This window comes from Spermophilus citellus (genome assembly GCF_964194105.1).
Source record: "Spermophilus citellus genome assembly, chromosome: 4".
Lineage (NCBI taxonomy): Eukaryota > Metazoa > Chordata > Mammalia > Rodentia > Sciuridae > Spermophilus > Spermophilus citellus.
In genome coordinates this window covers 96,205,669-96,277,757 of record NC_138185.1, presented here as the reverse complement: position 1 = coordinate 96,277,757, position 72,089 = coordinate 96,205,669, and the positions used below count along the sequence as shown (strand labels likewise).

The following is a 72,089-nucleotide window of genomic DNA, read 5'->3' as shown; positions in this document are numbered from 1 at the left end:
TCAATGTTCATATTATCTAACGTAATCTACAGATTCAATGTAATCCCCATCAAAATACCAACAACATTATTTACACATTTTAAAAAATCAGGAAATTCATATATATTACCACAAAAGACCCAGAATAGATAAAGAAATCCTGAGCAAAAAAGAAAAAAGACAACAAAAAAACAAAAACAACAAAAAAACAAAGCTGGAAACATCACAATACCTGACTTCAAAACATTTTACAATGCTACAGTAATCAAAACAACATGATATTGGCATTAAAAATGACACAAATCAATGAAATAAAACAGAAAATCCAGAAGGTAATCCACATATTTATAGCCAAGTGATTTTCAACAAAGGCATCCACTACACACATTGGTGAAAGGACATTATCCAGTTTTCTATACATTACACACACACACACACACACACACACACACACACACAAGAATGAAACTGGCCCTCCTGCTCCAATTTCTCACCATCTAAAAAACAACTCAAAATGGATCAAGGATAGACATGTAAGACCTGAAACTGTGAACTTACTAAAAGAAAACTGGGGAAACACTCCAAGACATCAATAGAGGGATTTTCATAAGATGCCAAAAGCAAAGGAAACAAAAGCAACACCATATACATGGGATTATATCAAACTAAGAAGCTTCTTTACAACAGAGAAAATGATCAACAGAGTAAAAAGGTACACTTTAATCTTATTTTTTAATAGGCTCTAGTTTAAAACTGAAAAAAGTATCCAAATATGTTATGACAGACCTTACTTCATATTTATATGTATCCCCCACTGGAGGTAAAATTTGTTCATATGGCAGAACACACGGAACTCACTGCACTCTTTATATCTGGAGAGAGAGAGAGAGAGAGAGAGAGAGAGAGAGAGAGAGAGAGAGAGAGAGAGAGAGAATGCACTTCCAGTGTAGTTTTCTTCTTCTTTCTCCTCTTCTTCTCTTTCTCATTCCCCTTTCCCCTTTTTCTCCCTCTCCTTCATCTTCCTCCTCTCCTCTTTCTTTTTGGAATGCTTTGGTAAATAGGATTCTTGATCTCAGCAGGAGCCTCAATTAAGACTGATCAGCAAAAGAAATTTTCTGAAGCTTTCTAAAAACATGGCTATTACAAAAAGTAAATAATAATACAAAAGGGGATACTTTGGACTCTAAAGAAATTGTCCTAGTATGTAGCTTTCAGTAAAATCCTGGCATTATGTTCTAATCTTTCTTGTGAGTTTCAAATAAGTTATTGTAGAATACCAGCAATTTGCTCCAGAAGTGAAGAGTCACTTGGAGAAATCTGTGGGTAAATTGCATGAGAGTAACCTCTGGATGGCTACTTAGTAGTAAGTGCTAGAGGACCTCAAGTGAAAATTTGGAAAATTTTAAGATGAAATTACCTACCACAACAAAGAAAAATTAAATACTGTCCTCAATCAATACTGACAGAGGAACCACTGTGATTATTGAAGGTGCTTCTAGTGTATATCTCATCCATCACCAGTATAATCCTGGCTAAAATATAAAGGAGAGGATAGATAACAGCCCAAATCTCAAGGCCCTCTGAACACCTATCAAAAGATTCTGTAATACCTTCTGCAACGTTTTTTTTTCTTTTGGTACTAGGGATTGAACCCAGGGACCCTTAACTACTGAGGCACATCCCCAGGCCATTTTAAAATATTTTATTTAGATACAGGGTCTCACTAGGTTGCTTAGGTCCTCACTAAGTTCCTGAAGCTGGCTTTGAACTCACCATCCTCCTGCCTCAGTGTCCTGAGCTTCTGGGATTATAGTTGTGTGCCACTGTCCCCAGCTTCAAATTGTAATTGTTTACTTGAGGGACAAATTGAAGCCTTATTGGAGATTTACAGCTCTATTAGAAGCAAAATATTGTAAGATTTTGTGTTCCCAAGATAGCACAACCATTTTACTGAGATTATAATTAAAGAGTTCTGCACAACTCTGCTAGTAACACAGTAACCCAACTGTCAATTATACTCTGATCTTTAGGAAAAAGATAATAAACAGAAAATTTTAGCTCATATTGGCAAAATTATCAGACATACTCAAATTCCTATGGTATATGGTTTTCTTTAAATAATGAGTTCACGGGGCATGGTGGTATATGCTTGTAGCCTCAGCTGAAGTGTGTGGAGTACTTAAACTCAGGAGTTCAGGGCTAAACATGAGCAACATAACAAGATACCATCACTTAAAAAATGTAAAAACAGGCTTTTGGCTGGAATCGTCATCTTCCAGTAATTCACCTAAAGGACAAACACAAAGGGAAAGAGGAGAGGAACCTGATATATACGTTCCCTATATGTTATATAGATATATGTTCTCTAGGTCTTTTATAAAACATAGAATTGTTCCTTTAGCCACATATATGCAAATCTATAAGAAGAGTGATATTGTAGACATTAAGGGAATGGGTACTGTTCAAAAATGAATGCCCCACAAATGTTATCATAGCAAAACTGGAAGAGTCTACAATGTTACCCAGCATGCTGGGTGGCATTGTTATGAATAAGCAAGTTAAAGGCAAAATTCATGCCAAGAGTATTAATTTGCATATTGAGCATATTAAGCACTCTATGAGCTGAGATACCTTCCTGAAACATGTGAAGGAAAATGATCAGAAAAAGAAGGAAGCCAAAGAAAAAAGATACTTGGGTACAGTTGAAGTGCCAGCCTGCTCCACCCAGAAAAATACATTTTGTGAGAACAAATGGAAAGGAGTCCGAGATGCTGGAATCTATTTTGAACAAATGGAATGGAGCTTGAGATGCTTTGAATTCATGGTATAATAAATGTAAAAAATAAAAACTAAAGGCCCATGGACTAGAAAAAAAATATGTAAAGATAATCAGCTCAACTCTTTCTGGACTTCAGTGAATCACTCCTTTTGAGTTAGCAACAGGCAAACCCATAAGTTTAGTAATATCACCTCTGCTTCTAGACTCAAATCATCATGGCCATGGCCAAATATTGCATTTCATTCAATTGATGTCATCTTATTTTTAAGATATTCAAGTAGCCTTTCCTCAATATCACACTAAGTGACTCTTACATGCTTTAAATACTGAAAATTTAGCCTAAAATCTGAAGAGACACCTCAGAAAGTCCTCAGGACCTGTTGACAAGGACCCTATGAAATACTATTAACTAGCCCAGAAGTAAAATTCCAAGAGATTATTAATTAAAGACTCTCAATCAAAGGGGCAGTTAATCATTACTGGTAACCTCAAGCTGAGAACTCTTAGGAGACCATTAGAAGCAGGTGGTCTTTGGAAAGAGAGAGCTTCTTTCGAAGACTTTCATACCAAGTAAATGAATTCATGAAATGTAGTTTCCTTTGAAGATCCACAGGACAATATCATAGTTGTCACGTTTAATCTGTATTCTTTTATTGTTTATTTCTTACCTATCTGGCTTAGGCCACATTTAACTGTTACTTATAAGGTATTTATTATTTTCATTGCATTTTTTACATTTTATCACTCATCAGTATGAATCCAATGTCTGGTAACAATTATATGTGTAGTGGTTAAAGCATACAGCCAGATTGTTGGGTTTGTACCTTTGTGAACCACTTGGTTTCTCTTTGTTCTAGTTCCTTGTAATGAGTCAGTAACTGGGACTCATCTAATAGATAACAAAGCAAACATGATAACATTCTAGATGGTTTGAAATCTAAAATCTCTATCTTGTAATACACAGAAAAGGAGTTTCCTGTGTCTAGCAAAACAACACTAGAGAGCCTTTTGTGGAAGAAGCTTTTTACTTTTAATAGGAATTGAAAGAAAACTAGAGATCACAGGCTAGTTGACAAACTTTCACAGATCTGTCAAAATACTTTTTCTGGAGCTCTATAAATGATATTGATACTATTATTATTAAACAATGATACAAAAATTACCACACCACTTGACAAATTCATAGTGGTATTTTGGCTTTAAGCAGATCATTGAGTAGCTCTAAAAAAATGGTATTGGATTAGTGAAATAAAAATCTACTAACTGCTGCATACAAACTAGACAGTAATAGTTCCTTGGTAAAATAGTATCTTCAGTAATTACTGGCATTACTCAAATTCCATTTGACTCATTAGTTTCTCCTCTAAGAAGAGAGGATTTCAGATAAGTTAAGTCTAAGAAGGAGAAAAACTAGGACTTGATGTAAGAACCAAACACTAACCAGTCAATGGGAATTCTTTCTTTCTCTGTCTCTGTCTCCGTCTCTGTCTCTCTCTCTCTTTCTTTCTTTTCCCAAGCACTAGGGATTGAACCCAGGGTGCTTTATCACTGAGCTAAATCCCCAGCTGTTTTTGAGACAAGATTTCACTAAGTTGCCCAGGCTGGCCTTAAATTTGTGTTTCTCCTACCTCAGCCTCCCCAATAGCTACAATACCTGGCTTCTTCTCTCCTCAAACCTCTTCAAGTCATGGTTTACTAATGACCTGGAAATGAGGGGGCCTACTGAATGCTATTATGCTGCAAATAGAAAGCAGCAGTTAAAAAATGTTCCCATTGCATCAGAGGTTCATGAAATTGTTTTGAAAAGAGCAACTTCAATATTAAGGGAGAAAATGTGCTGTTTTTAGGAGAATGTTTGTCTCTTGGCTTAATGTCCATGTTTCTAGCTTCTGGTTGACCAGAAGGTGGCATACTCTGATCACAGTCCTCTTAGTATATGTCTGTATTGCTGCCCTCAGATACTCGATGTCAAAAATTATAAATGGAGTAATTATAAATTATAAATGGAGCTCACCACTGTCCATTAAATGATTCAACTTAGCACTTAAATTGTCTTCACCCACACAACATAATGTGTTCATTAACATGACTTTATTATTCTATTGTCTTTATCAACATAATCACAGTGTTCCTGAAATTCTTGCTCAGGAAGATAATGTTGTAAATATATTATCCTTCACTCTGGGAACTTCCTAAAAGACAATCAACTCATCTGTAAAAAGCATCAGACCAGCTAATACCTTCAAATTCAAAGAATCTCTTATCACAAATCCTCTTAGAGTGTCTTTCAATCCTAAACTCCCCTATCATAATTATTATCATTCCTAAGCCCCCACACCTCCATGAAACCTCATGTAAGACTCACCTTACATGAAACTTCAAAATCTTAGATAGAGAAAAATGTCCCCAAAACATCTTAATTTTGTCCCAGCTCCCATATACTGCCAAGATGGGCTTTTCCTTGCTACAATGAGAATATATTTAGCTGTGTCCTTACCAACAAAAGATTTTGGTGAGCTTTCCGAGGCAGTATTTGACATTTATAACACAATCAATGATTTTTAAATGTATGTTTTTATAAAGAGTCTCATAAATAACACTTATTGAACCCATATAATGTGTCAGACATTGTTATGATTTTTACAATGTATTTTAAAATTTTGATAATGACTGGCACATTCCCCTATTACCATGAAGACAACTAGGAAAACATGGTGAATGGGAATTTGAATCCAGGCAATGTATCCCAGCAACCATTTAATTGATTAGTGTCTTTGTACCTAATAATACATTCTATTTCCATGATTAGAGGGACCTTTACTATCTTCCTCTCAGCTATATCCCTACAGCCTAGAATAGTTCCTGTCTTATAATACAAGTTCCACAAATATTTTTAGGTTGAATGGATGAACTTAAAACATATTCCATGCTGGTACACAGAATGGTATCCTTAAACACAGCCTTTGAATCTAGAATTTCAAAATTACAATAATGTATGTGCTACTTATATTTATTGGCCTTGTTTCTCTCATTTTTGAAATGGAGGAAATAACATCTATTAGTAGATTTAGTGTAAAGATTTTATGGTTGAATTGCACAGGCAGCATCCATAGGACCAACAACACACTTGTTGTTATAAAAATAGCGCCCATTTTTGTTATTTTTCACTCCAGAATTGTTTTTCTTTTTAGGATTTTATTATTTCATAAAGTGGCATATTACGTTATTTTTACATTTTCACTTGTCCCTGATTTTGAGTATCTAGAGAGTATGCATGGAAATGGATTGTGATCATTTATTGCCTAACATGTAAGTAAGGAACAGGGACTAAAAGGGGAGATGAAAATCAAGTACAGCATATGAGTAAGCTTCTATTTTTATTGTAAATAAAACAGTCTACATAAAGGCTGTTTGGTCGCACAGCTCTGCTTCTAGGTCAGTGCACTCACAAGGCACTTTTCTTTATCTCTATTGGGGTTTCTCCTCAGTTAAATTGGTCTAAGCACTATATAGGTGTTCATATGTAGGTATGTATAAATAAAAATAACAGACTGTGTAGAACATTATACAGCAAGAGATTGATAAGTGGTAATGAAAGAATAGTATTAATGCACTTGCTTCTACATCTATTTGTCATTCACTATAGAACATAAATAAAACAAACACTCCCTGAAAGGATTGTTAATTTAAATACACATATTATTGTTTTTAACCTTCATTTATGATAGGTTAAGCAATAAATCCATTATTTCAAAAGCTAAATCTCATAATTTTAGTTCTGGAATCCCTCTAGATAAGTCTTTCAAGAATGCCATAATTACAAGAAATGCCCCATAGCAGATAGGGAACAAATGCCCTTGCCCATTCACTCAGTCATTCACAACTGTGATGATTCATTCATTCAATGGACAAATATTACCATTTATTTAAGACAAGTATTATACCAGACACAAGAAAAATATAACCTCTCTCTGACTGCTTTCATGGAACTCAGCATCACATTAGTGCTAAAAACTAATGTGATACTGGTCCATGCCATTTTTTCCCTCTGTATTATATTCACTTGCATCTCTGATACTCACCTCAAAGAAGCTTCTTTTGCTTAATTGTTTGCACTAAAATGCTACATCAAAGGAATTGATGTGCATATCTGTATTTTTCCATTTCTATTTCTAAATCTATATATAAATAATGATTAATTTAGCTATTTAATAAACTATTTGTGAAGCTGAAAAAATCACATCTACATTAAAGATTCTGCAAACTGACTTTAGCAGAGCAGAACATTGTAATTGTGGAGAGATTGAATGCTCAAGAGCCAAAATTATCTTGGCCTATCTTAGGGCCTTTATAAAAATATCTGTTTAACTTTTATATCTGATATAACATTCTTGTGACTATTAAGTAAATTTGGAATGTCTTGATAAGCTTAACAGAATTCTAACATACACTGATCCTATAGCTAAGAACACTATAATATCTGATAACTACAGGAAACTACTTTTATATAGATGGACTACTTAATGTTCCCCCAAACATATTTATTAAATATATCAATAATGACTGTTTTTGTTCTCTAGCTATAAAGGCTCAACCTTTTTCATGGTTGAACATGGTAACTCCCTCCAGCCCTAAGTACTAGGGCTCAAATTCAGAACCTTGTGCATGCTAGGCAAGTACCCTTCCCCTGAGCTGCATCCCCAGTCCTTTTAAAATTTTGAGTCTCATTAAGTTGCCCAAGCTGTCCTGGAACTTGCCATCCTACTGCCTCAGCCTCTTGAGGTGTATACTACCACACATGGCCATTCAGGATAACTGGAATCCATATTCCCAGGCCATAGCCACTTATATTTGGCTCAACATAAGCTGCTTTCCTTTTTAATTTCCTTTATAGAGAATTGTTATTTTACATTGAAGTATTCGAAGTGCTGAAATGCATTTACTGAGTACATAACATGATCAAATATATAGGAAGCACTGATATCAGAATATGAAAAAGACAATCTCAAGGAGCTCAAAGTTTATCAGAGACCAAAGGAATAGTGACAGTAATTAAGATGAAAATGGTAACTGGATGAAACTATAAATAACTTATAAGAATGATGATGCAACTTCTTTCTGATGTCTTATTGGGAAGGTAATGTTTTCCCTCAGCTTATGCCTTCAACTTTTTTTTTCTTTTTCTTTTCTTTTTTTAAAAAATAATGAATCTGTCTTCTTTCCATGCCAGGGTAGAGGAAGATTAGTATTTTCCAGAAGAACATGCTGAAGAGAGTTCCTTGTGGTCTGTGACTTTCTCAAGTAGGAACAAGAGGCACAAAATATCCAGCACTGCCATTTTAAACCATGTAATATACAATTGGTTTTGTTTCTCTTGTTGCCTACCCAGGATATCAGTAACTGCTTCTTCATGTTGAGGGTTGCTCATATTACCTGTACATGCTTGATACTTAAACTTTATAAATGTATACTCTAAGTACAGTTCAGCAACATAGCCCAATGTTTTCTTTCACATAATATTTTCATTTATCTGTCTGATAAATGCCTTGCATTGTTGGTACTGGGCTAATAGTCTATTTCTATATTGGAGTGATAGTTTCCTTCTTTCAAAGTTATTCCTCTAAAATTACAAGTGTTAGAAAGATAGATAATAATTTAATTTTATAACCCAACTCTACAATAGACTAAAAAGAGCATCACTGAGGTGAAAGAGATAGGTAGGGTTGGGGTAGGGAACTCACACACAATTCAGTGGAAAGGAAGCAAAGGGAGAAGAATACGTAATTTATTTGCCTAACATACTTTACCCTCCTCTGAGGAAGTTCTATGATGTACCTATATTCCATGAGGCCTTGCTTGTGAGACAAGAGACCATCATAGGGACAAAGGGCAAACACTCCTGGGCCTTAATTCATTGCCTGACAGCCATTAAAAGATATTATTAGTTTTTTTCCCTGTTCTTCCACTTTAACCCATAGTTTGTTAGCTATTAATAGCTTGGTATGTACCTTAAACAATCTTATCAACCTCAGAGACCAGGTATATTACTGGGGCCAGGATGCTCTTGCCACATCTCTCTGAGGACAAAGGATAAAGGAATCAACAAAACAGCAAATGCACAGGGCCCATACTTGTTATTTTTCATGATTTGCGTATTCTTCCATTTTTCACCTGTATTTTCTCTTAACACTACAGCAACTCATCATTATCATAAGTCAGAGATGTTTATACAGAACGAAACAACTACTGATACAAAAAATTAATATTTGGCTCTAGAATGACCTATTGATCTTGACTTCCTCAGAGTTACAGAGCTCTTAAAAGGAAAAAACCCCTACACCTTTGAAATGTACCTAAAGACAATTAATATTCCTAAAACTTAGACTCTTATCCCCTTGCAAAGAGCCCTTTCAAATGAATAAAACTCTCTTCCTTTGTTTAGGGAGCCAGCCTGACACTTTGGTCAATCCTGTCTCCTTTCTGTTAATAAAATACCTAATAAAAGCCTTTCCTGGATATTCTTTCACCGACTTGTTTTCCTTTATATCATCACCAAGTCAAATTTTCAGTGTCAAAGTTAAAGTTCAGGCTTTGCATTGTGAAACTGACATTTATTTTGACGTGATACCAAAGCAGTACTTTAGCACAGACTTTTTGTGTATCATGACCTGTATGTAGTCTGAGAGTCTGATAATAATGTTGAAAGATGTGGTATCTATTCATCATCAAAGAGGTAAAGAGTATTCAAGCTGCTTTTCTGAAAGCATGAAACAGCATACAGCTATGCAGAGGAATCTTTTCTGTCTATGGATAAGATACAAGAAGCCTAAGGGACAGAAGATGATGAAATTAGAAAATGTGCAATCACCATATTCTTCCCAAGGCAGAGTGAGATGAGAAAAACCTCTGCTAACACCTTCAGGAATAACACCTCTCCTGAAAGAAGAGTATACACCACTGGCCCTTACTATAGCCTATTGAAGGGGTTGTCACACTGATAAGGAGGTAATGTTTAATTATTCACTTCTGCACTGTAGGGCTAAGAAATAAAGAAACATTTTTTTTTTCTCTAAAGTGGAGACACAGCTTAAGTATTGTGATTAGAAATGGTGCTTGATATTATTTCATATCCCAAGGAGTTTCCTAAACCAAACAGCCTGGAAGCCTGATACTTCCAAGGAATTGCATGTGCAGATGGGAAAACTAAAGCCTAATCCACAAAACCCCAGAAATTCCCTTAAACCCTAATAAAATAATTTCTAAGTCATAATGTACACAAAGAAAGAACTTTATACTACCACACATTATACCTTCTAAGACCCATAGAAAACTGGGATCATTCACAAAGGAAAAAAAAAGAAGCAACTGGATAAACCAAGGGGGAGTCTTTGAGACTGTCCATTAGCCTAAGGGAAATTTTTGGTGGTATATGGAATTGTTTGATAATGTATGCCAGTGATAATTATTAACTTACATCTATGGGAACAAAGAGTTGTATCAGAGTAGTTGGTACACTACTGGTGGTAGGGGCATAATTTATGTAAATGTACTTTAAATTTAAGACTTCATGTAAAATACTTTCACTTTTTTTACAAGTCTTTGGTCTGGTCATGTTTGCAGCTTCCTTTCCCTCAGGGACCCTCAGGGACACTCCATTCTAGACCATGAGGTTCTAGTGGAGCTGATAATCATTGAATATCATACCTCCATTGGGGATATGACCAGGTCTACCCTGAGTTCCCATTCTTGGGTCAGCCAATGTCATAGTGTCTTAAGTTAGGCTCATCTCTCAACCACTAGACAAGGAAGGGAAAAGTTCAAACTTTACTGAGTTTTCAAGGCAGATAAGAACTGAATCAAGAGCTTCAAATGGCCCTTTTGTCAATTCACATAAATGAAAATGACCAGGCCTTCTCTGAGCTCATGTTTTCATAATGAAAAAATGGATTGAATACTTGAGCCAAACCAGTAGACACAGAATTGCTATAGTAATAAAGCAAAAGACCAGAGGCTTATTTGGATCCTGTATTACTGGAGTCCACTGAGCCTCAAGCCATTATGGTTAGGAATGCCCCCCAACCCCCGCCACCACCATTAAGGTACTTTGTGTTATATATCTTTTACTAATAACTGAGAAATCTGACTGATCAAACTAATTAATGAAGAAAAGAAAGAAGGGCTAATAATATCAAGTCAAAGGAAATACATTACTTTAGGAGTTCTTGAACAATTCTTCCTGAGAACCAAATTAAAAAAAAATAGATAAAATAAATAGCAATGATACAAGCAGTGATAACCATATTGACTTCTTTATGTAATTATTGAATCTATGGTACCTATTGCTACAAGAGAATGTAATTACAAAATAAATGCAATAATTTGACTTTGCATAAATTCTGCAATTTAATATAATGATACAAATGAAATATGTGATTAAAATAAAAATTTTAGGTTATGCCAACAAAGTGATGATGCTATATAAACAGCATAAAGGTCTAATGACTAATCACACAGAGTGCAGTAGTAAGATATAATAGACTCAGATATTGCTTAATCAGTTACAGTGACTACCAGTGCTGTTCCTAGTGTCTGATAACTTTAGTATTATTCCAAATATGTCCAAGCTTCTTTATAAAGTTTTTATTTTTAAAATTTTTTTAAAGTTACTTGATTAGTATGTATTCCTCCTTCTTTTTTTAATATTTATTTTTAGTTATCGGAGGACACACCATCTTTGTTTGTATGTGGTGCTGAGGATTGAACACGGGCCGCACGCATGCCAGGCGAGCGCGCTACTGCTTGAGCCACATCCCAGCCCTTTATAAAGTTTTTAATATGCAAAAGAGAAATTTGGGAAAGGCAGAATGAGTATCCTCATAATAAGTGTATATGTTAAATATATTACATATGTTACATTTCAAATTAGTAACATAATAATATATTATATGATGGGGTAATTTGAAAAATTATTTGGTACCAGGAATTGAATCAAGGGTCTCAGGCATGCTAAGCAAGTGTTTTACTACTCAGCTACATCAGCAGCTGGAAAAATTTTTAAAAAGGCAATGTTTATAAACTTTTCAGCACAGAATCTACCAGTTTAAAGCATGTACTCAATAAAAACATCATTATAGTAATGATTAATTAATTGTATAAGTAAGGAATTTTTTAGTTTGCTATTTTCTTCCACACAATGAATCCTATATTAAGTAGGTCAAATAAATTTTTGATTTCAACATATAAGATGTGTAATTCATATAAATTTATCAAAACATCATGCAACATATCTTCTAAATGATTATAGTAGAAAGAAATACAAGTATATTTTAAAAGACAAAAATTTAAAAAAACAAGTCATTTAAGAAGAAAGGAGAAATATAAAATAACATAAATAAGATTACAAAGGCTAATTAACACAACATCTTGGTTACATAAATATGAATAATAGGACAATATTAGATTTCAACAGTCATTAAAATAAAAATATACAAAATTAAATGTTTCCCCTAAAGAGAAACAAAGACAAAATAAAAAAAGTTAAAAAGCTATTCTCATTGTATCAAAATTATAATCCACAAGAAGATAAAATTTAATTGGACCCACAAAAGGTAAATGTACACCAAAGTGTATAAAATAAAAATTGCATAAAATACATGAAATCTAAAGAAAACTACAAAGAAACTTTAAAACACTCTAACTAGTGTGTGACTAACTAAGGTAATGAATAACGAGAGTATAAAGTAATGACCAATATGATTAGATTTAGATTTAGGTCTATCATTTTGATATTTGCTTTCTTTGTTTACTTTGTTCCTTTCTTCTTTTTTCCCTATAGTGTTTTGGATTAATAAAGCATTTTTATTATTACATTTTAATTTTGTTTTGCCTTTTTAGCTACATTTCTCTTAATTTTTTTAGCAATTACCCTATGACTTTATATATATGTGTGTATATTTATATATTCTAAATATATATACTTATTTAAATTATCACATTCCTTAGGCTGGGAATATATAGTTTACTTGCCTAGCATACATGAGACCCTGGGTTCAATACATAGCAACACACCCACAAACACACACACACACACACATTTTATTTTACTCAGTTGATATGGTACCATTTCGTGTAAAATATAAGAATCATTTACTACTATGGTTATATTCATGCTTACCTCATTTTGAACACTATTGTTGTAAAACTGAGTACAGTTATATATGTTAGAATACCATAGCATAGTATTACTATTTTAGCACTCAATAATAATATGGCTTTCAAATATTAAAATATAAAAACATTTTATATTAATAGCATTCCAAAATTGTTTTCTACCTGTTTTTTTTTCCATGATTCCAATTACACATATATTAACAGAAACATATACTAAGATGAAACAGATGTGGTATTAGCAGATAAGGACTTTAAAGAACCTAGTAAAATATGCTCCAATAATTAAAGGAAAAACAAGGTCATAATGAGTGAAAATGTAGGGAATACAATTTAAAAAATGGAAATTGTGAAAATAAACCAAATGAAAAGTATAGCATAAGAGGATCAAAATACATATAAAAATTAAAGTCAGATCGGAAACTGCAAAATAAATGGTCTGTGAGCCTGAACTTGGCATAAATACCTGATTTGAAAAATACATAAAAAAGATTATTTTTAAAGGACAGGAGTATCAGGGACAGGTATAAAAGTAGAAAGCATTCTTGTATAGGTATAGTTGTATTGTAGAATGAAAGAAGAGAGAGGGAAATTAAAGTGAAAAATATGTATGCAGGAAAAAATGTGGGCTAAAAATATATACTTTTCACATAGAATATCAATTTATGATCAAGCAGCATATCAGTTCATGAATATCAAATAAAAAAACACAAAGGAAACCACGTCTGGATACAAAAAATACTAAGAAAATTTTGAAACTAAACAGAGAATAAGAATATACACCCAACACACATAAATGATGATATAAGGAATGACTGAATTCTTATGAATAAAAGTAGAGAAAAAAATAATAAAACACCATATTATCACATTTTAAAAAGTGCTAAAAGAAAGAAGAGTCAATTTAGAATTTTATATTCAGCAAAGGTGAAGGAAAAATGTATTTTCAGACAAATAAAAGGTAAGAGAATTTGCTATCCTCATACTTCCACCGTAGGGATAATAAAGGAAATTCTTCAGACTGAAGAAAAAGAGCCAAGAATTGAAACAGAAAGGAACAAAAAGCAGAAATGATAAATATATGGGTAAATAAAAAAACCCCAACAACTATAGTATGTCCTTTTGTTTTATTTAAAAGACTACTGATTGCAGAAAGGAAGTTATATAGGTTTATACCATAAAGTAAATCAAGAGAAGAAAAAAGGGATACTTAGTAAAACTATTCTGGTTAAACTTTTTATACTTTACATGAAGTGTATGATATTAACTCTAAGTCAATTGTTACAAAGGTGGATGTCACATACAGGAATCCGTAAACAGAAATATATAGAAAAAGGGCTAAAATGTAAATAGAGAAGTTAATATATAATACTAAAAAAATTTAATTAACCCAAAATAATAAAGCAAAGCAGAGAGGGGGGAGGGGGGGGGAGGGAGGGGAAAACCAACTAAACTATATGGAACAAATAGGAAAATCAACAGCTAAATAGTAGGCATCATCCAATCATGTTAATAAGCACGTTTAGTGCAAAGAGATCAAAACTTAAAAGTCACTGATGATCAAACTGAACATAAAAAGATTTATCTAGATGCTGTCTATAACAGAAGTACTTAAATATAAAGACACAAATATATTTAAAGTAAAAGAATGAGCAGAAAATTACATCAAACTACAAGCATAAGAAAGCTGATAACTCTACTCCAATAGCAGAAAAAGTAGATTTCGTTTTTCCCCATTAATATTTTTATTAGAGATTTATGGTTATACATAACTGTAGTTGGGTTCATCCTGACAATATCATCATACATGTGTGGATTCAATTTCAGTTTGCAGTCTTTCCCCTTTTCCTCCTGCCCTCTCTCCTCTCCCCTCTTCTTCTTCTTCTACACTGCCAGACTTCCTTTTGCTCACCTATTTATTTATATTTGATTGGTTCTTTTCACTTATACATAGAGGTGAAATTATATGTGGTATGTTTATCTATGCACATAATGTGATTTTTAAGAGTTCATCCTGCATTGCCTCCCCTTGCCCATCCCTCCTCTCTGACTCTCCATTTCCTTCTACACTACTGATCTTCCCTATATCTTTATGATATCCTATCCTTCCCTCTTTCCTTTCTAATTTTTTTGAGAAAATAGATTCCAAGACAACAGATATTATCTAAGAGAAACATATCAAATTAGGAAAATAGAAAAATTAAAAGTCATGATAGCCATAAAATATAAAAAAAATGAGAGGTCTTCAAATACATAAAGAACAACTGAGAACTTCAGACAAAAATAAATTCACAAATATAGGCAGAAGTGTTTTCTTAACATTACTCTCTTAGTAACTTACAGAACAATAAAAATGTTCACTAAATATGTAGGGAATCTAAATACTGAACCAAAAATGACAGAATTCTTGAATTACTGGCATTGTAGACCATTATACTCAATGACTGCTAAATACACATTTATGTGCACATTCAACTTTCATCATGATACTTCAATTTCTAGATCATAAGTCTTAATGAATTCTGAAAAGTTGAAGTATTACAGAGCACTTTTTAATTTCATAACATAAATTAGAAGTAGCAAGTAGTTACCCAGAAAAACTCCAAATATTTGGATACTCCACTTGAAAACAATAGGTTAAACTAAATCACAAAGGAAGAAGCTACTAACTGAATGATAATTAAAATAATTTACCAAAATTTGTGATATTCATTAGTAAAATCCTTATAACCTTAAATGCTTACATTAGAAGCCAAGAAAGTTCCACAAAGACCCAAGTTTCAACCATAAAAGGTTACTACAGAAGAGCACATTAAAACCAAGGTAAAGAGGAAGAAAAATATAAGATCAAAAACAGATAATAAAGAAGAAGGACAATAAAGAAAGGTCAAATTGTTTTTTTTAATGATAAATAAAATGAGGAAGTAGAGACATCAGAAAGAAGCATCTAAGGGGAAATGATACTATGTATCAGACACTACCAGGGTAACAAGGAAATGATATTAACAACTTTATAGCAGTGAATCCAACAACCCTGATGAAATGGAGTAACCTTGAGAAATAGTACTTACTAAAGCTGACATCAGATGAAACAGAAACTCTATATAATTCTATGTTATTGAATACATTTAAGTTGTTACTTAAAATAACATGAAGGAAACACCACATCCAGACCATTTTAGTAATGAAATCTACTAAACTTTCCAGGAAGAAATACTAGCAAAATGGAGGAAGAAAGAAAAATAATCAATATATTTTATGAAGTCTTATTTTAAAATATCATCATAATGAAAGAAAATCACAGGCTAATGGTGATCATTGACACAATAAAAAATCCTTAAACAAGTACTAGAAAATTTAATAAAGAAATACACACAAAAGAATAATAATGACAAAGTGGCTTATATCAGAAATGCAATGTTGGGTATTGGGTTTAATATTTAAAATCTGACCAAAATAATTCCTATAATAAGAGCATGAAGAGGAGACATAATTATATCTAAAGTGTAGAAAAATAATCAATAAATTTAATATATCTTCTTTGTAAAAATATTAGTAATCAAGTGCTTGAAGAAAACTTAATCATTTTGGTAAAAGGCATCTTCAAAAAAACTTATAGCCATCTTTATTAATGATAAGAAATTGGATACTTTCTGCTGAGATTAGGAAAAAGACAACCCAATTTAAAAGGATTTACAATGTAAAAATATTACAATTTTATATAATACCACAAAACTTGAAAAATCAAATTTAGACATTCATTTATAATAGCATCAAAGCATAAATCAAAGGGATATATCTAATAGTTAAATTTTTATTAACAATTAAATTTAAACTTTAATGTTTTCATATTGAAAACTACAAACTATCCTTCTTTACTGAAAAGTATAAAATTTTTGTGAGAAATTACAGATGACCTAATAAATGGAAGACCATACTATTTTCATAGATCAGTAGATTCACTTTGGTCAAGATGCAAATTATCACTAAATTTATAAATAGGTTTAATGTATCCAAAACCAATTTCCCAAAAGTTTTATTTTTAAGAAATTAACAAATTAATTCTAAAATAGAGTGAAAATACAAAAGATCTAGTATAGCCAAGTCCCTCCCAAAAACCTTAAAATAAGAGAAAAAAGTTTTGAACTCACAGTATCTTATCTCAAGATTTACTAAATTTAACCTAACTTTTCTGTGTACATATAAGAATATGCCATAGTGAATCTCATCATCATGATACTACTTTAAAATTATTAAAAAATACATAGCAGGACGATCAGTAAAGCAGAGGGAAGGGAAGAGATAGAAGGAGGAGGAAAGGGAAAGGGGAAATACTAGGGACTGAATTAGGGCAAATTATATCCCATTATGAATGCCAATGTCATGTATAATTAAAAGAATCAATGAAAAGGAAAAAAATTACTATGAAATTTCAGTGAAAAAAAATGGCATTGGGGGCTGGCGATATGGCTCAAGCAGTAGCGCGCTCGCCTGGCATGCGTGGGGCCTGGGTTTGATCCTAAGCACCACATACAAACAAAGATGTTGTGTCCGCCTATAACTAAAAATACATATTAAAATTCTCTCTCTCTCTCTCTCTCTCTCTCTCTCTCTCTCTCTCTCTCTCACTCTCAAAAAAAATGGCATTAAAAGAGAAAAACAGAGTTCAAAAAAGATCCATATATACATTGTTAACTTAATTGAACAATAGCATCAGTTCATTCATTTAAGAAAAGTCTTCAACAAATGGTTCTGGAACAATGGAGGAACACATGAAAATTCTGAAACTCAACCCTTATATTACATTACACATTAAAATGATTTGCAATATTGCACATATGTGCAGAAACTATGAATATAAAGCTTCAGGGGAAAACAGAAGAATAAATTTGAAAATGTAGGATAAGCAAGGATTCAATAGAGTTTGCAGTAAGTATTTCAAATAAAAGAATAAAATTGATACACTGTACTTCACCAAAATTAAAAAAGTCTGCCTATCAAAAAACTCAAAAGTGAAAATACAGGAGATAGAGAGTGATGACTAACTGCTTAATGGTTATGGATTTTCTTTGGAGTGCTGGAAATGTTTTGGAACTAGATAAAGAAGTTGGTTGCACAACACTGTGAAATACTAATTTTCATTGAGTAATGTATTTTTAAATTTTAATTTTATGTGAATTTCATTTCAATTAAAAATAAAAAGAATAGAGGGGAATATAAAAAGGGAGACAGAAGGAAAGGAAGAATAAATAGAAATCAGGAATGAATTAATGGAAAATATGGGTTATTTTATAGTTCATATTACATAATCATTAAAAGGAAAAAGGAAAAATAATCACAGAAAATAATAGGAAATGTAAAATAAAAAAATCTACATTTATATATTGTGTTCCAATTAATGATTTTGTTTATAAATGGATATGAGTTAGCAATTATGAAGTTATTTTATGTATATACTGCATTGAGACTTGAGAAAACATTGTAGATAATAAAAAGTAGCATTCCCAGGTGGAAGAAAGGAATAAAAACTAAGGTGAGGGAAGAATAACCCGAGCCCCGTGATACTGGATTGTATTTAGAAATAGTATGATCTCATGATTTCTTGTATAGTTTGAGAATATGTAAATTATCTATAATATACTATGAGAATACATACTTAGCATATAGATAGGTAAATGGATAAAGACAGAAAAAATATAGATGTCTGTGTGTAAACATATACATATTTCTTATCTCTGGACCTAGAAGCAATGACACAACAGTTGTAATGAGTACATGTAATACCCAGATCTTGGTTTCTAAATACTTTTTTCCAATATAAAGAACCAGGGTTCCTTTAAGAAATGGTTGATTATAGACTTTGGGGAGGAAACTATAAGATAGCTAGGACATACAATAGAAATAAAAAATATGTAAGTGTTTAAAAAACTATGGAGGCAGTTTCAAAGAACACAGGGGCCAACTTACAGGAGTCCCCAGTGGTCAAACCTAGGAAAATTTGCATGAAAATAAATAATATTTGAGATACATGAGAAATCTGAAAATAAAATAAATATCCATAAATACATACTGATTAATTTCTACAAGTGAATATATTTTTTAAATGGGGAAGAAGAACAGCTCTTCCTTACAAATTTCATTGAGTAAGTGTATAAAACATCATGGAAATACAATCACTAGGTAAACCCCATACTAATAATTGCTATAAGCAAGAGTCTTCAATGGATACTGAAATTAAATGATATAGAACATATTTTCATAGTCTCAAAGTATCTCCTGACAATAAAAGAACATTTTTGCAGTGAAAAAAACTGGCAGACACCACCTTAATCAATTGATCATATTTAACATTAGTAGAAATAATACAAATGGATATCATTTATTCTAGATAAGATTCACTGGAAAAGGAACATTATTATTGTTGTTTTTATAAAAAATGCACCAATATAGGGAATAGTGTAGATAAATCTCAATATCATTATGTTGGGTGGAAGAAGACAGACACATACTGTATGATTCCATTCATATTAATTTCAAGAATAGGCAAAACCAATCTATGATCACAGAAATCAGAACACTTTCTTATGAGAATTTCCTTGACTGAAAAGAGGTAGTATCAAAACTACTTAAGTAGTTATAAAAATATCTCCTTAGGCAGTAGTTACATTTAAGAAAACTCATTAAATTATACAGTTAATATTTAAGCATGTATGTAAATTTTACCTATGTAAAGATATAAATTAAAATTATTTAAAATAATAAAAAAGCTCCTCATACACTAATATAAAATAACCTGCTAGAAATATTTAAGTATTTATATTTCACATAAGTATGCAAAAGAAAGTTACAGAAAAGTATAAAATTGAGCGTGTGTGTGTGTGTGTGTGTGTGTGTATCTATCCTAGAGTATGGAGGATGTGTGTGGGGGGGTGTATGTAGGGAGAAACAAAAAACCAATAACACTAACTGTCTCCAGGAAGGAGAAACTGTGTGGCCATAAAAGATAGAACTGAGAAGGTAGATTGCATTTCACTTTTAAGATCTATGCATCTTTTGTAAATTTGGATTTTATAATATATATCATTATTTGAAAATAAAAATTAAAATTGTTTCTACTAGGGAAAAAGAGATACTTTTGATTTCCAGGCTCATTTAAACATACTTTTTAAAAAACATGAAGTAACTATGACAAATGTTGATAATAATGGAACACAGGTTCCTAGTCTCCAGTATGTGCAAGTTCACTATTCTTTCCTCTTATTAATTTGAATGCTTATAATGTGTTCAAAATGAAAAGTTATAAAATAAACAGAGAAAAATCTTTGGTTACCAAGAACATGAGAACAAATGAAAATAAATATAGATTATAAATTACAAATTTTTAAGGTGTTTTTGGTACTGGGGATAGAACCCAGGGGGCACTCTATCAGTGAGTTACTATCCTACCCCTTTTTATTTTAAGACAGGCTCTCACTAAGTTGCCAGGCTGATCTTGAATTTATGATCCTCCTACCTGAGCATCCTAAGTATCTGAGATTACAGGCATACATCACTGTTTCTGGCTCTATTTAAGAATTTATTAGGAAAAGCAGAAAAGAATGCAGGGAATATATAAATAATTAGAACATTTAAAAGCCTGATAAATTGTGCTGAAAAACTGATTGAGGGGAAAAGGAAATGAAGGACTAATGATGTCAAAAATCTACTGATTTGGGCTGGGGATGTGGCTCAAGCGGTAGCGCGCTCGCCTGGCATGCGTGCGGCCTGGGTTCAATCCTCAGCACCACATACCAACAAAGATGTTGTGTCCGCTGAAAACTAAAAAATAAATATTAAAAAATTCTCTCTCTCTCTCTCTCTCTCTCTCTCTCTCTGTCTCTTAAAAAAATCTACTGATTAAATTTACAAAGTTTAAAAAGTCATAGCAGAAATAACCCAAACTCCATTCTAATAAGCTAGAAAACCTACATGGATTGTAATCTTCTGGGGAAAAAAGATTAAATGTAATACGCAAAATGTCAGACAAGTAATAACCATAGAAAAAAGTAAAAAAAAAATTCTAGACAGCATCACTTTTTCAAACCAACAAAAACAAAAGAGTGGTTGATTTCATTGATGTATTTGTTTAACCATTGATAGTAATGCTAGAGCTATTTAACCCATTCTAGAGCAAAGAATAGAAAGAAATGCTCAAAATTGCTTTAACATAATCAACCAGAAAATTGGATGTAAAAGCATGACAAAAACAGCACATAAAATAACAGATTAAATTTCCTGTAGTAATATGCTTTCAAAACTCCCAAATCAAAATACCCACAATTCAGCAGTGAATTAAAATAATCAAATTTTTTTTAAAAACCAAATATGGTCTGTTTGTTCACAGAAAAATAGGAAATTTCAATAATAGGAAATGAATTTTACACCAATAAATGTTTTTAAAAAGAATATAACTGTACAAAAATCAATGAATATATCTATTTCATGGTTTTCGTTAAAATGTCTTAGAAAAATATGAAAAGTGGAAAATTTTTCTAATGCAATAAACAAAATATTTCAAACTTAAAATTAGCATCTTACATTGATGACTAAGACCATCTATATAAAAATAACTTACCTATTGGGAATAACACCTGATACCACCCCTGAGTCCTGCCCAGCAACATAAAAGCATAAGCTAATAAATAAATTCAGTTTGTTCACATAGGCAAATAGGTTTTATATCACTGATAACATTTTATCTAGGCAAGCAGTTCATTTAGACAATAACTTGATTATCAGGACTAACATTAAGAACCTCATAATACTCTCCCATCAATCTTAAAGAATTACATGATGAATTTTGCCCATCCCTAATCACTTTCCTGCTTTAAATCACATCAGCCCAGACCCAGAGCCCTTATTTCCTGCTTTTAAAACACTATTAAACCCTGTCAAGGTGGTGTTTTCCCTTGCTGCAATAAGTTTAATAAGCTCAGCTTTGCTTGATCATAGCTTTTTCAGGTAGTCTTTTGGGGGAAATAAACCAGCAACAATGTGCTGTTCAAACCCAAGAAGCATTCCATTAAAACCCATTTAAGTCAAGGGTGGGTAATTATTTACACAATCGTTTGAGTGCCCTGCATATCAGTCTGTGCACTTTATCAACATAATTAAAATCAGGGTCAATAAGGGAGAAAATAAAAATTGTCAATATTTGCAAAGAATTTGATAAATATTTTGAAAAAATCTGAAAAGAAATGAGAAACAGTAAGATGACTACTAATCCCCCCAAAACAAAACTAATCAAAACTTTCAGATAAAGAAAAATAAACAAGCAAATAAATTAGAATAAAAACCCCATCATAAAAGTAAAAATATTAACAGTCATTAAAATTATTGAATAATAAAGACATACCTTATTCTTGGATATGAAGACTTAATATTATTAAAAACCAATTCTTCCCTAAATTAATTTATTATAGTTTATGAAATTGCAGTCTAAACTGCAATTTCTCCCAACAAGAAGACACATGAGACAGGAGGCAAAAGAAGAAACACACAGATCCACAGAACAAAGATGGAGCCCGTCACAGATGGGAATACAGCATATGCGCAGGATGGCATTACAGATAAATGGGCAATTATTGGCAAATAATCGCAAGTAATGGCAAATAACTTGGCAACCTTAAGATTTCAAAACAAAAAAATTTCTCATGATTTAAGAATTTGAATTAAAAAACACAAAATAATTAGAAGTTAACATAGGTGAAGGGTTTTATGGACTAAGTATAAGTATCTTTCCAAAAATGACATGAAACTCAGAAACCATAAAAGCAAACATGGTTATACTTGGACATATAACAATCATACACATTCTTGTAACAAAAACAAAGTTAAAAAGTGTGTAAAAAAATCTGTAATGCTCGACAATCCAAAGCTTATTTCCTCAATAGTAAATGTGCTCTTTGAAATCTGGAAGAGACTAAAACCTCCCCAAACCCTCAAAATTGGACATAAAAGAAGAAATTAAAAAATACAGATGACTAATAAACATGAAAAAATGATAAAACTAAAAAAAACAAAAGAAATACAATTTAAGACAATAGTTTGGGCGATAACATTGGCAAAGTTTTTAAATATTTATAAAATCCATTATCTGTACGGTTGTGGGAACGTTGGCAATCTCATTTGTTGCCATGAAGGATAAAATTGTTAACCACATTTTAAAGGAAAAATTTGCAATAATTTTCAGAATTTGAAGTGTGTATATTCTTAATCCCAGTGATTCAACTACTTAGTAATTTTATTATGATATAATAAACAAAAGCAAGATTGTTGATATATAGGGAGGTTCATTGCACAGAAATTTGGTGCTAACATAAATATCTATGAATGAGAAATACTTAAAACATTTAATTATATTTCATCTACAAAACAGTCATGCAGTCATTCAACAAATGGCACAGATATGTATGTATTACTGAAGTAGAAAAAGCCCATTGAAAAGACTATTAAATGAAAGAGGCAATTTGCAGGAGAATGTATTACAATATGTCCCACTTCTAGACCCCCCTCCCCAAAATAGTTTTTGTGTTTGTGCACATCTATCCTCTAAAAGAATGCACATACCTCCCTTAATAGAAGAAAACTATAAGGGTGGCATTAATGAGAAGAGGGCACTTAATTTATATATTAATTATTTAAATGTCGAGTTTTTAAAAAATATCATGCAGAGTTTCTTTGACTGTATCCTATTTTCAAAAATTTATCACATGGCAAAGGAAAATTATAAGTGTATCTTTATGGGAGCACTGAGCAATTCCATCATTTTGAGCTTCTTGTGTAATATTATTTCCTCTAGTGAGGCTCCTGGGTTTGAGTCAAGTGGCAGCAAGGGAAACAGTCACCATGCCCAAATTAAAGTCTCATCGATGATATCCCAACATGAGCATTTCTCAGTTAAGCATTTCTTATCTGCAGGAGGTATCCACTGCCACACAGGAAAGAGAAGTGACTGTGCATAAGGAAGACTATATCATTGTTTTGGTGAAGCTGGTGGTAGAAGTAATGGCACCAACTCTAACAAATATACCTTGTCTTTGGGGTCATCACCTACAAAGACACAGAGAGAAAAATGACAGAGGTTAGAAACACATGCCCTAAGGAGGCAGGGGGTCATGAAATTCTTACTATTCCCATACATGTGATGGAACAAATCTATGTAGAGTACAAAGAGAAAGCCACATTTCTAGCAGCTGGATCCACACTATAGCTACAAAAATCACTTTTATAACTTCCTAACATAAAGAATGCCAAGTACTATTGAATTGCATTTTCTCCTTTTGATGGGCTAAAAAGTTATGGACATTCTTCAGCAACTTCAAATTTTGTGTCTGTCTCTTCCCTGCTGTTCTTGGCTCCTTAAAGCTCATTCATTTGATCAATTATTTCAGACAAAACTATTTGTCAACTTTCTAGTCGGAGTCACTGAGAATATACTGTATCTCATGAATACAATTTTCTAGCAATACAATGGATCCAGCCATATATAAGTGCTGTCAACTGGATGAGAGAAGAAAAGTTATAAGGAAATCCTTCATGTTGGAAGGAAATATACTGAAATGTAGAAAAGCTATACACAAAAACTCTGACATTTAACCCACTGTGCTATGTGGCCATTGGAATCCATTAAAATGTACTCAAATCATCAGACTGCAAGAAATTAACATATCATTTTCTACCCAGACATGGCTTCTAGAAAGCAAGGACTATTCTAACTAACAACCTTACCTTCAGAGTGTGTCTCTTGCAAAATATTCAGGTGAAGAGCTCTTTGTTGGAGGAGCCTTCTTTTGGAAATTTAATGGTGCCATTCACTCCCAGAAGAATTCCCAAAAAAGTTCTCTTCTGAGGTGATAAATAAATAAATAAATAAATAAATAAGCAAACAAACAAACACACAAAAAAAAACTCTATTTCCAGTGAAGCAGGTAATGCAGTGAGAGTCTGGGAAATTTGCTGTTTATTTCTTTTTAATATTGATTTCATTTGGAAACTGCTCCTTATTTACACAGCTCTGAAACCATAACCAGATGTTCCATGTCTCTATATGTTTTAGTATCAACACATTGTATCTTTCAGATTTTTAAAACTGAATGAATCACCTGAGTCCCACTGAAAATAGTGTCTTTTGCTTTCTTAAAAATCATCTTTCACTGCTTTGTTGGAAAGATTATTCCCCAAATCACTCAAAACAGGGTACAAATATATCTATTCTCACCAAAAGTTACTCAGAACTTATTCTATAAAAGGCAATACACAAGGTGGCTTTGTCACAAAAAATAAACTGAAAGCTATCTGACCACAGGAAATCAAAAGTACATTGGATGAATCTATCATGCCAATAAAGAGCTAAAATGTAATAGTCTGATAAAGGTAATTCAGCTGAGGGTAGGATTATTGAGGAGAGACCTCCAGTTCAAGAAAACCTGTTATGATCACATAGCTATAACTCCTCTGTACTGTAACCATATTCATCTGGTTTTTGGATGAGTTCTAATCCCTTTTGGCTGCAAACAAATGCAATCAAGCCTAAGAACAAGATATATTAATTCAAACCCATTCTAGGCTGCTTTCCTATAAACATGAAATTCCCTGCCCATATAGTTATTATACCTGTGAGGGTGTCCAAGAGTCCATAGGTAGGAATGGAGACTTTGGAAGTAAGTTGTCAGCTCATACTCTGAAAATGACATTTAAGAATTAAGAAGACAGGCATGAACAACTGCCCTTCCATTTTGGGGTTTATGGTCACCTAACAGAGAAAAGAAAAAAAAAAAGAGGAAAAATAACATCTTAATACAAAAATATGCATGCATACAGATGTGTCTATATGTACACAGGGCACACACAATCTAACAATTAAACAAAAATATGCATGCATACAGATGTGCCTATATGTACATAGGGCACACAGAATCTAACAATAAAACAGTTATGAAGTGTGAGTATGCTATGCTATGCACAGACTGGGAAAGGTGGATATTACTAAGTCCTCTGTATGTCACATGCACAAATATGAACCACTCTCCCTTTTCCCATAAGGTCCAAAGGACAGAGAACAGTTCAATAATAATTATGTTTTTGAAATAAAATATTCATGTTCTATTAAGACTGTTATAAATCTTTTTAAATACTACTATAAAAATTAGCAATCCCAGGCATGGTGGTGCCTGTAATCCCAGCGACTTGGGAGGTTGAGGCAGGAGGATCACAAGTTCAAGGCCAGCCTTAGCAACTTAGTGAGACCATCAGCAACTTAGTGAGACCCAGTCTCAAAATAAAACATAAAAAGGGCTGGGTTCATGGCTTAGTGGTTAAGTGTCCATGGGTTCAATCCTTAGTACCAATTAATAAATTAGTTAGTTTTTTAAAAAGCAACAAAACCATAATCTCTTAATTTCCATTCCATAAAGTCTAAGGACAAGTTCTAACAATTTCACTGGCAAACTAAATCTATTCTAACTTACCAATTTTCACAAGACCATCTTTATAGAAAAATGCACATGACAATAATATCTGAATATCTAGAAAGGTTGTATTCAACTAAATTATGCTAAACATTTTTTAAAAAGTAGTCTAAAATTTGCCCCAAAGTAGCAATCTAGTGAAAGGGTGCATTCAAGTGCAATAAGCAAGTGTCCTAATCATTTTTCATTTAAAAGACATCCATAAACAATGTTTACCTATAATTTTGAAAAAGCATATAAAATCAACTTTTTAAAAATTTGTTCTAATTAGTTATAAATGACAGTAAAATGCATTTTGACACATCATACATGAATGGAGTATAATTTCTCACTTCTGGTTGTACATGATGTAGAATCACACCAGTCATGTAGTCATATATGTACATAGGATTGTAATGTCAGATTCATTCTACTATCCTTCCTACCCCCATACCCCTCCCCTCCCTTCACTCCCCTCTACCTAATCCAAAGAAACTCTATTCTTCCTTAGCCCCACGCTTTTTATTGTGAATTAGCATCCATTTATCAGAGAAAACATTCAGCTTTTGTTTTTTGGAGATTGGCTTCTTTCACTTAGCATGATATTCTCCAGCTTTATCCATTTACCAGCAAATGCCATAATTTCATTCTTCTTTAAGGTGGAGTAATATTCCAATGTGCATATATACCACATTTTATTTATCCATTCATCTGTTTAATGACACCTAGGTTGATTGCATAGTTTAGCTATTGCAAGTTGAGTTGCTGTAAACATTGATGTGGCAGTGTCACTGTAATATGCTGATTTTAAGTCCTTTGGGTATAAACCAAGGAATGGGATAGCTGGGTCAAATGGTGGTTCCATTCCAAGTTTTCTGAGGAATCTCATACTGCTTTACATAACAGTATCACCAGTTTGCAGTCCCACCAGTATTGAACCTTTCCCCCCACATCCTCGCAACATTTATTATTGCTTGTAATATTGATAATTGCCATTCTGACTGGAGTGAGATGAAATCTTAGAGTATTTTTGATTTGTACTTCTCTAGTTGCTAGAAATGTTGAAGTTTTTTCATATGTTTGTTGATGGACTGTATTTCTTCTTCTACGAAGTGTCTGTTCAGTTCCTTAGACCATTTGTTGATTGGGTTATTTGGTTTTTTGGTGTTAAGTTTTTTGAGCTCTTTATATATCTTGGAGATTAATGTTCTATCTGAAGTGCATGTGGTAAAGATTTTCTCCCATGCTGTAGGCTCTCTCTTCAAATTATTGATTGTTTCCTTTGCTGAGAAGAAGGTTTTTAGTTTGAATCTATCTCCATTTATTGATTCTTGATTTTATTTCTTGTACTCTAGGAGTTCTGTTAAGGAAGTCAGATCCTATGCTGATATGGTGAATATTTGGGCCTACTTTTCCTTCTGTTAGGTGCAGGGTCTCCTCTCTTCTAGACCCCCAGTCTTTGATCCACTTTGAGTTGAGTTTCTTGATCTTTGAATAACCTCAGTGTAACTAGAAACCCAGATCTGACAAAATGAGGAATGCATTTGATTACTTATATTCAGAGTTCCCTCAAAGATGAACAGAGCAAAGCTTAAATGTGATTACTGATATCAAATTTATTGATTACCCAATGATCAAATGAAAAATGGTATTATCTCAAAATATTTGTTAGTGCTCTCTGAAGCCATATGCAGAGCACTATGTCACAAATTTTATCAAAGGTACTTACAGGTTTTCTTCTATTGTCCTGTTAACCATTCAAATATCTTGAAATACTAGGTTTATGTAAAATTGTAATGCTGTAACTTTTATATACAAAGTTAAGCCCCAAACATACAATGATAGTTAAAATTTGCATTTGTCTTCTGAATATAGACATAATGATTCAAGATTATTATCTGATTTACTTCATATTCTAGCTTCGTGGCAAGTCTAAACAAATTCAGAAACATTTATCAATATGGCAACTTACACTTCTATTTTCAAACATACTTTTCCCAGAATAATCTTAGTTAAGATTTTAACAAAGGGTATTTTATATATTTTGTATTTATCTCATCTACATCTTTTATCATATCCTGATACACTATCGTAGCTCTAAATAATTTGCATCCAATGGAACTTTCTGTGACAATAAAAATATTTTATCATCTCATGCTGTCCAATATAGTAGGCTAGAGCCACATGTGGCTACTGAGCATATGAAATAAGGTACTGTGACTTTAGAACTTGATATTTTTAAAAATTTATTTATTTATTCTAATTTGTTATACATGACATCAGAATGCATTTCAATATGTAATACATTTATATAGAGCACAATTTTCATATCTCTGGTTGTACATAAAAGAGAGTCACACCATTCATGTCTTCATACATGTACTTAGGATGATGATGTCCATCTCATTCCACCATCTTTCTTATCCCCATGCCCTCTCCCTCCCCCTCCCTCCCCTTTGCCCTATCTAAAGTTTCTCCATTTCTTGCATGCCACTCCCCCATACACATCCCCATTATGGATTGGCATCCACACATTAGAGAAAACATCCAGCCTTTGATTTTTTAGGATTAGCTAACTTCACTTAGTGTGATATTCTCCAAGTCCATCCATTTACCTGCAAATGCCATGATTTTATTCTCTTTTAATGCTGAGTAATATTCCATTGTGTATATATACCACAGTTTCTTTATCCATTCATCTATTGAAGGGAGAACTTATTGTTTAATGTATAATGTCTGATGTCTATTATACTGAACAACAATATAAACTATAGCTGTTACAAAATAAAACTCTTAAGAACATTTAAGATAATCTTACAAAGGACAGTTTAAAATATTTTAAAAAGATTGGTGAATCTTTCAAGAAGTACAGAAATATCCCCCAAAGGATAAATATTATTCCTATTTTCTCAAAAAGAATATAAAATAAAATTAATAAAGGAAAGAACTTGATTTTAATTGTCCAAAGTCAGAAACTTGAAATTAAGTGTGACTCTCAGGTGACTATTTTGTGTAATTTTGTTTGTTTTTGTCATTGAGGAAGTTCAATGAACTGTAGAAATGTTAAGTATTCCTTCTTCCTTATTATATTAGTTTCCCTAGACTATACAAGCACAGAAAATTATTCTATAAGTAATGGTAAGAAATAGCTTGCAACTTTACATGTTTTCTCTGTGAAAATGAGAAACAAGATGGTATTTGGGGTGGGGGTGGTGAATCCAGCCCTAAATTATGTAACCTTGTTGCTACTGCAGCCTAGACCAAAAAGGATTATAAAGTAGATATAGATCACAGAACTATAGAGGATATTTGCCCAATGCCCTTTGGGTCCAAGTGTTTATATTCCCACTTAAGGGACACATGGTACTCAAATTGTGTCCGGGTGTTACAAAGGATTGCATTTTACACCAATATATGGATTTGGCACTTGTATGGATAATGTTAAAACATTATAGAAGTAAAGACTATTGATACACCCTCCTGCTTGTTCAAATTTGTAAGCTCAATATCAATCATTCTTTGACTGAATTATAAATCTCAACGGTTCTTGCTGAACAATGGTAAATAAAAACTTAAGGGCCAGAGTAGCAGTATATCACTATGCATACTTAATTCTCTAGTCTCAAACATAGTAAATGTTGCCCTAAAAATTCCTGCTAACAAATATGTGGATGTAAGTCTGGAACAGTTGAGTTTTCTGAATTTTGGAAAATGTTTTTTCAAAATAAATATTTTTATTTAGTTTTAAGAAAACTACACAGACACATTCCTTCAACTAGGATTTAAGTTAAGATAATGTATCACTGTCTCTGCAAAGCCTGCTACTTCTGTGGGAATACTGGAAAAATATCAACTGATATGCTTTATACCCAATTCTTCCACAATTGGGTGGTGGAAACAATATTCCTCTATACATGGAAAACAGTACTTCTAAACTGTTTCTTTTCATCATAATCTCCATGGATATCCTTAGACATTTTTTCCTTAATTTTCATTCCCCATTCCTGTCTAAATTTTAGTAATACAATTATGCCATGTATCTATCTGATTATGTACTATAGTTGTTTGGAGAATAAGTCAGTGAAATAATGAAAAAAATTTCCCCCTAAGAATCAATGTCATCCATGAGGATATTAATTATGTTGCCAATACCTAGTGTAGAGTAAGTTGAGAAAAATAACTGAATGTGTAAGGAGTGTATACAGGGTGTTCCAGCCTATAACAAACTGTGTTTGGAGACAGTTGGAGGCAGTTTCAATTTAGGATCTTTAAGATGAAAGCATCCCCTTCAATGATTAGAAGAGACAGAAGATAGAAATAAAGACTATATTACTTACAAGTCCTTGGGAAGTATATCACATGCTCTGGAGGTCACATGCAGAAGTCAAGCAGCACATGAAGAGAAGAAAGGAGGGAAAGGGAGAGGGAAAGGAGAAGAAAAGGGAGTGAAGGGTGAGAGAGAGGGAGAGTTAGTTGAGTTCATAGTGTTATCCAAACAGGCTTCCTTGGGAGTTTTAATTGGTGGGTTTAAAGCAAGAAAACACAAATTCCATGGAGTCACACTGTGATAGAGAGGTGGTCACTGCAGCATATGTGCACAATCCATATGGGGTGGGGTGAGAGTTAACAGGGCCAGTCAAGTAGGTAGGTTGTACGTAGATGTCCCATAGGAAGGTGGTCAACCAAGAGGCAATTACAAAAGGCAGTTATTTGGATTGACTACATTGAGGAAATGGGAGGAGGTATAGAACTGGAAACTGTGTCCTAGATGAATAAATCCTGCTTCTGATATGAGAAAGTTAAATATACTCAAAATGGATGCTGGGGCAAAAATTAAAGTTGTAAGAATTGGCTACATCCTTCTAATACTCACACCCTACAAAATACACTGTTGAGGTCCCAGGTACATTCTCTGTCATACATCTCATTTTGGCCCAATATCATCTCTGTTCCTAAAAGAGAAGGAGACATTCAAACACTCTTGACTGACTAGTGCTTTTATGGTATAAGCTAAGCATAGAAATATAAAAAAATCTAGAATTTGAAGGAATGGAAGCCAGGGAGAACTTAAAATATTATTAATGTTGATTAATTATAAGAAGATTTCCAATGTAGATTAAATTATTGGCTAGTTAAAAAACACAAATTAGCTAGAAACATAAATAACATACATAATTGAATCTACAGGATCAGTAGTAATATCCCCTCTTTCAAAACTAATTTTAGTGATTTGTATCAGTCTATATAAAAGTTTATTAATTTCACTCATGTTTAATTTCATGGATTTTTTTGTATATTTTTTCTTTCTTCATATGAACAATTTTTGCTCAGATCTATATTATTTACTTCCTCCTGTGCACTTTGGGTTGTATTTTCTCATTTAGCATTTTTCTTATTTCCCAAGGTAGAAGCTTATTTATCTTTCTCTTTTCTGATATAATCACTGTATGCTTCAATCTGAGAATTTCTTTAATTATATCACACTCAGCACAAAATGTTTTATACTTTCTTTTAACATATTTTATTTGACTCATGGGTTCTATATGGTGTGTTTATTTCCAAATATTTGGCAATTTTCAACTTGATTTTTATTTCTAATTTCTCTGTGGTCATAGAACATACTTTACATTATTTTAGTCCTTTTAAGCTTATTGAGTATAGTTTTATGGTTTAACATCTAATCTATCTTGGGAGAATGTTCAGGTATGCTTGAAAATAAATTGTATTCTGCTAATGTTGGATAGAGTGTTTCAATGTATCTATATCCAGTATATATCTTATATCTGTATAGATGTCTCTCCCTTTCTCTCTTGCTCACCCTCTGTGTCTCTCTCTCTTACACACACACACACACACACACACACACACAAACAAACACACACACACAATCATGAGTGACCCAGATTCCATTGCTGCCCAGTACAGTGTCCTGTGGGGTATTACATAATACCTACAAAATCATATAATATCAATATTTCATGGATAAAATATCACTAACATGAGAATTCCCACTGGCCCCCAAAGACAGGATGGCAGAAATCATTGCCCACAAATTTCTTTATTTCACATCTCATGGTGAAAGAATGGATTTTAATGTAAGGCCCTGTACTTTGTCCTTGTTGACCTGTAGGAATAAAAACAATGAAAGAGGAGAGGTATAGAAGCATACATGTTCATTGGTCTATGAGGCACAGTAGGGTTCAGTTATATACTGCATTTTAAATTAGCTAATGTAGTACTCTTCTAGAATGGGTACTATGGTCATTGTATTAGCTTCCAACCTCTATCAGGGAACATTATGCCCAATACTTTCTGCCAGACAAATGTGCAGTCAGACTAAATGAATATACTTAGACTACAAAAATGGTGAAATGGTGAACAGCATATCAATTTAATTCAACCATAGAATCATTTAACCTTCAAAGGTGATTCAATGGATTGGGAAGAAGGTAGTCATGAAAAGCTATGGCAGGGAAAAGAAGGAACAACTGTCTAAATATGGATTGTAGCATTTAACATGTTTGAGTACAGAAACCTGGAAATTTGCAGAGGCTGCCCAAGGTTATGTATGTTGCACCCCATTCAGTTTAGAGTGGTCAGAGCAATGCAGGGAGGACACACCCAGGTAAAGTATATACATGTGATTAGAATGGCTGTGTAGCATGCATAGAGTGAATAATGCAGACACTGGGCCCTCTCACTGTGAGATACTCCCCATCCTCCTTTCAGAGTAAAGCTCACCAGGCCCACAGCTGCAGACTCAGTGGGACCTAGGCAATTATCTCTCTCAGCAGTGTCAAGCTTCCCTCTGCCACACCAGTAAGGAAGAGCATCTCCATCACTCTCCATACCTAGTTTCCAGAGAAGGAATCATCAGGAAGATTGAGAATGTGCCAAAATTCTAGAAAAGAACAAATAGAAATCTCAGCGTACTCATCAGATGATAAAGGCCTTCCAATGTCTGAATTAACAGATTGTAAACAGCACCAATTAAATTCCAGAATTTTTTTATTTATATATGACAGAAGAATGCATTATAATTCTTATTATACATATAGAGCACAATTTTTCATATCTCTGATTGTATTCAAAATATATTCACACCAATTCGTGTCTTCATTCATGTACTTTGGATAATAATGTCTATTACATTCCACCAACATTTCTAACCCCATGACCCCTCCTTTCCCCTCCCACCCCTTTGCCCTATCTAGAGTTTGTCTATTCCTCCCATGATCCTCCTCCCTACCCCACTATGAATAAGCCTCCTTATATCAGAGAAAATATTTGGCATTTGGGTTTTTGGGATTGGCTAACTTCACTCAGCATTATCTTCTCTAACTCCATACATTTACCTACAAGTGCCATGATTTTATCCTCTTATTGCTGAGTAATATTCCATTCTGTATATATGCCACATAACTCAAATTGGCACTATTTGCTGATGATATGATTCTATACCTAGATGACCCTAAAAGTTCCATCAGAAAACTTCTAGAGCTAGTAAATGCATTCAGCAAAGTAGCAGGATATAAAATCAATACCCATAAATCAAATGCATTTCTGTATATCAGTGACAAATCCTTAGAAAAGGAAACTAGAAAAACTACCCCATTTGCGATAGCCTCAAAAAAATAAACAAACTTGGGAATCAATAAAAGAGGTGAAAGATCTATAAAATGAAAATTACAGAACCCTAAAGAAAGAAATCAAAGAAGACCTTAGAGGATGGAAAGATCTGTTAATTCAGACACTGGAAAGGCCTTTATCATCTACTGTTTAAAATCTGTTAATTCAGACATTGGAAGGCCTTTATTATCCACCTTACTCTTGGATAAGCAGAATTAATATTATCAAAATGACCATACTACCAAAAGCAATATACAGATTTAATGCAATTCTGATCAAAATTCCAGTGACATTCTTCATAGAAATAGAAAAAGCAGTCATGAAATTTATTTGGAAAAATAAGAGACCCAGAATAGCTAACACAATTCTTAGCAGGAAGAGTGAAGCAGGTGGCATCACTATACCAGATCTTAAACTATACTACCGAATTCTTAATAATAAAACTAGTTAGGAAAGAACCATAAAAAATTAAATGTTAACTCAAGAGTGTGCCATTCTGTTCCTTCTCAAACAAGCTGGTAGAAATGACGAAATTAGCTCTTCATTAGTGTGACAGTAAGAGATTCATGCAATTCCAATTTTGAACCTACAAAACACAGGGGAAATAGAAAAGTGGAAAAAGGAAATCTTCCAAATTGAATGTTGATTTTTTAGGAATTGATTTCACATATATGTCTATATATCTATCTATATCTATATCTATCTATCTATCTATCTATCTATCTATCTATCTATCTATCTATAAAATTCTATGACAAAAAAACAAGTCACTGTATTCCATGGAACATGAAAGTGTGGAAAATCTTTTTTCTAAAACTTGCTCAAAGATTCACCAAAGTCCACTTTAGCATCCCTCATTAAAACTAGGGTCTTCCTCAAAGAGAACAGGAAATCCACTGAAGGGTGTGAATATTAGCCAATAAAATTGGTATAAAACTTTAAGAAGTAGAATATAATAATTTTATAATTAAAACTATTTAAAGCAGTATCCACTGGAATCACTCAAGTATTTAGAAAACTGCTCTTTAAGGATGACAGAAAAAAATCATCTGAACTTGTATAGCTGGAATAGCAAGAAAATTTAAACACATTCTGAGACATTCCCATGATTAGAAATCACTCATTTTCCAGATACTCCTACCTAAAAACAATAGAGAAGACAAAAATATCTTTTGAACTGATCATTCAATAGACTTCTACAGACTGCTCCTAATGGAAAATTGTAAATGTATAAATGGTTTAAGGCCAGGCACTACCATAATAACTCAGTGGAGTCTCACTAGTCATGTGCTAATTTCCCAGAGTTGGATTACTAAAAGGAGATAGACGTTAACTGTCAAGTACTCACAAAATTTGTTGTGTAATCCATAATAGATATTTATAAAGAACTTTACAATCTATTTAACAGCTGCTCTCACGTTAGCTTTCAAATATCCTAGACCCCGTGGTCCCTACTGCCTGAATACCTGAAATCCCTCCCATATGTCTTCCTAACAGGATCCCCATGCTGGACCTCAGCTCACAGAAGTAGTTTGGTCACTCATTTTGTTCAGATTCCAACAAGATTCATTTTTGTAAGTCATCATTGGGCCAGGCACATTGAATAAGCCACCCTGAGTCTAAGGTATGTGGTATGTACTGATCACCCAGGAGTTTGTCATTCTGGGACACACAGACCCACACTCTTCAACCATGGAGCTCTGCATCACAGTTAATGACCATTCCCTTGGCTGTCTATCATAGCCAGTGTCCAGTGTCATTAAAATACTGTGATTCCCCAAGAGGAATATCAAATAGTCTCAGGATAAAATTCTTACCTTATGAGAATTCCAACTGGCTCCTGATGATGGGTTAGCAAAATTATTCTTAATACTTTGCTTCACATCAGCTCTCAAGAAGATTAAATAAACTCTTTAATATAAAATTCAGTTTTTGGTAGCATGCCAATCTGTGGCAACAATAAAAGTTTGGAAATGTGAAAAGCATAAAGCACACATTTTTTATTTGTCAAACATACTTAACACAGGAGGATTATTTATAGGCCTTCATATAAAATAATTTTATATACCTCTACTAGGTTGTTTCTAATATCATTCAAAAGGGAGTCATAAAGAGCTGAAAGCCTGAGATGGTTCAGCAGTTAACTTATAACTCACACTGTCTGAATTATCAGACACTTTACAAAACAAATTACCTATTGAATTACATAAATAAGCAAAAAAGTATATTTATTAAAAATTAGATATTACCTTTGGAATGTAAAGTTTTGTTCTGTCCCAAAAATGGAACAGATAAGAATGACAAATTAGCCCTTCTTTGGGATGATGATGATAATTCCATGCAATTCCAAAAACACTTCCAGTCTACAAAACACAAAGGAAATGAAGGAAGTCTTAAAATCTTTCCAATGGATTGATACCTGAGAACAGTTTAAAATAAATTAGCTGCAGATATTCATTTGAACGTCTACACAACTAGATCAGTAAAATTATATTCTTTCCTTAGAACAGGGTAGAATAGAAAAACAACTTTTCAAAGATGTCAAAGTTGACCCAAAGACTTTTGTGAGCCTTTACTATTGTTAACTAAATTGAGAATCACTCTTTAAACACACACAGACTCACTGAAGGAATATGAGTATGAGCTGTTGGTATTCTAAATAATTCCAAATTTAGAAATTTAATAATATAATTTAAAAAATGTTTGATCAAACATATAATTTAAATCATATGGAATATTTAGAAGATTGCCTGCTGAATGGTGGGAAAATAAAAAAGAAATGAAACAATGTTCTAACCCTTGGAAAAATGTTAAAAAATTAACTAAAATACATCATAAAATAAACTCTTGAATATAACTTATTCTTCAATTTCCACATATTTATTTTACTTAAGAAACATAATGAGCAAAGACTAATAATTTCTTTCTAATTTTCTATACATAAACCTGTGCATAATTGAACCTTACTAAGATGACTGTGGTATCTAAGAAAATGATGTGCACGATAGCTAAAAAATGGAAATAAGCTAGGTGCCCATCAACTGATGAATAGATAAAGAAAACGTGGCACATGGGGGTGGATCCAAGATGGTGGAGTAGAGGAGATACCATTTCTGGCTGCTCTGTGCATGAATCCGAGAAAGCTATCAGGTGGCTTCTCCACGGGGTCTCACCTTGTCAGAATACAACACCTCAGAGCATGACAGGACCTCATACAGCAGATTTTTGCAGAATCCACCAAAGCTGTGAACACCAAGCAGAACTCAGAGCCTCTGTATTCCTTTAAGACTCCAGTCTCTGGTCCCAAAGCCCACAATTTGAGCACATGTGAGACTCTTAAGCTGCAGAACAGAAACATCAAATCAGCACCTCTGCAGAGTGGCAGAACTCCAGACAACATGCAGGTCACCAGACAACATTCTAGCCACAGCAGGAGGACTTTCCAGCTCCCCCCACCTCACCAGACACCCTGATGTGGAAAACAGATGAACTCTATCTTGAAAAACCTTTCTTGCTATCTTTTGGTAGGTGTGGCTACTAGCATGGTAGCCACTGAACAGGTTCCTGGTTTCCAACTTCCCCTTCCCCCAACTGTGATAACTCAGCACAATAACTATCAGCACAAAATTAGCTCTCAGTTGAAGAGAGCTCAGTACAACCAGGGTGGTGCTTACCTGGTACAATCCAATGGGGACAGCAAGAGGTCCCACAGCTGAGATCTGATAAGCAAGAGAGTGGAGGGGTAAAAACTGGGAGCAACGCAGATAGAGCAGATAGATCAAGATTAGGGAAGCTTCAGGCAAGAGACTGAGAGCTCTAATCTTCTCGCACTGGTTACCAACACCAAACTCAAGCTTGGAAGAGAAGAGAAGAGAAGAGAAGAGAAGAGAAGAGAAGAGAAGAGAAGAGAAGAGAAGAGAAGAGAACTAAATTCTTACAGTATTTTGTTGTTTGTTTGTTTGTTTGTTTGTTTTCTTCTCTTCCATTTTATATTCTTCGTTTTTCCTCTACCCTTCCTCCTCAGGTCCTCACAACCCCAAAATATGTGAAACCAAGAAGATTGCATGAAATAGAACTTTAAGAACTGAGTCACCAAAATAATATAATACAGAGGAATTGCATAAGTCCCCCCTTTTCTCTCTCTCTCTCTCTCTCTCTTTTCCCTTTCTTTTTATTTTAATCCCTCCCTCTCTTCCTCTTTCAACCTCTTAATTTTTACTTACTTCCAAATGCTTTCTAAATACATATATGTGTTTCTTTTTATGCATTCTACTGTCCTCCAACATACTTGTATACCCTAAATTACCTCCTGTCTATTCGCCAGGTACTACCCTCTTGATAAGAGTTCTCCTCCAAATTTCCTAAGTTATATTAAGCCCATACCTTCACATCTTTCTCCCTTAACATAACATCATACACCCGACCCCAGTTCTCTGTCCACAACCACAAACTGTGCATCTTTTATGAAACTGCTCATTATACATTAAATAATAATTGAGTCCAACATTTCTAGACATTGAGACTAACTATAAATGTCTTAATAAAAATAATTTACTCTAAGGTGATATATTGTTGATATTGGGAATGGTCAACATTGCCCTTCCCCACAAAGGAGGGATCTTGGAAGTATACAAGAGCACCACAAATCCTTAGGGTAAAAACAATATCACAACAGTCTCACAGAATGGGAAAGAAATGTGAGCAACATGAAAACACAAGGGAAGAAAGTACCACAAACAATTCAAGACAACACATCATTAAAAGAACTTACAGAAACAGCATAACAAATGACAGACAAAGATTTCAGGATTTACATGAACAGATGTTTTGGAATCTCAAAGAAGACATTAGACAGCAAATACAGACAGTGAAAGACCACTTTGACAATGAGCTACATAAACAAATCCAAGAAGCAAAAGATCACCTCTACAGGTAGATAGAGGTTATTTTTTTAAATGCCCTATTAGTAATTGTTGTATTCTGCTACCTTTCCTATCCCCTACTATCCCCCCTCCTCTCCCCTCCCATCTTCTCTCCAGGTAGATAGAGGTTATTAAAACAAGACAAAACAAAACCAGAAATCCTTGACATGAAAGGAATAACAAACCAAATTAAAAACACAATTGAGAGCATTACCAGCAGAGTACAACTCAGAAGATAGGACTTCAGACAACGAAGACAAAGTATATCATTTTGAAAAGAACGCAGATAGCATAGTGAAAACGATAAGAAACCAAGAGCAGAACATCCAAGAAATATGGGATAGCATAAAAAGACCAAATTTAATAGTTACTGGGATAGAGGAAGGCTCTGTAGAGGTCAAAACCAAAGGAATGAGCAATCTGTTTAATGAAATAATATCTGAAAACTTTCCAGACATGAAGAATGAAACGGAAATCCAAATCCCTGAAGTCTACAGAATGCCAAATGCGCAAAATCACAACAAATCCACACCAAGACACATTATAATGAAAATGCCCAACATACAGAATAAGGGGAGAATTTTAAAAGCCACAAGACAAAGGAATCAGATTACATATAGGGGTAAGCCAATTAGGATAATGGCAGATTTTTCAACACGGACCCTGAAAGCTCGAAGATCCTGGAATGACATATTTCAAACTCTGAAAGATAATGGGTTCCAACCAAGAATCTTGTATCCAGCAAAACTAAGCTTCAGATTTGAAGATGAAATAAAAACCTTCCATGATAAACAAAAGTTCAAAGAACTTACAGCTAGAAAACTGGTGCTACAAACATCCTTGGGAAATTATTTCATGAAGAGGAAATGAAAAACAACAATGAAAAACAGCAGAGGGAGGTAGTACACTGAAAGAAAAGCTGATAAAAAGAAGAAAACCAAGTCAAGTTAAGTAACAAAAATAAGCAAACATGGCTGGAAATACAAACTATGTCTCAATAGTAAACCTAAATGGTAATGGCTTAAACTCACCAATCAAAAGACACAGGCTAGCAGACTGGATTATAAAAAGATCCAACAATATGCTGCATACAGGAGACTCATTTGATAGGAAAAGACATACACAGACTGAAGGTGAAAGGTTGGGAAAAACCATACCACTCACATGGACTGTGGAAGCAAGCAGGGGTTTCCATACTCATATCAAATAAAGTAGACTACAAGCCAAAGTTAATCAAAAGGGATAAAGATGGATATCATATACTGCGCAAGGGAACCATACACCAACAAGACATAACAGTCATTAATATATATATGCCAAACAATGGTTATAGGTATGTTCATCAAACTCTTCTCAAATTCAAGTGTGAAACTGACCACAACACAATAATCTTGGGTGACTTTAACACCCCTCTCTCATCACTGGACAGATCTTCCAAATAAAAGTTGAATAGAGAAACTATAGAGCTCAATAACACAAGTAATAACTTAGACTTCACTGACATATATAGAATGTATCAACAAGCATCAAGTGGATACATATACTTTCTTCTCAGCAGCACATGGATGCTTCTCAAAAACAGACCATATAATATGCCACAGGGCAACTCTTAGGAAATACAAAGGAGTAGAGATACTACTATGCATTTTATCCCATCATAAAGGAACGAAATTGGAAATCAATGACAAAATAAAAAAAAATTCTGCATCACATGGAGACTGAACAATGGTTATTGAATGAACAATGGGTTACAGAAGACATCAAGGAGGAGATTAAAAAATTCCTAGAGGTAAATGAGAACACAGACACAACATATTGAACTCTCTGGGACACTATGAAAGCAGTGCTAAGAGAAAAATTCATTGCATGGAGTTCATTCCTTAAAAGAAGAAAAAGTCAACAAATAAATGACTTCACATTACATTTCAAACCCCTAGAAAAAGAAGAACAAATCAGCAGCAAAAGTAGTAGAAGGCAAGAAATAATTAAAATGAGAGCTGAATCAATGAAATCGAAACAAAAGAAACAACCGAAAACATAGACAAACTAAAAGGTGGTTCTTTGAAAAAATAAACAAAATTGACAGACCCTTAGCCATGCTAATGAAGAGGAGAGAGAGAACTCAAATTACCAGCATACGTGATGAGAAAGGCAATATCACAACAGACACTACAGAAATACAGAAGATAATTAGAAATTATTTTGAAAGCTTATACTCTAATAAAATAGAAGACAGTGAAGGAATGAAGGCATTCCTTAAGTCATATGATCTGCCCAGATTGAGTCAGGAAGATATACACAACGAAAACAGACCAATAACAAGGGAGGAAATAGAAGAAGCCATCAAAAGACTACCAACCAAGAAAAGATCAAGATTGGATGGATACACAGCCGAGTTATACAAGACCTTTAAAGGGGAACTAATACCAATACCCTTCAATTTATTTCAGGAATTCCAAAAAGAGGGAGTACTTCCAAACTCATTCTATGAGGCCAATATCACCCTGATTCCAAAACCAGACAAAGACACTTCAAAGATAGAAAACTTCAGACCAATACCTCTAATGAACATAGATGCAAAAATCCTCAATAAAATTCTGCAAATCGAAAACAAAAACATATCTAAAAGATTGTGCACCATGATCAAGTGGGATTCATCCCAGGGATTCAAGGTTGGTTCAACATATGGAAATCAATAAATGTAATTCATCACATCAAAAGTCTTAAAGTTAAGAATCATATGATCACCTCAATAGACACAGAAAAATCATCTGACTAAATACAAAACCCATTTTTGCTTAAAACACTAGAAAAACTAGGGATAACAGGAACATATCTCAACATTGTTAAGGCTACCTATGCCAAGGCTCAGGCCAACATCATTCTAAATGGAGAAAAACTGAAGGCATTCCCTCAAAAATCTGGAGCAAGGAGGGATGCCCTCTCTCAAACATTCTCTACAACATAGTTCTTGAAACACTGGCCAGAGCAATTAGATGAAAGAAATTCAAGGAATAAGTATAGGAAAAGACCCTGAACTATAATATAGAGGAATAGTAAAAAAAAACAGCATGGTATTGGCACCAACACAGGCCAATAGACCAATGGTACAGAATAGAGGACACAGAGACGAACCCACAAATTACAATTATCTTATATTCAACAAAGGTGCTAAAAACATGCACTGTACAAAAGATAGCATCTTCAACAAATGGTGCTGGGTAAACAGGAAATCCGTATGCAATAAATTAAATTGAACCCCTCTCTCTCACCATGCACAAAACATACCTCAAAATGGATCAAGGACCTAGGAGTTAAACCAGAGACTCTGTGTCTAATAGAAGAAAAAGTAGGCCCTAGTCTTCATCATGTGGGATTAGGCCCCTCACTTTCTTAATAAGACTGCTATAGCACAAGAATTAAAAATAAGTATCAAAAAATGGGATTGATTCAAACTAAAAAGTTTGTTCTTCTCAAAAGAAACAATCTGAGAGAGCCTACATCCTAGGAGCATTCTAGTGCTCACACATCAGATAGAGCACTAATCTCTAAAGTATATCAAGAACTCAACAAGCTAAGCACCAAAAAAACAAATAACCCAATCAATAAATGAGCAAAAAACATGAACAGACACTTCACAGAAGAGGATATAAGATCCATCAACAAATATATGAAAAAACACTCATCTTCTCTAGCAATAAGAGAAATGCAAATCAAAACTAATCTAAGATATCATCTCACTCCAGTCAGAACGGCAGCTATTAGGAAGACAAACAACAACACGTGTTGGCAAGAACGAAGGGAAAAAGGTACACTCACACATTCCTGGTGGAAGTGAAAAGTGGAGCAGCCACTTTGGAAAGCAGTATGGAGATTCCTTGGAAATCTGGAAATGGAACACCATTTCACTATTCCTCTTCTCAGACTATACCCAAAGGATGTAAAAACAACATACTGCAGGTACACAGCCATATCAATGTTTATGGCGGAACAATTCCCAATAGCTAGACCGTGGAAGCAACCTATATGTCCTTCAGAGGATGAATGGATAAAAAAAATGTGGCATAACACAATGGAATATTACTCAGCATTAAAAACAGAACAAAATCATTGCATTTGCAAGTAAACATATGGCCTTGGAGTAGATCATGCTATGTGAAGTAAGCAAATCCCGAAAAAACAAATGCCGAATGCTTTCTCTGATATAAGGGGCGGTGACTCATAGTGGGGTAAAGAGAGAGAGCTAGGGAGGATTAGATTAGTTGTAGATAGGGAAGCGGGGTAAGAAGGAAAGGGAGGGGCAAGGGGATAAGCAAGGATGGTAGAATGTGATGGTCTTCATTATAGAAGTACATGTATGAAAACTTGTATTGGATGTCAACATACCTTATTTACAAACAGAGATATGAAAAATTGTGATATATATGTATATTAAGAGTTGTAATGACCAAAAAGTAGATGTATAATGGTATAAATTGACGTGAACATAAATTATATACAGGGATACAAAAAATTGTGCTCTATATGTGTAATAAGGAATATAATACATTCCAATGTTGTCTTGTATTTGAAAATAATAATAAAAATAATAAAAAAGGAAACGTAGGACATTATAAAACAAGGAATACAATCTGACAAAAAAAGAATGAAATCCTATTGACTGTGAAATGAATGGAAGAGATCATATTATTAAGTGAAATAAGACATGCACAGAAAAAATAGTACCATACGCTCTCTTTAATGGGTGCAAAATAAAAGTGGATTGCATAGAAGCTGAGAGTAGAATGGTGTTTACTGGAGGTTTGCGAGAGTACAGGAAGAGGAAGGTATGGAGAATATTGATTAATAGGGACTAAGTTGCAGTTACATAGGCCTAAGAAGTTCTGTTATACACAGTTGGGTGACCGCAGATGATAATTTACTTCACATTTCAAAAATTGAGGAGAAAGGAATTTTGAAACATTTTCCACACAGAAATGATAAATATTTGAGAGGACAGGTATATTTAACCTGATTTAATCCCAATACAAGGTATTCATGTAATAAAATGTTACATGGTACCCCCCTAGTATGTACATTTTTTATGTATCCGTTTGAAAATAAACTTAAAAATAACATTGCAATACTTAGAAAAAGAAGAAAATGGTATGAATGTTTCAAATGCAACCACAGCTACTTTCACAGTGTTCATTATGTGTGACCTTGTGCCTCGCATTCCTATAACATTCATATGCCTGAGAAGCAGGTATATGAATGCTCTGGTCAAGCACTCAGAGGAGTGCAATGTAACACCACTACCCCAAATTGAAAAAGAGCTGTGTATAATTTTTTTATTCTAACCTAATATAAGGAAGAGAGTTTTCTAATACCTTATTGCTTATGGGTCCCACTGTCTGAACACCTGAATTCCCCCCGCCCCGCCCCTGCCACCCCTGTCTGCCTGGCAGAGTCCCCATGCTGGACCTCAGCTCACAGAAGTGGTTTGGTCACTCATTTTGTTCAGATTCCAACAAGATCCATTTTTGTAAGTCATCATTGGTCCAGGCACATTGAATAAAATGGACCCTGAGCCTAAGGTATGTGGCAGCTACTGATCACCCAGGGTTCTGTCATTCTGGGACACATGGACCCACACTCTTCAATCATGGAGCCCTGCAACACAGTGAAGGACCATTCCCATGGCTGTCTATCGGAGCTAGGGTCCAATGCCATTGGAGTGATATGATTCCATAGGAGGAATGTTAGTATTTTCAGGAAAGGATGCTTACCATGAGCAAATTACCACATCAAACTATGAGCATAGAAGCAGTTGAGAATAATTAAGCTGAATTCTTCTCAAACTCTCTTCCATGTCACCTGGCAAGAGGAAGAAATAAACTTTGTCATACAATCTACTCTTGGTCCAGGATGATCTGTGGAAACACGGTAAATATATTTGTTCCTTAGTACCCCTGTGACTTTGTACAAGGATACCCAGAAGACACCAAAATCTGAGGATGCTCAAGTCCCTTAGTGTTTATAATATCCAAATACATGTAAATGCTGCATAAATCACATCCATTGTGATTATTTGCATTGTTTAGAGAATAATGACAAGACAAAATTCTAGGGTACGTGTTCCGTACCGATTTTTTCCCCCAAATGTCTGACTGAATCACAGTGTGTGACCCACAGATAAGTATGGTAAGTTGTATATGGTTAATTCTATATGTAACAATGGCAAGTTCATGTATCCATTTATCCATCATGGAAAGGCTGGGTAGTTTACTATGTCCTCGCACGTACAATATACTGGCATATTATCCTACTAGCATTATTCCCATATTCCAAAGAGAGGAGGTATGAAATCTCTTGAAAAAAGAGACAGACATATCAGATGTCTCATATGATTATTAATACCTCCTGTTTGGATTCACAGACTTTATAAAACCATTTACATTCATGATTACTTGTAACATAAACATGACCAATGAAAATATGTTTTCATTTATTCAGAGTTGTGAGGCTGGAAAACAAACCGAGGGCTTCATGCACACTACAATGGCATTCTATCACTGAGCTAACCCCCAAACGGAACAAGGTACATGTTAAACATTGTGGCTGGAGGTATATTTCAGTGCCTAGCATGTGTGATGCCCTGAGTTCAATTTCCAGAAACACACTCACACACACACACACACACACACACACACACAGAAATTGTGATGTTATCTCAGAAACTGGTGTTTTGATCATTTGAAGATACAGAAGTTGATAAAAAGTGGCTAGCTCAGTAGTTCTATGTTGTGGCATTATTACCAACCTGAGGTTAGGAAGCTTGCTTCATAGAAAACCATTGTCCCACCGACAATGTACAAGTGTACCCTTTTCCCCACATCCTCGCCTGCGCTTGTTGTTGTTTGACTTCATAATGGCTGCCAATCTTACTGGAGTGTGATGATATCTTAGGGTGGTTTTGATTTGCATTTCTCTGACTGCTAGTGATGGTGAGCATTTTTTCATGTACTTGTTGATTGATTGTATGTCCTCCTCTGAGAAGTGTCTGTTTAGGTTCTTGGCCCATTTGTTGATTGGGTTATTTGTTATCTTATTGTCTAATTTTTTGAGTTCTTTATATACTCTGGATATTAGGGCTCTATCTGAAGTGTGAGGAGTAAAGATTTGTTCCTATGATGTAGGCTCCCTATTTACCTCTCTTATTGTTTCTTTTGCTGAGAAAAAAAAACATTTTAGTTTGAGCAAGTCCCATTTGTTGATTCTAGATATTAATTCTTGTGCTATGGGTGTCCTATTGAGGAATTTGGAGCCCGACCCCACAGTGTGTAGGCCGTAGCCAACTTTTTCTTCTATCAGATGCCTTGTCTCTGGTTTGATATCAAGCTCCTTGATTCATTTTGCGTTAACTTTTTTGCATGGCGAGAGAAAGGGATTCATTTTCATTTTGTTGCATATGGATTTCCAGTTTTCCCAGCACCATTTGTTGAAGATGCTATCACCAATAAAAAAAAAATGATGTATTTCAAGGACAAGGAGAACAATTGTAAAATTTTCCAACTGCAGCTAACTTTAACTTACCTCCTTTTGATAAGCCAGTCCAGCTTCATAGAGTTTAATAAACAGGTACTGAGTCCAAAAAAAAAAAAAAAAGAAAACCATTGTCTGAGAGATGCACATTGGAGATAAAAAAATTAGGTTTTATGCCAGTTACCTGGAAGGAGCCCGACATTTTAATGTCTCAGATATCACAGTAAAGTCTTTGGGGATATGGGAAATATTTATATGAGAAATAGATTAGGGACAACATGCAGAAACCAGCATTTCCCAGGACCATGAGTTAAGAAAGCAGCACTGACCAGAGGTGATAAACTTCTAATGACAGTCTTCTCTGGTCTGGAGGGAAAGATGCTCCAGGATGCAGAGTAAAGAATATATCCTGGGAATGAGAATCAACAAGAAACCAAGATGGAGTCACGGATGGCAATACCCAGTTTTAGCAGAAATAATTCTGAGAGCTTCTAAGGCACTGGAGAAAAGATAGCATCTTCAACAAATGGTGCTGGGTAAATGGGAAATCCGTATGCAACAAAATGAAATTGAAACCCTGTCTCTCACCATGCACAAAACGTACCTCAAAATGGATCAAGGACCTAGGAGTTAAACCAGGGACTCTGTGTCTAATAGAAGAAAAAGTAGGCCCTAATCTTCATCATGTGGGATTAGGCCCCGCACTTCCTTAATAAGACTGCTCTAGCACAAGAATTAAAAGTAAGTATCAATAAATGGGATTGATTCAAACTAAAAAGTTTGTTCTCCTCAAAAGAAACAATCTGAGAGAGCCTACATCCTAGGAGCATTCTAGTGCTCACACATCAGATAGAGCACTAATCTCTAAAGTATATCAAGAACTCAACAAGCTAAGCACCAAAAACAACAAATAACCCAATCAATAAATGGGCAAAAAACATGAACAGACACTTCTCAGAAGAGGATATAAGATCCATCAACAAATATATGAAAAAATACACATCTTCTCTAGCAATCAGAGAAGTGCAAATCAAAACTACTCTAAGATATCATCTCACTCTAGTCAGAACGGCAGCTATTAGGAAGACAAACAACAACACGTTTTGGCAAGGACGTAGGGAAAAAGGTACACTCACACATTGCTGGTGGGAGTGCAAAGTGGTGCAGCCACTTTGGAAAGCAGTATGGAGATTCCTGGGAAATCTGGGAATGGAACACCATTTGATTATTCCTCTTCTCGGACTATACCCAAAGGACTTAAAAACAACATACTGCAGGGACACAGCCACATCAATGTTTATAGCAGCACGATTCCCAATAGCTAGACCGTGGAAGCAACCTATATGACCTTCAGAGGATGAATGGATAAAAAAAGTGGCATAACACAATGGAATATTACTCAGCATTAAAAACAGAACAAAATCATGGCATTTGCAGGTAAACGGATGGAGTTGGAGAAGATCATGCTATGTGAAGTCAGTCAATGCCCAAAACACACATGCCGAATGTTTTCTCTGATATAAGGGGGGGGGGTGACTCATAGTGGGGTAGCGAGGGAGAGCATGGGAGGATTAGATTGGTTGTAGATAGGGAAGGAAAGGGAGGGCCAAGGGGATTAGCAAGGATGGTAGAATGTGATGGTCTTCATTATACAAGTACATGTATGAAAACTTGCATTGGGTGTCAACATACCTTATATACAGACAGAGATATGAATAATTGTGATATATATGTGTATTAAGAATCGTAATGCCAAAAAAAGTACATGTATAATGGTATAAATTGATGTGAACATACTTTATGTACAGAGATACGAAAAATTGTGCTCTATATGTGTAATAAGGAATGTAATGCATTCCACTGTTGTCGTGTATTTGAAAATAATAATAAAATCAATAAAAAAGGAAACGTAGCACATTATAAAACAAGGAATACAATCTGACAAAAAAAGAATGAAATCCTATTGACTGTGAAATGAATGGAAGAGATCATATTATTAAGTGAAATAAGACATGCACAGAAAAAATAGTACCATATGCTCTCTTTCATGGGTGCAAAATAAAAGTAGATTGCATAGAAGCTGAGAGTAGAATGGTGTTTACTGGAGGTTTGCGAGAGTACAGGAAGAGGAAGGTATGGAGAATATTGATTACAGGGACTAAGTTGCAGTTACATAGGCCTAAGAAGTTCTGTTATACACAGTTGGGTGACCGCAGATGATAATTTACTTCACATTTCAAAAATTGAGGAGAAAGGAATTTTGAAACATTTTCCACACAGAAATGATAAATATTTGAGAGGACAGGTATATTTAACCTGATTTAATCCCAATACAAGGTATTCATGTAATAAAATGTTACATGGTACCCCCCTAGTATGTACATTTTTTATGTATCCGTTTGAAAATAAACTTAAAAATAACATTGCAATACTTAGAAAAAGAAGAAAATGGTATGAATGTTTCAAATGCAACCACAGCTACTTTCACAGTGTTCATTATGTGTGACCTTGTGCCTCGCATTCCTATAACATTCATATGCCTGAGAAGCAGGTATATGAATGCTCTGGTCAAGCACTCAGAGGAGTGCAATGTAACACCACTACCCCAAATTGAAAAAGAGCTGTGTATAATTTTTTTATTCTAACCTAATATAAGGAAGAGAGTTTTCTAATACCTTATTGCTTATGGGTCCCACTGTCTGAACACCTGAATTCCCCCCGCCCCGCCCCTGCCACCCCTGTCTGCCTGGCAGAGTCCCCATGCTGGACCTCAGCTCACAGAAGTGGTTTGGTCACTCATTTTGTTCAGATTCCAACAAGATCCATTTTTGTAAGTCATCATTGGTCCAGGCACATTGAATAAAATGGACCCTGAGCCTAAGGTATGTGGCAGCTACTGATCACCCAGGGTTCTGTCATTCTGGGACACATGGACCCACACTCTTCAATCATGGAGCCCTGCAACACAGTGAAGGACCATTCCCATGGCTGTCTATCGGAGCTAGGGTCCAATGCCATTGGAGTGATATGATTCCATAGGAGGAATGTTAGTATTTTCAGGAAAGGATGCTTACCATGAGCAAATTACCACATCAAACTATGAGCATAGAAGCAGTTGAGAATAATTAAGCTGAATTCTTCTCAAACTCTCTTCCATGTCACCTGGCAAGAGGAAGAAATAAACTTTGTCATACAATCTACTCTTGGTCCAGGATGATCTGTGGAAACACGGTAAATATATTTGTTCCTTAGTACCCCTGTGACTTTGTACAAGGATACCCAGAAGACACCAAAATCTGAGGATGCTCAAGTCCCTTAGTGTTTATAATATCCAAATACATGTAAATGCTGCATAAATCACATCCATTGTGATTATTTGCATTGTTTAGAGAATAATGACAAGACAAAATTCTAGGGTACGTGTTCCGTACCGATTTTTTCCCCCAAATGTCTGACTGAATCACAGTGTGTGACCCACAGATAAGTATGGTAAGTTGTATATGGTTAATTCTATATGTAACAATGGCAAGTTCATGTATCCATTTATCCATCATGGAAAGGCTGGGTAGTTTACTATGTCCTCGCACGTACAATATACTGGCATATTATCCTACTAGCATTATTCCCATATTCCAAAGAGAGGAGGTATGAAATCTCTTGAAAAAAGAGACAGACATATCAGATGTCTCATAAGATTATTAATACCTCCTGTTTGGATTCACAGACTTTATAAAACCATTTACATTCATGATTACTTGTAACATAAACATGACCAATGAAAATATGTTTTCATTTATTCAGAGTTGTGAGGCTGGAAAACAAACCGAGGGCTTCATGCACACTACAATGGCATTCTATCACTGAGCTAACCCCCAAACGGAACAAGGTACATGTTAAACATTGTGGCTGGAGGTATATTTCAGTGCCTAGCATGTGTGATGCCCTGAGTTCAATTTCCAGAAACACACTCACACACACACACACACACACACACACACACACACAGATAAATTGTCATGTTATCTCAGAAACTGGTGTTTTGATCGTTTGAAGATACAGAGTTGATAAAAAGTGGCTAGCTCAGTACTTCTATGTTGTGGCTGTATTACCAACCTGAGGTTAGGAAACTTGCTACATAGAAAACCATTGTCTGAGAGATGCACATTGGAGATAAAGAAATAAGGTTTTATGCCGGTTATCTGGAAGGAGCCCGACATTTTAATGTCTCAGATATCACAGTAAAGTCTTTGGGGATATGGGAAATATTTATATGAGAAATAGATTAGGGACAACATGCAGAAACCAGCATTTCCCAGGACCATGAGTTAAGAAAGCAGCACTGACCAGAGGTGATAAACTTCTAATGACAGTCTTCTCTGGTCTGGAGGGAAAGATGCTCCAGGATGCAGAGTAAAGAATATATCCTGGGAATGAGAATCAACAAGAAACCAAGATGGAGTCACGGATGGCAATACCCAGTTTTAGCAGAAATAATTCTGAGAGCTTCTAAGGCACTGGAGAAAAGATAGCATCTTCAACAAATGGTGCTGGGTAAATGGGAAATCCGTATGCAACAAAATGAAATTGAAACCCTGTCTCTCACCATGCACAAAACGTACCTCAAAATGGATCAAGGACCTAGGAGTTAAACCAGAGACTCTGTGTCTAATAGAAGAAAAAGTAGGCCCTAATCTTCATCATGTGGGATTAGGCCCCGCACTTCCTTAATAAGACTGCTCTAGCACAAGAATTAAAAGTAAGTATCAATAAATGGGATTGATTCAAACTAAAAAGTTTGTTCTCCTCAAAAGAAACAATCTGAGAGAGCCTACATCCTAGGAGCATTCTAGTGCTCACACATCAGATAGAGCACTAATCTCTAAAGTATATCAAGAACTCAACAAGCTAAGCACCAAAAACAACAAATAACCCAATCAATAAATGGGCAAAAAACATGAACAGACACTTCTCAGAAGAGGATATAAGATCCATCAACAAATATATGAAAAAATACACATCTTCTCTAGCAATCAGAGAAGTGCAAATCAAAACTACTCTAAGATATCATCTCACTCTAGTCAGAACGGCAGCTATTAGGAAGACAAACAACAACACGTTTTGGCAAGGACGTAGGGAAAAGGTACACTCACACATTCCTGGTGGGAGTGAAAAGTGGTGCAGCCACTTTGGAAAGCAGTATGGAGATTCCTGGGAAATCTGGGAATGGAACACCATTTGACTATTCCTCTTCTCGGACTATACCCAAAGGACTTAAAAACAACATACTGCAGGGACACAGCCACATCAATGTTTATAGCAGCATGATTCCCAATAGCTAGACCGTGGAAGCAACCTATATGTCCTTCAGAGGATGAATGGATAAAAAAAAATGTGGCATAATACAATGGAATATTACTCAGCATTAAAAACAGAACTAAATCATGGCATTTGCAGGTAAACGGATGGAGTTGGAGAAGATCATGCTATGTGAAGTCAGCCAATGCCCAAAACACACATGCCGAATGTTTTCTCTGATATAAGGGGGGGGGGTGACTCATAGTGGGGTAGCGAGGGAGAGCATGGGAGGATTAGATTGGTTGTAGATAGGGAAGGAAAGGGAGGGCCAAGGGGATTAGCAAGGATGGTAGAATGTGATGGTCTTCATTATACAAGTACATGTATGAAAACTTGCATTGGGTGTCAACATACCTTATATACAGACAGAGATATGAATAATTGTGATATATATGTGTATTAAGAATCGTAATGCCAAAAAAAGTACATGTATAATGGTATAAATTGATGTGAACATACTTTATGTACAGAGATACGAAAAATTGTGCTCTATATGTGTAATAAGGAATGTAATGCATTCCACTGTTGTCGTGTATTTGAAAATAATAATAAAATCAATAAAAAAGGAAACGTAGCACATTATAAAACAAGGAATACAATCTGACAAAAAAAGAATGAAATCCTATTGACTGTGAAATGAATGGAAGAGATCATATTATTAAGTGAAATAAGACATGCACAGAAAAAATAGTACCATATGCTCTCTTTCATGGGTGCAAAATAAAAGTAGATTGCATAGAAGCTGAGAGTAGAATGGTGTTTACTGGAGGTTTGCGAGAGTACAGGAAGAGGAAGGTATGGAGAATATTGATTACAGGGACTAAGTTGCAGTTACATAGGCCTAAGAAGTTCTGTTATACACAGTTGGGTGACCGCAGATGATAATTTACTTCACATTTCAAAAATTGAGGAGAAAGGAATTTTGAAACATTTTCCACACAGAAATGATAAATATTTGAGAGGACAGGTATATTTAACCTGATTTAATCCCAATACAAGGTATTCATGTAATAAAATGTTACATGGTACCCCCCTAGTATGTACATTTTTTATGTATCCGTTTGAAAATAAACTTAAAAATAACATTGCAATACTTAGAAAAAGAAGAAAATGGTATGAATGTTTCAAATGCAACCACAGCTACTTTCACAGTGTTCATTATGTGTGACCTTGTGCCTCGCATTCCTATAACATTCATATGCCTGAGAAGCAGGTATATGAATGCTCTGGTCAAGCACTCAGAGGAGTGCAATGTAACACCACTACCCCAAATTGAAAAAGAGCTGTGTATAATTTTTTTATTCTAACCTAATATAAGGAAGAGAGTTTTCTAATACCTTATTGCTTATGGGTCCCACTGTCTGAACACCTGAATTCCCCCCGCCCCGCCCCTGCCACCCCTGTCTGCCTGGCAGAGTCCCCATGCTGGACCTCAGCTCACAGAAGTGGTTTGGTCACTCATTTTGTTCAGATTCCAACAAGATCCATTTTTGTAAGTCATCATTGGTCCAGGCACATTGAATAAAATGGACCCTGAGCCTAAGGTATGTGGCAGCTACTGATCACCCAGGGTTCTGTCATTCTGGGACACATGGACCCACACTCTTCAATCATGGAGCCCTGCAACACAGTGAAGGACCATTCCCATGGCTGTCTATCGGAGCTAGGGTCCAATGCCATTGGAGTGATATGATTCCATAGGAGGAATGTTAGTATTTTCAGGAAAGGATGCTTACCATGAGCAAATTACCACATCAAACTATGAGCGTAGAAGCAGTTGAGAATAATTAAGCTGAATTCTTCTCAAACTCTCTTCCATGTCACCTTGTAAGAGGAAGAAATAAACTTTGTCATACAATCTACTCTTGGTCCAGGACGATCTGTGGAAACACGGTAAATATATTTGTTCCTTAGTACCCCTGTGACTTTGTACAAGGATACCCAGAAGACACCAAAATCTGAGGATGCTCAAGTCCCTTAGTGTTTATAATATCCAAATACATGTAAATGCTGCATAAATCACATCCATTGTGATTATTTGCATTGTTTAGAGAATAATGACAAGACAAAATTCTAGGGTACATGTTCCGTACCGATTTTTTCCCCCAAATGTCTGACTGAATCACAGATGTGTGACCCACAGATAAGTATGGTAAGTTGTATATGGTTAATTCTATATGTAACAATGGCAAGTTCATGTATCCATTTATCCATCATGGAAAGGCTGGGTAGTTTACTATGTCCTCGCACGTACAATATACTGGCATATTATCCTACTAGCATTATTCCCATATTCCAAAGAGAGGAGGTAAGAAATCTCTTGAAAAAAGAGACAGACATATCAGATGTCTCATAAGATTATTAATACCTCCTGTTTGGATTCACAGACTTTATAAAACCATTTACATTCATGATTACTTGTAACATAAACATGACCAATGAAAATATGTTTTCATTTATTCAGAGTTGTGAGGCTGGAAAACAAACCGAGGGCTTCATGCACACTACAATGGCATTCTATCACTGAGCTAACCCCCAAACGGAACAAGGTACATGTTAAACATTGTGGCTGGAGGTATATTTCAGTGCCTAGCATGTGTGATGCCCTGAGTTCAATTTCCAGAAACACACTCACACACACACACACACACACACACACACACACACACAGAGAAATTGTGATGTTATCTCAGAAACTGGTGTTTTGATCGTTTGAAGATACAGAAGTTGATAAAAAGTGGCTAGCTCAGTAGTTCTATGTTGTGGCATTATTACCAACCTGAGGTTAGGAAGCTTGCTTCATAGAAAACCATTGTCCCACCGACAATGTACAAGTGTACCCTTTTCCCCACATCCTCGCCTGCACTTGTTGTTGTTTGACTTCATAATGGCTGCCAATCTTACTGGAGTGTGATGATATCTTAGGGTGGTTTTGATTTGCATTTCTCTGACTGCTAGTGATGGTGAGCATTTTTTCATGTACTTGTTGATTGATTGTATGTCCTCCTCTGAGAAGTGTCTGTTTAGGTCCTTGGCCCATTTGTTGATTGGGTTATTTGTTATCTTATTGTCTAATTTTTTGAGTTCTTTATATACTCTGGATATTAGGGCTCTATCTGAAGTGTGAGGAGTAAAGATTTGTTCCTATGATGTAGGCTCCCTATTTACCTCTCTTATTGTTTCTTTTGCTGAGAAAAAAAACATTTTAGTTTGAGCAAGTCCCATTTGTTGATTCTAGATATTAATTCTTGTGCTATGGGTGTCCTATTGAGGAATTTGGAGCCCGACCCCACAGTGTGTAGGCCGTAGCCAACTTTTTCTTCTATCAGATGCCTTGTCTCTGGTTTGATATCAAGCTCCTTGATTCATTTTGCGTTAACTTTTTTGCATGGCGAGAGAAAGGGATTCATTTTCATTTTGTTGCATATGGATTTCCAGTTTTCCCAGCACCATTTGTTGAAGATGCTATCACCAATAAAAAAAAATGATGTATTTCAAGGACAAGGAGAACAATTGTAAAATTTTCCAACTGCAGCTAACTTTAACTTACCTCCTTTTGATAAGCCAGTCCAGCTTCATAGAGTTTAATAAACAGGTACTGAGTCCAAAAAAAAAAAAAAAAAAAGAAAACCATTGTCTGAGAGATGCACATTGGAGATAAAAAAATTAGGTTTTATGCCAGTTATCTGGAAGGAGCCCGACATTTTAATGTCTCAGATATCACAGTAAAGTCTTTGGGGATATGGGAAATATTTATATGAGAAATAGATTAGGGACAACATGCAGAAACCAGCATTTCCCAGGACCATGAGTTAAGAAAGCAGCACTGACCAGAGGTGATAAACTTCTAATGACAGTCTTCTCTGGTCTGGAGGGAAAGATGCTCCAGGATGCAGAGTAAAGAATATATCCTGGGAATGAGAATCAACAAGAAACCAAGATGGAGTCACGGATGGCAATACCCAGTTTTAGCAGAAATAATTCTGAGAGCTTCTAAGGCACTGGAGAAAAGATAGCATCTTCAACAAATGGTGCTGGGTAAATGGGAAATCCGTATGCAACAAAATGAAATTGAAACCCTGTCTCTCACCATGCACAAAACGTACCTCAAAATGGATCAAGGACCTAGGAGTTAAACCAGGGACTCTGTGTCTAATAGAAGAAAAAGTAGGCCCTAATCTTCATCATGTGGGATTAGGCCCCGCACTTCCTTAATAAGACTGCTCTAGCACAAGAATTAAAAGTAAGTATCAATAAATGGGATTGATTCAAACTAAAAAGTTTGTTCTCCTCAAAAGAAACAATCTGAGAGAGCCTACATCCTAGGAGCATTCTAGTGCTCACACATCAGATAGAGCACTAATCTCTAAAGTATATCAAGAACTCAACAAGCTAAGCACCAAAAACAACAAATAACCCAATCAATAAATGGGCAAAAAACATGAACAGACACTTCTCAGAAGAGGATATAAGATCCATCAACAAATATATGAAAAAATACACATCTTCTCTAGCAATCAGAGAAGTGCAAATCAAAACTACTCTAAGATATCATCTCACTCTAGTCAGAACGGCAGCTATTAGGAAGACAAACAACAACACGTTTTGGCAAGGACGTAGGGAAAAAGGTACACTCACACATTGCTGGTGGGAGTGCAAAGTGGTGCAGCCACTTTGGAAAGCAGTATGGAGATTCCTGGGAAATCTGGGAATGGAACACCATTTGATTATTCCTCTTCTCGGACTATACCCAAAGGACTTAAAAACAACATACTGCAGGGACACAGCCACATCAATGTTTATAGCAGCACGATTCCCAATAGCTAGACCGTGGAAGCAACCTATATGACCTTCAGAGGATGAATGGATAAAAAAAGTGGCATAACACAATGGAATATTACTCAGCATTAAAAACAGAACAAAATCATGGCATTTGCAGGTAAACGGATGGAGTTGGAGAAGATCATGCTATGTGAAGTCAGTCAATGCCCAAAACACACATGCCGAATGTTTTCTCTGATATAAGGGGGGGGGGGGTGACTCATAGTGGGGTAGCGAGGGAGAGCATGGGAGGATTAGATTGGTTGTAGATAGGGAAGGAAAGGGAGGGCCAAGGGGATTAGCAAGGATGGTAGAATGTGATGGTCTTCATTATACAAGTACATGTATGAAAACTTGCATTGGGTGTCAACATACCTTATATACAGACAGAGATATGAATAATTGTGATATATATGTGTATTAAGAATCGTAATGCCAAAAAAAGTACATGTATAATGGTATAAATTGATGTGAACATACTTTATGTACAGAGATACGAAAAATTGTGCTCTATATGTGTAATAAGGAATGTAATGCATTCCACTGTTGTCGTGTATTTGAAAATAATAATAAAATCAATAAAAAAGGAAACGTAGCACATTATAAAACAAGGAATACAATCTGACAAAAAAAGAATGAAATCCTATTGACTGTGAAATGAATGGAAGAGATCATATTATTAAGTGAAATAAGACATGCACAGAAAAAATAGTACCATATGCTCTCTTTCATGGGTGCAAAATAAAAGTAGATTGCATAGAAGCTGAGAGTAGAATGGTGTTTACTGGAGGTTTGCGAGAGTACAGGAAGAGGAAGGTATGGAGAATATTGATTACAGGGACTAAGTTGCAGTTACATAGGCCTAAGAAGTTCTGTTATACACAGTTGGGTGACCGCAGATGATAATTTACTTCACATTTCAAAAATTGAGGAGAAAGGAATTTTGAAACATTTTCCACACAGAAATGATAAATATTTGAGAGGACAGGTATATTTAACCTGATTTAATCCCAATACAAGGTATTCATGTAATAAAATGTTACATGGTACCCCCCTAGTATGTACATTTTTTATGTATCCGTTTGAAAATAAACTTAAAAATAACATTGCAATACTTAGAAAAAGAAGAAAATGGTATGAATGTTTCAAATGCAACCACAGCTACTTTCACAGTGTTCATTATGTGTGACCTTGTGCCTCGCATTCCTATAACATTCATATGCCTGAGAAGCAGGTATATGAATGCTCTGGTCAAGCACTCAGAGGAGTGCAATGTAACACCACTACCCCAAATTGAAAAAGAGCTGTGTATAATTTTTTTATTCTAACCTAATATAAGGAAGAGAGTTTTCTAATACCTTATTGCTTATGGGTCCCACTGTCTGAACACCTGAATTCCCCCCGCCCCGCCCCTGCCACCCCTGTCTGCCTGGCAGAGTCCCCATGCTGGACCTCAGCTCACAGAAGTGGTTTGGTCACTCATTTTGTTCAGATTCCAACAAGATCCATTTTTGTAAGTCATCATTGGTCCAGGCACATTGAATAAAATGGACCCTGAGCCTAAGGTATGTGGCAGCTACTGATCACCCAGGGTTCTGTCATTCTGGGACACATGGACCCACACTCTTCAATCATGGAGCCCTGCAACACAGTGAAGGACCATTCCCATGGCTGTCTATCGGAGCTAGGGTCCAATGCCATTGGAGTGATATGATTCCATAGGAGGAATGTTAGTATTTTCAGGAAAGGATGCTTACCATGAGCAAATTACCACATCAAACTATGAGCGTAGAAGCAGTTGAGAATAATTAAGCTGAATTCTTCTCAAACTCTCTTCCATGTCACCTTGTAAGAGGAAGAAATAAACTTTGTCATACAATCTACTCTTGGTCCAGGACGATCTGTGGAAACACGGTAAATATATTTGTTCCTTAGTACCCCTGTGACTTTGTACAAGGATACCCAGAAGACACCAAAATCTGAGGATGCTCAAGTCCCTTAGTGTTTATAATATCCAAATACATGTAAATGCTGCATAAATCACATCCATTGTGATTATTTGCATTGTTTAGAGAATAATGACAAGACAAAATTCTAGGGTACATGTTCCGTACCGATTTTTTCCCCCAAATGTCTGACTGAATCACAGTGTGTGACCCACAGATAAGTATGGTAAGTTGTATATGGTTAATTCTATATGTAACAATGGCAAGTTCATGTATCCATTTATCCATCATGGAAAGGCTGGGTAGTTTACTATGTCCTCGCACGTACAATATACTGGCATATTATCCTACTAGCATTATTCCCATATTCCAAAGAGAGGAGGTAAGAAATCTCTTGAAAAAAGAGACAGACATATCAGATGTCTCATAAGATTATTAATACCTCCTGTTTGGATTCACAGACTTTATAAAACCATTTACATTCATGATTACTTGTAACATAAACATGACCAATGAAAATATGTTTTCATTTATTCAGAGTTGTGAGGCTGGAAAACAAACCGAGGGCTTCATGCACACTACAATGGCATTCTATCACTGAGCTAACCCCCAAACGGAACAAGGTACATGTTAAACATTGTGGCTGGAGGTATATTTCAGTGCCTAGCATGTGTGATGCCCTGAGTTCAATTTCCAGAAACACACTCACACACACACACACACACACACACACACACACACACACACAGAGAAATTGTGATGTTATCTCAGAAACTGGTGTTTTGATCGTTTGAAGATACAGAAGTTGATAAAAAGTGGCTAGCTCAGTAGTTCTATGTTGTGGCATTATTACCAACCTGAGGTTAGGAAGCTTGCTTCATAGAAAACCATTGTCCCACCGACAATGTACAAGTGTACCCTTTTCCCCACATCCTCGCCTGCACTTGTTGTTGTTTGACTTCATAATGGCTGCCAATCTTACTGGAGTGTGATGATATCTTAGGGTGGTTTTGATTTGCATTTCTCTGACTGCTAGTGATGGTGAGCATTTTTTCATGTACTTGTTGATTGATTGTATGTCCTCCTCTGAGAAGTGTCTGTTTAGGTCCTTGGCCCATTTGTTGATTGGGTTATTTGTTATCTTATTGTCTAATTTTTTGAGTTCTTTATATACTCTGGATATTAGGGCTCTATCTGAAGTGTGAGGAGTAAAGATTTGTTCCTATGATGTAGGCTCCCTATTTACCTCTCTTATTGTTTCTTTTGCTGAGAAAAAAAACATTTTAGTTTGAGCAAGTCCCATTTGTTGATTCTAGATATTAATTCTTGTGCTATGGGTGTCCTATTGAGGAATTTGGAGCCCGACCCCACAGTGTGTAGGCCGTAGCCAACTTTTTCTTCTATCAGATGCCTTGTCTCTGGTTTGATATCAAGCTCCTTGATTCATTTTGCGTTAACTTTTTTGCATGGCGAGAGAAAGGGATTCATTTTCATTTTGTTGCATATGGATTTCCAGTTTTCCCAGCACCATTTGTTGAAGATGCTATCACCAATAAAAAAAAATGATGTATTTCAAGGACAAGGAGAACAATTGTAAAATTTTCCAACTGCAGCTAACTTTAACTTACCTCCTTTTGATAAGCCAGTCCAGCTTCATAGAGTTTAATAAACAGGTACTGAGTCCAAAAAAAAAAAAAAAAAAAAAGAAAACCATTGTCTGAGAGATGCACATTGGAGATAAAAAAATTAGGTTTTATGCCAGTTATCTGGAAGGAGCCCGACATTTTAATGTCTCAGATATCACAGTAAAGTCTTTGGGGATATGGGAAATATTTATATGAGAAATAGATTAGGGACAACATGCAGAAACCAGCATTTCCCAGGACCATGAGTTAAGAAAGCAGCACTGACCAGAGGTGATAAACTTCTAATGACAGTCTTCTCTGGTCTGGAGGGAAAGATGCTCCAGGATGCAGAGTAAAGAATATATCCTGGGAATGAGAATCAACAAGAAACCAAGATGGAGTCACGGATGGCAATACCCAGTTTTAGCAGAAATAATTCTGAGAGCTTCTAAGGCACTGGAGAAAAGATAGCATCTTCAACAAATGGTGCTGGGTAAATGGGAAATCCGTATGCAACAAAATGAAATTGAAACCCTGTCTCTCACCATGCACAAAACGTACCTCAAAATGGATCAAGGACCTAGGAGTTAAACCAGGGACTCTGTGTCTAATAGAAGAAAAAGTAGGCCCTAATCTTCATCATGTGGGATTAGGCCCCGCACTTCCTTAATAAGACTGCTCTAGCACAAGAATTAAAAGTAAGTATCAATAAATGGGATTGATTCAAACTAAAAAGTTTGTTCTCCTCAAAAGAAACAATCTGAGAGAGCCTACATCCTAGGAGCATTCTAGTGCTCACACATCAGATAGAGCACTAATCTCTAAAGTATATCAAGAACTCAACAAGCTAAGCACCAAAAACAACAAATAACCCAATCAATAAATGGGCAAAAAACATGAACAGACACTTCTCAGAAGAGGATATAAGATCCATCAACAAATATATGAAAAAATACACATCTTCTCTAGCAATCAGAGAAGTGCAAATCAAAACTACTCTAAGATATCATCTCACTCTAGTCAGAACGGCAGCTATTAGGAAGACAAACAACAACACGTTTTGGCAAGGACGTAGGGAAAAAGGTACACTCACACATTGCTGGTGGGAGTGCAAAGTGGTGCAGCCACTTTGGAAAGCAGTATGGAGATTCCTGGGAAATCTGGGAATGGAACACCATTTGATTATTCCTCTTCTCGGACTATACCCAAAGGACTTAAAAACAACATACTGCAGGGACACAGCCACATCAATGTTTATAGCAGCACGATTCCCAATAGCTAGACCGTGGAAGCAACCTATATGACCTTCAGAGGATGAATGGATAAAAAAAGTGGCATAACAGAATGGAATATTACTCAGCATTAAAAACAGAACAAAATCATGGCATTTGCAGGTAAACGGATGGAGTTGGAGAAGATCATGCTATGTGAAGTCAGTCAATGCCCAAAACACACATGCCGAATGTTTTCTCTGATATAAGGGGGGGGGGTGACTCATAGTGGGGTAGCGAGGGAGAGCATGGGAGGATTAGATTGGTTGTAGATAGGGAAGGAAAGGGAGGGCCAAGGGGATTAGCAAGGATGGTAGAATGTGATGGTCTTCATTATACAAGTACATGTATGAAAACTTGCATTGGGTGTCAACATACCTTATATACAGACAGAGATATGAATAATTGTGATATATATGTGTATTAAGAATCGTAATGCCAAAAAAAGTACATGTATAATGGTATAAATTGATGTGAACATACTTTATGTACAGAGATACGAAAAATTGTGCTCTATATGTGTAATAAGGAATGTAATGCATTCCACTGTTGTCGTGTATTTGAAAATAATAATAAAATCAATAAAAAAGGAAACGTAGCACATTATAAAACAAGGAATACAATCTGACAAAAAAAGAATGAAATCCTATTGACTGTGAAATGAATGGAAGAGATCATATTATTAAGTGAAATAAGACATGCACAGAAAAAATAGTACCATATGCTCTCTTTCATGGGTGCAAAATAAAAGTAGATTGCATAGAAGCTGAGAGTAGAATGGTGTTTACTGGAGGTTTGCGAGAGTACAGGAAGAGGAAGGTATGGAGAATATTGATTACAGGGACTAAGTTGCAGTTACATAGGCCTAAGAAGTTCTGTTATACACAGTTGGGTGACCGCAGATGATAATTTACTTCACATTTCAAAAATTGAGGAGAAAGGAATTTTGAAACATTTTCCACACAGAAATGATAAATATTTGAGAGGACAGGTATATTTAACCTGATTTAATCCCAATACAAGGTATTCATGTAATAAAATGTTACATGGTACCCCCCTAGTATGTACATTTTTTATGTATCCGTTTGAAAATAAACTTAAAAATAACATTGCAATACTTAGAAAAAGAAGAAAATGGTATGAATGTTTCAAATGCAACCACAGCTACTTTCACAGTGTTCATTATGTGTGACCTTGTGCCTCGCATTCCTATAACATTCATATGCCTGAGAAGCAGGTATATGAATGCTCTGGTCAAGCACTCAGAGGAGTGCAATGTAACACCACTACCCCAAATTGAAAAAGAGCTGTGTATAATTTTTTTATTCTAACCTAATATAAGGAAGAGAGTTTTCTAATACCTTATTGCTTATGGGTCCCACTGTCTGAACACCTGAATTCCCCCCGCCCCGCCCCTGCCACCCCTGTCTGCCTGGCAGAGTCCCCATGCTGGACCTCAGCTCACAGAAGTGGTTTGGTCACTCATTTTGTTCAGATTCCAACAAGATCCATTTTTGTAAGTCATCATTGGTCCAGGCACATTGAATAAAATGGACCCTGAGCCTAAGGTATGTGGCAGCTACTGATCACCCAGGGTTCTGTCATTCTGGGACACATGGACCCACACTCTTCAATCATGGAGCCCTGCAACACAGTGAAGGACCATTCCCATGGCTGTCTATCGGAGCTAGGGTCCAATGCCATTGGAGTGATATGATTCCATAGGAGGAATGTTAGTATTTTCAGGAAAGGATGCTTACCATGAGCAAATTACCACATCAAACTATGAGCGTAGATGCAGTTGAGAATAATTAAGCTGAATTCTTCTCAAACTCTCTTCCATGTCACCTTGTAAGAGGAAGAAATAAACTTTGTCATACAATCTACTCTTGGTCCAGGACGATCTGTGGAAACACGGTAAATATATTTGTTCCTTAGTACCCCTGTGACTTTGTACAAGGATACCCAGAAGACACCAAAATCTGAGGATGCTCAAGTCCCTTAGTGTTTATAATATCCAAATACATGTAAATGCTGCATAAATCACATCCATTGTGATTATTTGCATTGTTTAGAGAATAATGACAAGACAAAATTCTAGGGTACATGTTCCGTACCGATTTTTTCCCCCAAATGTCTGACTGAATCACAGATGTGTGACCCACAGATAAGTATGGTAAGTTGTATATGGTTAATTCTATATGTAACAATGGCAAGTTCATGTATCCATTTATCCATCATGGAAAGGCTGGGTAGTTTACTATGTCCTCGCACGTACAATATACTGGCATATTATCCTACTAGCATTATTCCCATATTCCAAAGAGAGGAGGTAAGAAATCTCTTGAAAAAAGAGACAGACATATCAGATGTCTCATAAGATTATTAATACCTCCTGTTTGGATTCACAGACTTTATAAAACCATTTACATTCATGATTACTTGTAACATAATCATGACCAATGAAAATATGTTTTCATTTATTCAGAGTTGTGAGGCTGGAAAACAAACCGAGGGCTTCATGCACACTACAATGGCATTCTATCACTGAGCTAACCCCCAAACGGAACAAGGTACATGTTAAACATTGTGGCTGGAGGTATATTTCAGTGCCTAGCATGTGTGATGCCCTGAGTTCAATTTCCAGAAACACACTCACACACACACACACACACACACACACACACACACACACACAGAGAAATTGTGATGTTATCTCAGAAACTGGTGTTTTGATCGTTTGAAGATACAGAAGTTGTTAAAAAGTGGCTAGCTCAGTAGTTCTATGTTGTGGCATTATTACCAACCTGAGGTTAGGAAGCTTGCTTCATAGAAAACCATTGTCCCACCGACAATGTACAAGTGTACCCTTTTCCCCACATCCTCGCCTGCACTTGTTGTTGTTTGACTTCATAATGGCTGCCAATCTTACTGGAGTGTGATGATATCTTAGGGTGGTTTTGATTTGCATTTCTCTGACTGCTAGTGATGGTGAGCATTTTTTCATGTACTTGTTGATTGATTGTATGTCCTCCTCTGAGAAGTGTCTGTTTAGGTCCTTGGCCCATTTGTTGATTGGGTTATTTGTTATCTTATTGTCTAATTTTTTGAGTTCTTTATATACTCTGGATATTAGGGCTCTATCTGAAGTGTGAGGAGTAAAGATTTGTTCCTATGATGTAGGCTCCCTATTTACCTCTCTTATTGTTTCTTTTGCTGAGAAAAAAAACATTTTAGTTTGAGCAAGTCCCATTTGTTGATTCTAGATATTAATTCTTGTGCTATGGGTGTCCTATTGAGGAATTTGGAGCCCGACCCCACAGTGTGTAGGCCGTAGCCAACTTTTTCTTCTATCAGATGCCTTGTCTCTGGTTTGATATCAAGCTCCTTGATTCATTTTGCGTTAACTTTTTTGCATGGCGAGAGAAAGGGATTCATTTTCATTTTGTTGCATATGGATTTCCAGTTTTCCCAGCACCATTTGTTGAAGATGCTATCACCAATAAAAAAAAATGATGTATTTCAAGGACAAGGAGAACAATTGTAAAATTTTCCAACTGCAGCTAACTTTAACTTACCTCCTTTTGATAAGCCAGTCCAGCTTCATAGAGTTTAATAAACAGGTACTGAGTCCAAAAAAAAAAAAAAAAAAAGAAAACCATTGTCTGAGAGATGCACATTGGAGATAAAAAAATTAGGTTTTATGCCAGTTATCTGGAAGGAGCCCGACATTTTAATGTCTCAGATATCACAGTAAAGTCTTTGGGGATATGGGAAATATTTATATGAGAAATAGATTAGGGACAACATGCAGAAACCAGCATTTCCCAGGACCATGAGTTAAGAAAGCAGCACTGACCAGAGATGATAAACTTCTAATGACAGTCTTCTCTGGTCTGGAGGGAAAGATGCTCCAGGATGCAGAGTAAAGAATATATCCTGGGAATGAGAATCAACAAGAAACCAAGATGGAGTCACGGATGGCAATACCCAGTTTTAGCAGAAATAATTCTGAGAGCTTCTAAGGCACTGGAGAAAAGATAGCATCTTCAACAAATGGTGCTGGGTAAATGGGAAATCCGTATGCAACAAAATGAAATTGAAACCCTGTCTCTCACCATGCACCAAACGTACCTCAAAATGGATCAAGGACCTAGGAGTTAAACCAGGGACTCTGTGTCTAATAGAAGAAAAAGTAGGCCCTAATCTTCATCATGTGGGATTAGGCCCCGCACTTCCTTAATAAGACTGCTCTAGCACAAGAATTAAAAGTAAGTATCAATAAATGGGATTGATTCAAACTAAAAAGTTTGTTCTCCTCAAAAGAAACAATCTGAGAGAGCCTACATCCTAGGAGCATTCTAGTGCTCACACATCAGATAGAGCACTAATCTCTAAAGTATATCAAGAACTCAACAAGCTAAGCACCAAAAACAACAAATAACCCAATCAATAAATGGGCAAAAAACATGAACAGACACTTCTCAGAAGAGGATATAAGATCCATTAACAAATATATGAAAAAATACACATCTTCTCTAGCAATCAGAGAAGTGCAAATCAAAACTACTCTAAGATATCATCTCACTCTAGTCAGAACGGCAGCTATTAGGAAGACAAACAACAACACGTTTTGGCAAGGACGTAGGGAAAAAGGTACACTCACACATTGCTGGTGGGAGTGCAAAGTGGTGCAGCCACTTTGGAAAGCAGTATGGAGATTCCCGGGAAATCTGGGAATGGAACACCATTTGATTATTCCTCTTCTCGGACTATACCCAAAGGACTTAAAAACAACATACTGCAGGGACACAGCCACATCAATGTTTATAGCAGCACGATTCCCAATAGCTAGACCGTGGAAGCAACCTATATGACCTTCAGAGGATGAATGGATAAAAAAAGTGGCATAACACAATGGAATATTACTCAGCATTAAAAACAGAACAAAATCATGGCATTTGCAGGTAAACGGATGGAGTTGGAGAAGATCATGCTATGTGAAGTCAGTCAATGCCCAAAACACACATGCCGAATGTTTTCTCTGATATAAGGGGGGGGGGTGACTCATAGTGGGGTAGCGAGGGAGAGCATGGGAGGATTAGATTGGTTGTAGATAGGGAAGGAAAGGGAGGGCCAAGGGGATTAGCAAGGATGGTAGAATGTGATGGTCTTCATTATACAAGTACATGTATGAAAACTTGCATTGGGTGTCAACATACCTTATATACAGACAGAGATATGAATAATTGTGATATATATGTGTATTAAGAATCGTAATGCCAAAAAAAGTACATGTATAATGGTATAAATTGATGTGAACATACTTTATGTACAGAGATACGAAAAATTGTGCTCTATATGTGTAATAAGGAATGTAATGCATTCCACTGTTGTCGTGTATTTGAAAATAATAATAAAATCAATAAAAAAGGAAACGTAGCACATTATAAAACAAGGAATACAATCTGACAAAAAAAGAATGAAATCCTATTGACTGTGAAATGAATGGAAGAGATCATATTATTAAGTGAAATAAGACATGCACAGAAAAAATAGTACCATATGCTCTCTTTCATGGGTGCAAAATAAAAGTAGATTGCATAGAAGCTGAGAGTAGAATGGTGTTTACTGGAGGTTTGCGAGAGTACAGGAAGAGGAAGGTATGGAGAATATTGATTACAGGGACTAAGTTGCAGTTACATAGGCCTAAGAAGTTCTGTTATACACAGTTGGGTGACCGCAGATGATAATTTACTTCACATTTCAAAAATTGAGGAGAAAGGAATTTTGAAACATTTTCCACACAGAAATGATAAATATTTGAGAGGACAGGTATATTTAACCTGATTTAATCCCAATACAAGGTATTCATGTAATAAAATGTTACATGGTACCCCCCTAGTATGTACATTTTTTATGTATCCGTTTGAAAATAAACTTAAAAATAACATTGCAATACTTAGAAAAAGAAGAAAATGGTATGAATGTTTCAAATGCAACCACAGCTACTTTCACAGTGTTCATTATGTGTGACCTTGTGCCTCGCATTCCTATAACATTCATATGCCTGAGAAGCAGGTATATGAATGCTCTGGTCAAGCACTCAGAGGAGTGCAATGTAACACCACTACCCCAAATTGAAAAAGAGCTGTGTATAATTTTTTTATTCTAACCTAATATAAGGAAGAGAGTTTTCTAATACCTTATTGCTTATGGGTCCCACTGTCTGAACACCTGAATTCCCCCCGCCCCGCCCCTGCCACCCCTGTCTGCCTGGCAGAGTCCCCATGCTGGACCTCAGCTCACAGAAGTGGTTTGGTCACTCATTTTGTTCAGATTCCAACAAGATCCATTTTTGTAAGTCATCATTGGTCCAGGCACATTGAATAAAATGGACCCTGAGCCTAAGGTATGTGGCAGCTACTGATCACCCAGGGTTCTGTCATTCTGGGACACATGGACCCACACTCTTCAATCATGGAGCCCTGCAACACAGTGAAGGACCATTCCCATGGCTGTCTATCGGAGCTAGGGTCCAATGCCATTGGAGTGATATGATTCCATAGGAGGAATGTTAGTATTTTCAGGAAAGGATGCTTACCATGAGCAAATTACCACATCAAACTATGAGCATAGAAGCAGTTGAGAATAATTAAGCTGAATTCTTCTCAAACTCTCTTCCATGTCACCTGGCAAGAGGAAGAAATAAACTTTGTCATACAATCTACTCTTGGTCCAGGATGATCTGTGGAAACACGGTAAATATATTTGTTCCTTAGTACCCCTGTGACTTTGTACAAGGATACCCAGAAGACACCAAAATCTGAGGATGCTCAAGTCCCTTAGTGTTTATAATATCCAAATACATGTAAATGCTGCATAAATCACATCCATTGTGATTATTTGCATTGTTTAGAGAATAATGACAAGACAAAATTCTAGGGTACGTGTTCCGTACCGATTTTTTCCCCCAAATGTCTGACTGAATCACAGTGTGTGACCCACAGATAAGTATGGTAAGTTGTATATGGTTAATTCTATATGTAACAATGGCAAGTTCATGTATCCATTTATCCATCATGGAAAGGCTGGGTAGTTTACTATGTCCTCGCACGTACAATATACTGGCATATTATCCTACTAGCATTATTCCCATATTCCAAAGAGAGGAGGTATGAAATCTCTTGAAAAAAGAGACAGACATATCAGATGTCTCATAAGATTATTAATACCTCCTGTTTGGATTCACAGACTTTATAAAACCATTTACATTCATGATTACTTGTAACATAAACATGACCAATGAAAATATGTTTTCATTTATTCAGAGTTGTGAGGCTGGAAAACAAACCGAGGGCTTCATGCACACTACAATGGCATTCTATCACTGAGCTAACCCCCAAACGGAACAAGGTACATGTTAAACATTGTGGCTGGAGGTATATTTCAGTGCCTAGCATGTGTGATGCCCTGAGTTCAATTTCCAGAAACACACTCACACACACACACACACACACACACACACACACACACAGATAAATTGTCATGTTATCTCAGAAACTGGTGTTTTGATCGTTTGAAGATACAGAGTTGATAAAAAGTGGCTAGCTCAGTACTTCTATGTTGTGGCTGTATTACCAACCTGAGGTTAGGAAACTTGCTACATAGAAAACCATTGTCTGAGAGATGCACATTGGAGATAAAGAAATAAGGTTTTATGCCGGTTATCTGGAAGGAGCCCGACATTTTAATGTCTCAGATATCACAGTAAAGTCTTTGGGGATATGGGAAATATTTATATGAGAAATAGATTAGGGACAACATGCAGAAACCAGCATTTCCCAGGACCATGAGTTAAGAAAGCAGCACTGACCAGAGGTGATAAACTTCTAATGACAGTCTTCTCTGGTCTGGAGGGAAAGATGCTCCAGGATGCAGAGTAAAGAATATATCCTGGGAATGAGAATCAACAAGAAACCAAGATGGAGTCACGGATGGCAATACCCAGTTTTAGCAGAAATAATTCTGAGAGCTTCTAAGGCACTGGAGAAAAGATAGCATCTTCAACAAATGGTGCTGGGTAAATGGGAAATCCGTATGCAACAAAATGAAATTGAAACCCTGTCTCTCACCATGCACCAAACGTACCTCAAAATGGATCAAGGACCTAGGAGTTAAACCAGGGACTCTGTGTCTAATAGAAGAAAAAGTAGGCCCTAATCTTCATCATGTGGGATTAGGCCCCGCACTTCCTTAATAAGACTGCTCTAGCACAAGAATTAAAAGTAAGTATCAATAAATGGGATTGATTCAAACTAAAAAGTTTGTTCTCCTCAAAAGAAACAATCTGAGAGAGCCTACATCCTAGGAGCATTCTAGTGCTCACACATCAGATAGAGCACTAATCTCTAAAGTATATCAAGAACTCAACAAGCTAAGCACCAAAAACAACAAATAACCCAATCAATAAATGGGCAAAAAACATGAACAGACACTTCTCAGAAGAGGATATAAGATCCATCAACAAATATATGAAAAAATACACATCTTCTCTAGCAATCAGAGAAGTGCAAATCAAAACTACTCTAAGATATCATCTCACTCTAGTCAGAACGGCAGCTATTAGGAAGACAAACAACAACACGTTTTGGCAAGGACGTAGGGAAAAAGGTACACTCACACATTGCTGGTGGGAGTGCAAAGTGGTGCAGCCACTTTGGAAAGCAGTATGGAGATTCCTGGGAAATCTGGGAATGGAACACCATTTGATTATTCCTCTTCTCGGACTATACCCAAAGGACTTAAAAACAACATACTGCAGGGACACAGCCACATCAATGTTTATAGCAGCACGATTCCCAATAGCTAGACCGTGGAAGCAACCTATATGACCTTCAGAGGATGAATGGATAAAAAAAGTGGCATAACACAATGGAATATTACTCAGCATTAAAAACAGAACAAAATCATGGCATTTGCAGGTAAACGGATGGAGTTGGAGAAGATCATGCTATGTGAAGTCAGTCAATGCCCAAAACACACATGCCGAATGTTTTCTCTGATATAAGGGGGGGGGGTGACTCATAGTGGGGTAGCGAGGGAGAGCATGGGAGGATTATATTGGTTGTAGATAGGGAAGGAAAGGGAGGGCCAAGGGGATTAGCAAGGATGGTAGAATGTGATGGTCTTCATTATACAAGTACATGTATGAAAACTTGCATTGGGTGTCAACATACCTTATATACAGACAGAGATATGAATAATTGTGATATATATGTGTATTAAGAATCGTAATGCCAAAAAAAGTACATGTATAATGGTATAAATTGATGTGAACATACTTTATGTACAGAGATACGAAAAATTGTGCTCTATATGTGTAATAAGGAATGTAATGCATTCCACTGTTGTCGTGTATTTGAAAATAATAATAAAATCAATAAAAAAGGAAACGTAGCACATTATAAAACAAGGAATACAATCTGACAAAAAAAGAATGAAATCCTATTGACTGTGAAATGAATGGAAGAGATCATATTATTAAGTGAAATAAGACATGCACAGAAAAAATAGTACCATATGCTCTCTTTCATGGGTGCAAAATAAAAGTAGATTGCATAGAAGCTGAGAGTAGAATGGTGTTTACTGGAGGTTTGCGAGAGTACAGGAAGAGGAAGGTATGGAGAATATTGATTACAGGGACTAAGTTGCAGTTACATAGGCCTAAGAAGTTCTGTTATACACAGTTGGGTGACCGCAGATGATAATTTACTTCACATTTCAAAAATTGAGGAGAAAGGAATTTTGAAACATTTTCCACACAGAAATGATAAATATTTGAGAGGACAGGTATATTTAACCTGATTTAATCCCAATACAAGGTATTCATGTAATAAAATGTTACATGGTACCCCCCTAGTATGTACATTTTTTATGTATCCGTTTGAAAATAAACTTAAAAATAACATTGCAATACTTAGAAAAAGAAGAAAATGGTATGAATGTTTCAAATGCAACCACAGCTACTTTCACAGTGTTCATTATGTGTGACCTTGTGCCTCGCATTCCTATAACATTCATATGCCTGAGAAGCAGGTATATGAATGCTCTGGTCAAGCACTCAGAGGAGTGCAATGTAACACCACTACCCCAAATTGAAAAAGAGCTGTGTATAATTTTTTTATTCTAACCTAATATAAGGAAGAGAGTTTTCTAATACCTTATTGCTTATGGGTCCCACTGTCTGAACACCTGAATTCCCCCCGCCCCGCCCCTGCCACCCCTGTCTGCCTGGCAGAGTCCCCATGCTGGACCTCAGCTCACAGAAGTGGTTTGGTCACTCATTTTGTTCAGATTCCAACAAGATCCATTTTTGTAAGTCATCATTGGTCCAGGCACATTGAATAAAATGGACCCTGAGCCTAAGGTATGTGGCAGCTACTGATCACCCAGGGTTCTGTCATTCTGGGACACATGGACCCACACTCTTCAATCATGGAGCCCTGCAACACAGTGAAGGACCATTCCCATGGCTGTCTATCGGAGCTAGGGTCCAATGCCATTGGAGTGATATGATTCCAT

The 72,089-nt window shown here is 35.5% G+C and overlaps 2 long non-coding RNA genes across 4 annotated transcripts in view; both read right to left on the bottom strand.

Annotated features, from left to right (window-relative positions):
• Positions 1-15,895: 15,895 nt before the first annotated feature.
• Positions 15,896-51,401, bottom strand: LOC308646482. 3 transcript variants are annotated; one of them, XR_014021397.1, is made up of 12 exons: positions 50,832-51,401; positions 49,562-49,705; positions 46,817-46,896; positions 44,732-44,875; positions 37,215-37,382; positions 36,291-36,404; positions 35,859-35,989; positions 34,522-34,627; positions 33,154-33,313; positions 25,580-25,718; positions 24,695-24,811; positions 15,896-24,016 (listed from the first exon to the last, which is right to left on the bottom strand). It is a non-coding gene; the product is annotated as an uncharacterized lncRNA (long non-coding RNA). The 3 variants fall into 3 exon arrangements; XR_014021398.1 differs by lacking the exon at positions 34,522-34,627; XR_014021399.1 differs by lacking the exon at positions 34,522-34,627 and having other exon boundaries at positions 25,580-25,646.
• Positions 51,402-65,370: 13,969 nt separating this feature from the next.
• Positions 65,371-72,089, bottom strand: part of LOC308646180 — a 17,454-nt gene continuing 10,735 nt past the window's right edge. The window contains exons 8-10 of the long non-coding RNA XR_014021331.1: positions 69,382-69,461; positions 68,110-68,253; positions 65,371-65,444 (exon numbers count right to left, since the gene is read on the bottom strand). This is a non-coding gene — a long non-coding RNA (uncharacterized lncRNA). The remainder of the gene's footprint in view (positions 65,445-68,109; positions 68,254-69,381; positions 69,462-72,089) is intronic.